General features: G+C 39.9%; 2 protein-coding genes across 19 annotated transcripts in view; one reads left to right on the top strand and one right to left on the bottom strand.

Moving 5' to 3' along the window:
• Positions 1-15,622, top strand: part of eif4g3b (eukaryotic translation initiation factor 4 gamma, 3b) — a 33,779-nt gene extending 18,157 nt beyond the window's left edge. For 13 of the 17 annotated variants that reach the window (XM_037541451.1, XM_017709588.2, XM_017709579.2 and 10 more), the window contains 25 exons: positions 291-432; positions 1,547-2,410; positions 2,934-3,013; positions 3,117-3,333; positions 3,415-3,539; positions 3,731-3,850; positions 4,764-4,919; positions 5,104-5,301; positions 5,507-5,653; positions 5,918-6,154; positions 6,728-6,832; positions 7,964-8,099; positions 8,344-8,432; positions 8,792-8,888; positions 8,973-9,093; positions 10,233-10,447; positions 11,726-11,841; positions 12,003-12,175; positions 12,492-12,617; positions 12,737-12,818; positions 13,002-13,100; positions 13,840-13,986; positions 14,080-14,161; positions 14,310-14,456; positions 14,569-15,622. In XM_037541451.1, the coding sequence (XP_037397348.1) occupies positions 291-432; positions 1,547-2,410; positions 2,934-3,013; positions 3,117-3,333; positions 3,415-3,539; positions 3,731-3,850; positions 4,764-4,919; positions 5,104-5,301; positions 5,507-5,653; positions 5,918-6,154; positions 6,728-6,832; positions 7,964-8,099; positions 8,344-8,432; positions 8,792-8,888; positions 8,973-9,093; positions 10,233-10,447; positions 11,726-11,841; positions 12,003-12,175; positions 12,492-12,617; positions 12,737-12,818; positions 13,002-13,100; positions 13,840-13,986; positions 14,080-14,161; positions 14,310-14,456; positions 14,569-14,750 (4,203 nt within the window). In that variant the 3' untranslated portion in view covers positions 14,751-15,622. The remainder of the gene's footprint in view (positions 1-290; positions 433-1,546; positions 2,411-2,933; positions 3,014-3,116; positions 3,334-3,414; positions 3,540-3,730; positions 3,851-4,763; positions 4,920-5,103; positions 5,302-5,506; positions 5,654-5,917; positions 6,155-6,727; positions 6,833-7,963; positions 8,100-8,343; positions 8,433-8,791; positions 8,889-8,972; positions 9,094-10,232; positions 10,448-11,725; positions 11,842-12,002; positions 12,176-12,491; positions 12,618-12,736; positions 12,819-13,001; positions 13,101-13,839; positions 13,987-14,079; positions 14,162-14,309; positions 14,457-14,568) is intronic. The other 4 variants (XM_037541448.1, XM_037541444.1, XM_017709597.2 and 1 more) reach the window with 2 other exon arrangements.
• Positions 15,623-16,210: 588 nt separating this feature from the next.
• On the bottom strand, positions 16,211-67,486 carry phc2a (polyhomeotic homolog 2a (Drosophila)). Of its 2 annotated transcripts, XM_017709634.2 has the most exons (15): positions 67,361-67,486; positions 45,589-45,832; positions 42,208-42,348; positions 40,857-40,934; positions 39,376-39,540; positions 38,394-38,480; positions 36,739-37,057; positions 24,194-24,564; positions 23,647-23,812; positions 19,556-19,764; positions 19,016-19,145; positions 18,720-18,834; positions 18,481-18,604; positions 18,104-18,392; positions 16,211-17,422 (listed from the first exon to the last, which is right to left on the bottom strand). In XM_017709634.2, exons 2-15 carry the CDS (start codon positions 45,766-45,768, stop codon positions 17,268-17,270), a joined length of 2,529 nt encoding a protein of 842 aa, XP_017565123.1. In that variant the 5' UTR covers positions 45,769-45,832; positions 67,361-67,486; the 3' UTR covers positions 16,211-17,267. The 2 variants fall into 2 exon arrangements, with proteins under 2 accessions (XP_017565123.1, XP_017565130.1); XM_017709641.2 differs by lacking the exons at positions 23,647-23,812; positions 24,194-24,564; positions 36,739-37,057; ... (4 more) ...; positions 45,589-45,832; positions 67,361-67,486 and adding an exon at positions 20,438-20,789.
• Positions 67,487-72,089: the final 4,603 nt, after the last annotated feature.

The following is a 72,089-nucleotide window of genomic DNA, read 5'->3' as shown; positions in this document are numbered from 1 at the left end:
TTTACTGTCTTTTGCTGTTTTTGTGCTTCACCCAACTTCATGCTTTCATACTTCCATACTTCTGTCTCTTGCTCGCACTCTTTCATACTATCTCTTTATTTCCTTCTTTCTCTCCTTGCCATTTTCACTACCTACTTCTCTATTTATGCTATGCTGTACTGCCCCCCCCCCCCCCCCCCCCCCCCCATTTCCCCCTTACGCTCTGTCTGTGTGCTGCATATATGTGCAATATTTCTTTCTTTCTCTTTCACTCCGTTTCTCTTTACTCCTCTCTTGCTCTCTTTTGCTAGTTTTTATGTCAACACCCTCATTATCCTCACATTTTCTACCTCAAATCCCAGCAGCTGAACAGCCAGGTTGCGGAACATGGGCACGTTATGTACAATGTGGACAGCACACAAGTCCTCCCTGCTCCTGTCGACTTGAAACCAGGTCAGGCCTCTCTTCAATGCCACTTTCAGCTTTCTGACTGATTTCTGACTCGTATGGGTCTAGAGCAGTATTTCTTAATCATTCTCTTAGTCACCCCAGCATAGTTTCAAATAATTCCTGTCTCAAGACACTTGATCAAGCCCCTCAGCTGATTATTAACCTTACATGCACTGGATCAGATGTGTCAGGCAAAGGCTACATAAAAATGTGCAGGTTGGTGGGTCACCAGGAGCTGAATTTAAAAGTGCTGGTTTAGAGCAATGCTAAATAGTCAACTGATAAAGAATTACTTCAGAGCCTTGCAGTACTGTGAAAAGGTCAGAAATCACCCTTAATTTAATTAGTTTAGTTATTTATTTTCAGTTCCTGGAAAAAAAAGCAGAAAACATGTATTTCATAGAAAATTATGCAGAAGCCTGAAGCTCCATTTTTTTCAGTGTGTCCCCTTTGCTTTGATTACAGCTTCCATTCTTTTTAGGACATGTCTGCAGAGGTATTTGTCCACTTTCCAAAGCTCAGTCTTAAAACTTTGCTTTTTCTGCTTCTCACAATCCCAGTAATCCCAAACACATTCAGTGATGTTGAGTTCTGGGCTCTGGGGCTGGCCTGTGTGTTGTTTTGAGAACACCGACAGCTTTGGTTGATTTGCCCCTTTTTTTGTTTGTTTGTCTATTTATTTCTTTTTGTCAGTAACAGCTCCTTGACAGCTCTTTTCAATACCATAGTGATGATTGTCTTCTCACAGTGGTATAAGGGATAAAACAGCTTGAGTGTCAAGCTTGAATTTCTCTTGTCTCTGAAAGATAAAAGCTTTAAGTACTGTTTATCCTATGGTAATAGGTTTGGTGGTCTACCAGACTCTGCGTGGTTGTTGGGAGCATTTATTTATCACAGTCAAATCTGATTAGCAGAGTCTTTTGTGAGTAAAATTGAGAATGCAAACCACCAATATCTCCAAAGCTGTGGCCACCCAAGATCTAATTTTGGTTCCCGTGGATTAGAGCTAAACTCTGTAGGGTGGTAAATCTACAGGAATGACCTGCATGACTATATACCTTGCAAATGAACCTAGAAACACAATTGAATGGTGGCTATCCCAACACCTCTTTTGTAGATGACAAGCCAAAGCTTGAGAGTGCAGTACTGAAGTCTTCATCGCCAGGGCTACGGCCTGGGGAGCCTCCTGCACAGAGGCGAGAGCCCAGCAGCCCTGCCCCTGCAGCTCCCGCAGCCGCTGTTCCTGTCCTGGCCCCTTCCCCTGCCCTTGCAGCTTCCCCTGCCCAAGACCTGCATCTCTCTGAGAAATCTGAGCTTCCTCCCTCAGGCCCAGAACTGGCCCCCAGTGTAGCTCCAGCCTCAGTTCCAGCCCCAAGCCCCTCCAAGCCTACTGCCTCAGTATTGGGGGCAGTGGAGCTCCCAGCCCCTTCAGTGGAGCCTAGCTCTGTGGTGGCCATCACACCAGAGCCAGAGAAGCTGGAGACTGAGCGAGCCCCATCCGAGTTGACTTTATCTTCAGGCCAGACCGTAAAGGCTGTCAATGGGTTGGCCGAAACAGATGCCACACCTCCCTCTGAAGATGTAGATATTCAGCCTTCTCAGCCTAGCCTGACTCCCGAACTACAGCCTGCTCAACTCAGCCTTCCCCGGCCCCAGCCGGTCAGCTCTGAGCCCAACCTCGTCGCATCTGCAGTGAAGGCTGTAAGTCCTGCAGCTGGAGAGACAGTCACTTCAGGCATTGTGACCCCCTCTCTGCCTGCCGCCACCACCACTACTACTACTGCTGCTGTTTGTACTGTGCCTGGACCTGCTCCTTCTCCAAGCCTCACTCTCCCAGGCCAGGGAGCTGCAGAGACAGGCCCAGCCAGGAGAGCCTCAACCGGGCCAGAGCCGAGAGAGACCGAAAAGGAGGCAGATGTCTCCGTAGAGGAAAAAGTGGAGCCCACATTACAGTCCAACCTTAGACCAAGCTCAAGTCAAGGTAAATGCCAAATGCATGATATGCTATCAGCGTTTCACCTACCTTAAATTAGACTAGACGGCCAGCCTGGCCAAACTCACATGGCACTTGGCTTAGATGCAATGAAGTTAGTGGTATAACAGAGGAAAGCTGGTTTGGACTAAAACAAAATAAGCAAGCAATCCCTCTTCTGGATGTTTGCAGATGTATCCAGTCTGCTTTCTTATAGATTTGACAGACCATTTTTATATGTTTCTATAAGAATGTATATTACTTTGAGCCAGCATGAAATGACAAGCATTAAGTCATCTGTGAATGTTTCTGATATATATTTTAAAATAAATGTATAGGGAGTATAAAGCATGTACACAAATCCACTGCGTTTTTAAAATGACCTTCTATGACTCTGTAAGCATTTGATGACACCATGTATGCACAACAGCGCTGGTAGCTTTAAAGAGTATACCAAAAATTCAAGGGAAATGCTGGCTGTGATGGGAAGTAACAGTAGAGTGAGCAATGTTGACCTGTTATGTTGCTGCAGCTGCGTCTAGTGTACCAAAGACCTGGAAGAAGCCAAAAGAGGACGCTTCTGTGGGGCAAGCCCAGTGTCCTGACAAAGAGGTGAAATGCTGTTCGTAATGTGATGTCATTGGATAAAAACATTTGTTTGACCAAACTAATTAGCATGTGTCAGGAGCTCAGACTGTCTTAATGTGTGTGTTAGGAGAAGCTGGAGCCAGCTGTAGAGGCTGCAGTGGAGCACTCTGTCCCTCCTCCTGTGGGTGTGGAGCGGCGGAGTTCGACAGCAGCACCTGTGGAAGAGAATGGGGAGCAAGAGGCAGAGCCTCTGAGGAACGGACCAGAGCACACCTCTGAGACTGAGAGCAGTGATGAAGTCCTTGCACCTGCACTCAAAGAACCTTCTAACAACGCAATACAAAGTGAGGCTCGCACTTTCACACTAGCCTCCTTCAGATTTCCTGATTGCCATCTGTTGTTCACTGTCCTTCTTCCACCCGCAGAGCCAGAACTGAAGAATGGGAAGAGGCAGTATAATAGAGACTTTCTGTTGGGCTTCCAGTTCATGCCTGCCTGTGTGCAGAAGCCTGAGGGGCTTCCTCCCATCTCAGATGTCGTACTGGACAAGGTAAGCCTGCTGAACCACAGATATTTCTAAACCAGAATAAGGCCTTTCTGGATAAGAGGGGCTAACCTCTTATGGGACTTTGAGTACACTATTTCGTTCCACCCCATGTACCACATTTGATGCGAATGACAAAGCCTTATCTTATCTTATCTTATCTTAACAGTCTTCTGCTTGACTTCCTGCCCTTATAGATTAACCAAAACAAGCTGCCTCTGCGGCAAGTGGACCCACGGGTCATCTCCAGAGGGCCAGACTTCACCCCAGCCTTCGCAGACTTCGGCAGGGTGATTCCTGGAAGCAGAGGCGCGCCAGTAGGTTTCTGTTTTGGTGCTCTTTTTTTTTTCTTGCACAGATCTATTAAAAACATTGATTCGGTTATGTTAATGCCACATGGTCCGGGTGACAATATTTTCTTTCTCTGATTGTACAAACCCAATTCCAAACAAAATGGGACAGTAGGTAAAACCCAAATAGAAACAGAAAGTAGTCATATAAAACTTTTTTTTTTTTTTTTTTTTTTTTTTTTGAGGGGGGGGGTTCCATAAAGTTGATGCCTGCAACATTCCAAAAAGTTGGGACTATACTATACACAGTGGAAGTCATATGTCAGCAGTATCCAGAAACACTGCTGACTTCTCTGTGCTTAAGCTCAGCTGAAATGGACAGTAAAGACATTTTATTGTGTTTTTATATTCAGCCTTTTAATTTTTTATTATCAGCATAAAGTTACAAAGTCAGCATCAGGGTGTAATAGTGGGTAACTTGCACATCTGTGAAGCATTATTAATACTAAAAGTTATCATATGCTGTCTTGTAGATGCTGTCTTTTTCAGAGATCTTTCTGCTTGTTTTAGCAAAACAATGCCAGTAGGCTGCGTATTTAGAGAGGGTGGGTGCCAGACCAGGCTGCCTGTCTCCTTTTGAAAATGCATGGTGCATTGTGAAGTGCTAAATATGACAAAGGGCCCACACAGTTGCCCAGCTGAAAAATTCTACGCTGGATCAGTTGGTGACATAAGTATTGGTAAAAGGAAAGGAGACTTTTTTGGAATGTGTTTAAAACAGTTCAAACAGAATTTACTAATCAATTCTTTCTGTTTCTATGGGCACTTCATATACTGTTCCAACTTTTTTTGGAACTGGGTTTGTATGAACAAGACAAATGTTTTCACATTAATCAGTGCTATATATATATATATATTTTCTTTTCTTAATTTAAATCAGCTCCTGAATGTAGGCTTGAGACGGCCTCCTCTCCGCAAGATCATCATGAATGTGTCGGTGAATGATGAGGTGCAGCTGAAGAAGGCTGAGAATGCCTGGAAGCCTGGCATGAAGAGGGAGATTGCCGCAGAGGATCCTGAGACTCAGAAAACTCAGGTCAGCACCTCATCCTATAGTGACATTGAGGAAAAGTGACACATTCCATCTAATGTGATAGGCTTGCAGGAGTACTTATTTCCTTTCCTAAGTTATTGCTTAAGTCAAGAGCAGTGCATGTAGTAATTGGATGGAATCACTGCAGCGGGATGCTTAGTTTTCCTGTTTTCTTTTGTCTTTTCAGGAGCTTTTCCGAAAGGTTCGCAGTATCCTCAACAAACTGACCCCACAGATGTTTAACCAGCTCATGAAGCAGGTGACTGACCTCACCATTGACACAGAGGAGCGCCTCAAAGGCGTCATCGATCTGGTCTTTGAGAAAGCTATCGATGAACCAAACTTCTCTGTGGCTTATGGCAATATGTGTAGCTGCCTGGCTACGGTGAGTTGCACATTATTGTTACAAGTTCTCCTTGAAAACCAAACAAGTGTTGCCGTTACTTTGTCAATCAGAATTGAATGCTATCTTCTTATAATTTAATTCAGCTTCTGTTTAGATGCAGAACACTTAATGGGATTGCAGTGTTCTTGTATTTATTTATTTATTTATTGAATTCTTTAATTACCTGATCTTCTTTCCTCTTTAGTTAAAAGTGCCCATGGCAGACAAGCCCTCCAGCACTGTGAATTTCCGAAAGCTTCTGCTGAACCGCTGTCAGAAGGAGTTTGAGAAGGACAAAATGGATGACGATGTCTTTGAAAAGAAACAGCGAGAGCTGGAAGCAGCTTCATCAGTAAGCACTGTTCCTCTCAGTAGAATTTCACCTCATTTTCCAATTAACATGCCCCACAGATTACAAAAAGGTGCTGGAATTGCAGGAGATGCTACAAGAAGATAAGCTGCTATCAGTGTTACCTGTAATTCTGTAGAGCAGCCAGTTCTGGGAAATATCTAGAGAGCATTGTTGCTGAATTTTTAGGTACCATTTATGTGAAGTGTATGCACACAGACTAGATTTGGTTTACTGAGGTGGCTTCTGTGTTTGTCTTTGATTCAGACCAGTGAGCGTGAGAGACTGCAGGAGGAGTTGGAGGAGGCGAAGGACAAGGCTCGCAGAAGATCCATTGGAAACATCAAGTTCATTGGGGAGTTATTTAAACTACGCATGCTGACCGAAGCCATCATGCATGACTGTGTGGTGAAGCTGCTGAAGAACCATGATGAGGAGAGTCTTGAGTGCCTCTGTAGACTCCTCACCACAATTGGGAAGGACTTAGACTTTGAGAAAGCCAAGGTGAGCAAGCCAGAGTCCCGCCACTGAGATGACTTGGTGGTATTCGTTTATTCATTTTTTCATTTATTTATTATTATACACATTTTTAAGCTATAAGTTTATACAAATTAGCTTTTTGTCACATAGGCTAATTTTGTCATTGGTTAAGCCTGAAACAGTTAAGAATTGATCTTTGGCTTTACATTGTGCTGTTTTATTATTGTTTTGCTTTATATAATTGATTTAAAAAGAACTTTTGCAAATGAGTCGGACCTGAAGACTGAAAATTAGCATAACCTTGGTCTCCATCTTCGGCTGTTGGATTTAGGGGTGCCAAGTGTAACTAATATACCTATCCACAAAGCTGCAGCAAACATATGGCTGCTTTTCAAAGTTTAGCAATGTGCTTAGCAACAAAATACTCATGAGACCCATAAATTTCTTCTGCTGACCATGATTCCCAAGGAGTTCAGCTGAAAACATGGCTTTGCTGAGACGTCAGTAGTGCCAAACACAAACATCAATATCTGAAGTTTGTCAGCAGAATCGCTGTGCAAGGAACTTTGCTCATGCTTTTTGTTTTCTCTCCTTTAGCCTCGGATGGATCAGTACTTCAACCAGATGGAAAAGATAGTAAAGGAGAGGAAGACTTCATCACGCATTCGTTTCATGCTCCAAGATGTCATCGACCTTCGACTGGTTAGTGGCTGTATCTGTGTGTGTGTGTGCGCATGTTTGTTTTTATGTTTACTATTAGTGCAGAAAACTGCACAGAAGTCACCACTTCAACACAATATGCACTCTGACTCTCCTACCCCAACAACAGTCGATGAGACAGCAGTTACACCTCAGTTCTACACAATTCTGCACAGTTTTACACCAGTCATATCACCAAATTATTAAGTGCAGTTCAGTCAATACAAAAAATTAACATCAGCTCAGCAGCTGAGACATTGAGCCCAAGTTTTAATGAACTTGCAGCAAAGAAAGGATGCCTGGTGTCTAGTTCAAGCAAATAGGAAGGTTTAAAAGACTGAGCTCCTGAGGACATTTAAGTTTTGGCTATTCATGTAAGTATTAATGTAATATTTCAGGGTCTATGTCAAGTGCTTGTATTTTAGTGTTTTAGTGTATTTTAAGTTTTTGCATGTTTCGCATGGGGTTTAAAGGAAAATCAACATGTTTTATGGCCAAGGAACCCAAACTTTTGTGTACACCTGTATAGTAAATAAATCTGACCTGTTTTAAAATGTGCAAAGAACCTGAATTTAGTCTTATCACCAGTGAATCATTCATGTTGGAGGTGGTTTGATCAGTGGAACAGTACAAAAATATGTATATACTGGGGCTGTTGAACCATAATTAATCATGATTAATGATTATATAACATATTATTTTGTGTAGTTAATTATGATTAATCACATTGTTTTATTTGCACTTATGTGAACCTAGAGAGAGTTGTCTTTTTTTCCCAATTTAAAAAGCAGTCCATTTTGTTATTGTTGTATGAATGGGCAAAATATTAACATTGACACGACTGGTATGTACACATGTTAAATTGTGTTTTATAGGACAGACACAAACAGCTCACTGGCTATTTGAAATGTTTTTTGTTTTTTTTTTAATTGCAAAATGAAAGGCATGGACAATGGGAGAATGGATAGAGAAGAATTATTCTTGGTGTGCATTTTAATTAATTTAAGACAATTTATATTTCTAAATGACACACTAAGGCTCAGACTTAAGTAATGATGACTTGGAATCCAACAAGAAGATTTGAACTACAGTGCTTTGACCAGCTGTGCATGTATGTGGTTTGCTCTGTTTCAGCATAATTGGGTGTCGCGTAGAGCTGACCTGGGCCCCAAGACCATTGAGCAGATCCACAAAGAGGCCAAAATCGAAGAGCAGGAGGAGCAGAGAAAGGTCCATCAGCAGCTGCTGACCAAGGACAAGAGGAGACCAGGTCAGAGAGAACTCCACTATAGGCTAATCCTCTTTATAGCTTATTCTCACTCGTGTGTGTATTTGCGCGCTCTCTCTCTCGCGCTTTCTCTCTCGCTCTCGCTGTCTCTCATGCTCCTTTTGATGTATGACAGTACATGCTCAAAGATATGCAATGACATACACGCTGTCCTCATCTACCCTTTTCTATCTCAAGCTCATTCTTTGCCCCTCTTTTAATTATTTTATTTCCATTTATTCTTCAGTACTGCAGAGAGAGGAGACCTGGAACACTGTGCCTGTGCCTAAGAACAGTAGGACAATAGACCCCAGCAAGATCCCCAAAATCTCCAAGGTACACTGTCCACATTTGTGGAAAGACTATTCTGTCAGGTCTCCAGTTTCTAGAACACTAAATGGCACTAAAAGCACTAAATCAGCTTGTTTGATGATTATTCCTTGCTTTCCTGATGATCATGCTGTCCCTGGCCCAGCTTTTTGGGTATTTGAGGATCTTCAGATACATTATTCTTTTCAGAATCAAATAAAACATCCTAGCCCTACTGGGCTGTCCTTCTTTTATCAACATGGGACCCAATTGCCCCACCTGCTGGTGATGCGAATACCACTTTTTGCATCTTTCTGAACGAGCATTGTGGTTGTGTAGTAAATATAATGTATTCACACTGAATGTCTTTGTTTGTGTGTCTGTAGTCAACAATAGATGATAAGATTCAGCTGGGGCCCCGAGCACAGCTGAACTGGATGAAGGGCAGCAGTGGAGGAGCTGGAGCTAAGGCCAGTGAATCAGGTAGGACAAGAGAGGATGAATTACAGTGGTCTGTGCCATGCCTGATTTTGTGAAGAAATTTTAATGTATTTGTTCATTTTCCAGACGTCTTGCGCCCCAGTGCTAGCAGTCTGAACCGTTACTCACCCCTGCAGCCCTCAGCCCCGACAGCAGTGCCCACTTCCTCTGCTACATCAGACTTTGACTCGAAGAGAAGCCTAAGCAGGTACTGCACAACACTGGATATGTGACTTCTGTCACAGGCATCTCTTAAGCCATTGTGGAAAATTTCCATCTCTTTTTTTATCTCATTGAGCGATAAACTTAAGAGTTGGTCAGGTTACGTTCAGACTGCAGGTCAAAGTGGCCCATATCCGATTTACTGCCCAAATTTGAATTTCTTGTTTGATTATTCATATTATCTTCTTAATATCTGACATTAGTCTGAACAGATCACACTACTGAATTGCCTGCACAAAACAACACCAGGTCGTCTGGCAGCTAATTCAACAAACACTTCTGTATTTCCTTAAGACTTCTAAACATCTTTCACATGATATTGAACTTCCATATGTGAACTGATACAGATGCTGTTTGTGAACAAACAGCAGACATCAAAACGACCACACCAGACAAAGTTTCCAGAAAATGCTGAAAATGGTGAATTTCTCTTCTTGCTTGAATTGTGGATGCTGAATAGAGACAGGAATGTTAGTTTCTTTTGTTTAGAATGCTAGCAAAGGGGCACAAACTCTGTGCCAAAACAATGACTATATACTGGATAAAGAGACTTGATCTAGGGAGACTCCTTTGACTCTTTTTTCCAAAGTACCCTTGAATTAAGCATCATTTTGAATTGCTGTTAGTTTGATTTCTCGTGTTAGAAGGTGACATGCTTATTTGTTCAAATTGCTTGTTCTTCCTATAAAGTGAAAGAAGATCCAAAGCCTAACCATAGTAACACATTTTGATGATGTTGCCATAAAGCGTTCCCAAGCATGTGAAATTTTGATGAGAATTCAGGTGGGCTTATGCAAGTCCTATGAGTTCCTATCTGACTGTTCGGACAGAGGTCACGTTGCCACATATTGAATGAGACACTGAATTGAGACTCTTGGATCCACAAAAGACAAGTGTCACATATGAACAAAAATATCAGATGTGGCCACTTTTTAGCTGCAGTCAAACGTAGCCTTAGTTATTCAGTCAATACTGTGAGTCACTGAGTAACTACTATGAAAGTAATGTGTACTTATTGATGGTATGAAGAAGAATGGGCCTACATTCAGGTCTCCTAAGGGTTCCTGATTAAAATGTTGTTTGTATGTTTTGTTTTTTCTTTTTTTGTGTGTGTGCGTTTCTCAGTCGTGGGAGCTCAGGACGAGAACGCAATGACAAGCCATTGAGTTCGGGCCCCTCACGGCCAGGGCCTCCCTCTGTGGGTGGAGCTGGTAAGGAGGCCCCTGAGGAGCCTCCCCAGGAGGAGGTACACAAGGAGACACATGTCCCCGACACACCTAAACTGCTGCCCAGCACAGCCAGCAGGAGCAAACTGGAGCGCAGCCAATCCAGGGAATCTGGTGAGTCACAGATTTACACACATGCCAACTTTTGTACTTTCAGCCTAGCAGCTGCTGTCAGTGTGCTCCGGAACAGAGTGGTCACTGAGTGCCCTGACCGGAGTGGTCACCGAGTGTAAATCTCTGACCTCACAGTGATTCAGCTCATTTGCAGTTCTTCTGGAAATGCATCATATTTCAAATGTCACTGTGACTCTGAGTTTGATTTGTTATATTGTCAATTGTAGTATTGCAAAAGCAATGCAGGTGAATCACCAGCTTCTGATCAATGCATTTTACGTGCAAGGATAATTAACAAGAGAGCGGATTGCATCAAAAACTGAAACTAATTAATATATGTAATATTTTTCGTTAGTTCAGGATTGTTTGAGTACTATAAGATCATTCATCCTATTTCTAGGTGGTTTTTATTTCATTTTTAAAAGTTTTGTCATTTTTGCCTAGTGGAAGTGTCTCATTTCACTGGCAGTTCATTTTACTAGTCCTGATAAATATGATGATTGTTTTAAGATATAATGCTTGTAACAAGCAAACTTACCTGCCTGCAGGATAAGACACCTTCATTAGATAAAATTACTTAAAACAGTTGGGAGGGGATGTAGAATAGAGGTTTAGAGAAGTAGAGGTTGAATAATCTTAAAATATACTTAAAGCAATTCCATAATCAGAAGTATTACATATAGTGACCAAGCTTTCATTTGCGAAGCTTTTTGTTTATTTTATTTATTTTGCAGTGTACTGGTCTTTTGTGAGTTGATGCCAAACAAAACCGCAGTGCGCTCTTGTCTCTTTTGTCTCTTAACTGACGGTGTGTGAGTGTCAGAAGTATAGATGCACTGAAACCAAAACCGAAATTCAGGACAAGCGAGATCGAAAACCAAAACTGATCAACCCAAAAAAAGACAATACATGAAACAAACTAACTAAAATGACTACAGTATGTAAGCTACAGTGTGTGCCATGAAATCCAACATTGTTCACAACAGACAATGGTTAGTCATCCTTCAGGGACTTTCCTGATTCTGTTTCTGTAGAATGTCAAACCTGTAGTGGAGAGGTTTTTAGCATTGTACCTGCTCTTGATGATCAGCTTGAGCACTGAATACAACTTGCTTGTCTAATGTCCTTCATAGAAACCATGAAATAGTTCAATGTTCAAGTTTGAAACGTGTCTGTGCTGACAGAAAAGGAAAAACATATTTCAATCACTGTTAAGTGTCAGAGCACCTACAGGCAGAAATGTGATCAGAATTCTGTTTTTTGTCTCCTGCTTGACAGTAAAACTTGAAGCAGCATTAGGCCCCGCCACAGACAAGCCTGCGTTGTCTGAGGAGGAGATGGAGAAGAGGTCCAAGTCCATCATTGATGAGTTTTTGCACATTAATGATTACAAGGTATTCAGCACAGTTTTTACCCAACATCTGATTTAATTTGATTAACAAACTGAGTCTGTGCTTTTATCGCATAACCATGAGGTAAATCTGTACCATATGGTAACATTTATGTAAAATGTCATCGCAAAAAAATCATGCTGTGTGTATGTGTGCCTATGCAGGAGGCCATGCAGTGTGTGGAGGAGCTGGAACAGGCCTCGATGCTGTATGTGTTTGTGCGGGTGGGTGTGGAATCCACACTGGAGAGGAGCCAGATCACGCGAGACCACATGGGCCAGCTGTTCCATCAGCTGCTGCAGGCTGGGAGCCTCTCCAAACCTCAGTTCTTTAAAGGGTAAGGGTGCAGTGTTCCCCATCCAGCTCCTTCTAACTGTTGTTAGAGTCCTCACTCTCTGCTTTATGACAGCTTGTTAGTGCATGTATGTCCATAAAGGAGATATATTTTGATGTTATTATTTATATGGTTGTTTTTACATTAGTCTATAAATCTAGGAGAATCTGACTCATCAGCTTTCGCTGCTGACTGCAATGCTTTTAGATGGCACACTGTTAGAGAACCATTAGCCTCATCAGAACATCAGCACAATATAGAGGGTATTTCCTGACAAAACTTCTTTTTTTTTTTTTCCTCTCTCGTTTTCTTGGCACAGGTTCTCAGAAACCCTTGAGTTAGCAGATGATATGGCCATTGACATTCCCCATATATGGCTGTACTTAGCGGAGCTGGTTAATCCTGTGCTCCGAGAAGGAGGAATCTCTATGAGAGAATTATTTAGGTATGGTCTTTGTTTGGATCTTGGCAAACATTCTTGCAGAGTGGATTGATCAGTTTATGAATTATATCTGCATGTTTTTCATTAGATAACACAGTGTTTCCTTTATTTTGGTTTTGCAGTGAATTTAGCAAACCATTACTCCCTGTGGGAAGAGCTGGGATATTATTTTCTGAAATATTGCACCTTCTATGCAAACAAATGGTAAGCCAGAAAATTGCACTCCAGCATCTAACATACTTGGTTATGATTGCTAGAGCCCTTTTTGTCATGTCTGGTTATAATTCTCAGATATTGTCAGGTCACTAACACTTGTAGGATATATGACAAACAGTTGTTTACTCTGAGGATACTGTAGTAAATGCTCTGGGTTTCTTTGTATAACAGAGCCATAGGAAAGTGGGGGCCTTATGGAGGGACTCTGGGTTAAGCTGGTCTGATTTCCTCCCTGAAACGGAGGATGTGCACAGCTTTGTCACTGAGCAGGTGAGTTGCTCCCTTGTTGCTACACGTGCATGTGTACTGCAGATTTGTACAGTACTATGCAAAATTCACATTGTTTAAAAACATTAATCATGGCTGAAAGTGTTATTTGCCATGTATCAATAGACCAGATGCAAATACGCATAAATCCAGTGAAAAGTAACAAGAATTTCTTAGTTTGAAAACTGTGGTTATGTTTTGCAGATATCTTTTTTAGCTGGTTTGAAGAAAAAAGGGTGGTACCAGATTTCTATAGCTTTCTTGATTTGACATAATGCAGTATTGATTAGCCAAACCTGATACTGGATGATTACAGTTGATACTGGGCTACCACGAGAAGAGAATTAGGACATAGAAATGAACACACTGGCGTCCATGACTCCAGTAGGGCTACGTCAGGAAAATTGTGACATCTGGGTTTGTTGTTCGAGCAGCTGTCAAAATCCAACATCCACAAACCGAACAGCTGATCATCCAGAGTGATAAATTCCATCACCTTCCATCAACCACATTTCGAAGTACAGTAGTAAAAAATAAAAAAAAACTATGGTTAGCAACAAAACGCAGATATTGCTGTTTTTAAGAGGGATTTCTGATTGAATTTTCAGACACAGAGTATTCAAAGTATGTACAATGCTGAGTGGGCCAGTGCTGATGGTATGTGTGTTTTGTAAATGTATGGAGTTCTGCTGTTGGCCCAACTATCACGTCAACTATCACTTCTGTTTTTAACCTCCACCAGAAACTAGACTTCACTCTATCTGATTGCTCCAGTCCGGCTGATGCGGTCTCTAAGAGAACGCTCTCGCCTGAGGAACTGAACAAGCAACTTGAAAAGCTTCTTCTGGAAGACATGGCTAGTGATGAACAAATCTTCGACTGGGTAGAGGTATGAGGTTATCAAAGTAATTTCACACTGTACGGTGATGCTGAACTTGATCCATTAGTATTTCTTCATTATTTTGTGATCTCTCCATGGCAGGCAAACCTAGATGAATCAGAAATGAGTTCACCTCCCTTCCTCAGAGCTCTGATGACTGCTGTGTGCAAAGCAGCAGTAAAATGTAAGTGTTAGTCTGCATGGTGTGGAAGTGTAGCACATTTAAACATGTAGCATTTTAGCTCATGATTTAAATTAAACAAATGTTGAAGTATAGAGTCTAAATGGGTGGCTGTTCTGTGTGTGTGCTGGTTGTGTGCAATTGTGTACAGCGGAGAAATCCTCTTGTAGAGTGGACACGGCCATTATTCAGAAGCGATTGCCTGTATTACACAAGTACCTTAACTCGGACACAGAGAGACAGTTGCAAGCACTTTATGCACTTCAAGCATTGATAGTAAAACTGGACCAGCCTCCTAGTGAGTAAAAGCCATGCTTTCTAATACATGTTGAGTTACACATTCTAAAATTGGGCTGTACTGAAAATTGCCAAAGTAAATGCACATTTATCACTTTTGTTGCTTTCATCAGACTTGCTCCGGATGTTCTTTGACTGTTTATATGATGAAGACGTGATCTCTGAGGACGCCTTCTACAAGTGGGAATCTAGCAAAGACCCAGCCGAGCAGCAAGGCAAGGGTGTGGCCATCAAGTCGGTGACGGCCTTCTTCACCTGGCTACGGGAGGCTGAGGAGGAGTCCGAGGACAATTGACGAGAGGGGAAAAACGGACACATTTGCCAACATGTGCTGAAAGACAATAGCCGCTGACACAATAACTGCATCTTCTAAAACAAAACGTAATACAAGCAAACCTTATGCACCAATGGGAAGAATGGAGTGCGGCAGTGTGAATGGTACGGTTCATTGACATACAGCGACGTGATGACTTAAAATTGCTGGAGCACTAAAAAGAATACATGTATTATTTATAGTAATTTCATTTAAGTTTTTAATTTTTTGTTACTTTTTAAGAGAAAAGACTTAATACAAATATGTGCTACAAAGAAACAAAACTTTGAAAAAGTTCAGACTCTAATTTATGGGTTCTTTTTTTTTTGTTTGTTTGTTTTGTTTTTTTAAAGAACTGCAAACAAATGTGTATTTAACATTTTGCAGATGGTCAAGAGGCATTGGTGGATATAGAAATAAATAAATAATGTTAATAATTCTATTAATATAATAATGGTAACAGTTGTGAAAGAGCCTCCCTGACTTTCAGATTGTTCGGTTAAGGACAAATACGCTTCGTGGGAGGATTTAAAAACAGTCAGGGCTCCAGAGGATTGACGTAGTCGTACGTCAGGTGTTCAAGGTTATTATTTCAATAACCATACCAATTTTCCTTCTGCTTTAGCTTGCTCTACGTGGAAACATATAATCCAGCAGAACTATGCATTCAGGAGACTGCTGAGATTACAGTCAAAACAAGAACTTTGAATGGAATTAAATGAGCAAATGGCAACTTGTACAAAACACTAAAGAGTTGTTGCTGAACCTAAAGTGCTTGTAATTCTTCATACTGATAGAGCAAATTTAAAGCTTGTAAATAAATTAAAAACAAAAATGATACATGAAAAAACAAATCAAGGTGACTTGTCACTATTTCTACACATTCAGTGGTCTAAGAACAGTATTTGTGCTGCTGGAATCCAATCACAGTTGTCTCCCAGGGTAATTTACATGTAATATTGCGATGTGAATATTGAATTATCTCAAGTTTGTTTTCTAAGAGCATGTTAGTGACTAATGAAAGGTATTATTTTTAGTGTCTACAGTGCCACAGTCCTTTTGTCTAAAGGGTTCACACAACGTAGACACTAGAATATCATCTAGACCGGACCTGCCCTACATTTGGTCCTCAGGCCTGTGAAGACATTTGTTTTGGCCACCAGAAAGTTATTCAAACCCCACTCCCCTCATCCAGTGAGAAAAGATACTTTTATATGATATAAAACTTACTACTTTCATTTTCTCTATATATTTATTTTTACTAAAAATCTTTAAAGTGTATAATATATAAAAAATAACCTTAAAACCCACCCACCTTTTTTCTGGGAACTGTGGTTTTTTTTGGCCCTCGGTCCCTGCACACATTCCTGTTTAGCCCCCAGTGACAAAAGGTCTGGGCAGCTCGTGGCAAGCCATGCAAAATTAAACTATGAGGATCGAAATAAAGATCATAATTTTGACAGTTTTATTTCTTCCAAATACAAAACCAATATCAGAAACTTTCTCTCAATAAATAGACATTTGATTGACTGTTGAATGTAAATTACAATAGTGGAACAAGTTTTATGGCATTTACTAAGAATTTAAGTTTAGGTCACAGTTGTTTTTAGGATGCGAGAGGGGAAAATGCAGAAAATGAATGAATGTTGGCATATTAGAAATGGATGGTCTCATCTTCTGATCCAGAAAAAGACTTTGCTGACCTCGTTTTGAACAGTGTATGTTCCAAGACTCTGGTAGGTTTCAGTAAAAAAGAAAAAAAGTTACCGTTTGAATTCTGAAACATTCCTCTGTGGTTCTGAATGGAAATGAGTTATGGGAATTCTTGGTGATCTTTGGGATAGACAAGAATGTTAGGCACGTATTGACAGAATGTAATTACTTTTCCGATGCACACCAACCCTTGTGTATTTAATAAATCAGGCTGGTGTTAAGAGGACAGTATGTAAGCAGTTCTAGATCCGTCCATCAAAATATCTTATTCATTGTTTACTACCACATAAGACAAATTGGGCACATTTTATGCAAGTCTAAAGTTCCTTTTTCACAAAAAAAAACAAAAAAAAAAAACAACTTGGCTCACTGAGATGAACACCTGAACTACAAAGCTTGATACTGAAACAAAAATCAGTGAAATGCAAAATAATTCCAGCTCCAAAAAAAAAGGAACTGTAAATCTGTTGCAACTACGCATTTTATTAAATCTTCCTGGTGTGAAGATCAGAACCATTTGTGGCCATAATTTAGTTGTCTAGCTACTGGTGCTTGTATTTTATCCAAGCCATTTCAAGCTGACTGTTCATCCATAGAGCCATGGCAAGGCTAACCAGGCTGATGGTCATTTCCATCCTCATGCCCATGAGCAGAATACAAGCCAAATGTCTTGGAGTTTGAGAAGCAACCTTGGATCCTCTGGATTCCTAGCCTTTATAGGATATGCAGTGCAGTTTGGGTATTTCCAGTCCTTTCCAGGTGTTGTGCTACAGCCCATGGGACAAGCTATGAGTCTTTGAGCATACTGATGCGGGCAAAGATTTTCAGTGCAGGACCAAGTTTGATGTTCATGGTGCTCATGAGATGGTCTTCTTTCAGTAGCAGCAAAGCCTGGCCATCGATTTCCTGAGCACGAAACTCTTCGGCTATTTCCTGGCAGCCTAAGGGCAGAAAGAGAGGTTCTGGGTTAAAAACTGACTTCACAGACCATTATGTTACATATGGCTTTGAGGATCAGTAATGAACCACAGTATGGAGCAAGTGGAATAAGGGGTGCTCCTGCCTGACCGGAATGAAAACGTGCAGCCAGAAAGGCCATTTTATGGATAAGAACGGACATCCCTGCTCTAGCCGATCACTAAATGTTTTAGTGCCTGCTGTGAATATCTTTGCTAACAAGGTGTTTGGGTGAATCAAGGCAAAACAAGATCCAACAAACAAATAATACAGGCAAGTCTTATCACATCTACAGTTCACTCATTTTTTCTATGTACTCGAAGGTATACTGCACTATCATACTGCATTATCATGTAACATTATTTGTATTTCGTCCATTTCAAGCAGCCCTACCACTGCCTTTAAGATTTTCTCTATTCACTGCTAAATTGACAACCGACTCCATTTAAAGAATAGATTTGGATAAATTGGACTCCTTTTTATTTTTCAAATAATACATTTCTCAAATTTAAAATATTGCAATGTAACTTCTGCCCTATATCATTCAGCCCTTTTAGTTTTCTTTCTTTGACAAAGCAAACATTTGAAAAGAAACCTAGTGAAACATCACACTAGTCCAAAGTGACAGGCCACAGCGCTGAGGTCTCAGTGGTGCCACAGCCTACCTGGCAGAGAGCAGATAAACTCGTACACATCCTCCACATTCCATTTGGCAGGGTCACTGGGCATGAAGTGCTGCGTAAGGAGAGGCAGCTCCCTGCTGTGGCTCTCTCCATGCTCAGACCCCCTCTCCCTGCGTAGCAGCCGTTGGGCTCCAGAGCTGGCCACAGACAGGGGTGAGGGAGGCTCTTCATAGCTGGACATGTCTGAGCACTGGGTGGATTCTCCATGACTCAGGTGGGAGAGGCGTGGGGAGGATACTGACCCCACTATGCCTGTGTGAGTGCTGTGATTCTGGAAGACAGGAAGAACAAAGTGAGGTCAAAATCAGGTAGTGGAAAATTCTACTGAGGAAAAAGTCAATGTGCTTAATACGCCTTACTTGTTTTTTGGCCTCTGAACTTGTACTGTGGTGACTGTTATTGGAGACTTTTTGTTTCTTGGGGTTCTCAGGAGTGGGCCGTCTTGGAAAAAGACCTATCCGCTTTGTGCATCCCACGTTATACCTTTAAAGGAAATACTGGCATGAGTTAACAACCCATAGCAAATACTCAAAACATATGAACAGCATTTGGTTATCATGTTTTACAGAAAACTATACTTAAAGTTCTCCTATAATACCTCTTTGCACATACTGTAGAACAAAACCGCTTTGATCTTTTGAAGTTGTAAGCAAAGTCTACTTTTCCACACAGTTCGCAGGAGAGCGTCGGCTCCTCCTCCTGGTTCTTTAAATCTGTAGGAGCAAATTCAAGAGTTTTCACAATGAAAGAGAAAAACTGATTGCTTGAGCTTAACCATGGCATTGTCAGTCATTCTCAGCTTCAAGCTAGTTAAGCTTTGAATGTTACATTTATTTAGAATAACCAATTTACAATCAAGTGGTTCAATATCTAGTCATGTATGCCTCCACACACCTTGCTGTGAGAGATCTTCCATCTCAGAGTCTGCTGTGAGAGTGTCATGAGCCTTTTTCTCCAGGTCTGAGTAGAACTGCTGCTGTTTCTGCTTCTGAAGGTTCTCAATCAGCAACGAAGGCCGTTCCACCTAGAATGAGTCAAGAGATGTTATATAGACCCACACAAGACTAAAGGCCCACTCACTGAGTGAAAACTGCTCCATTAGGGCCTTTCATGTATTCTCAGATGTTACACTACTGTTGAAACTTCCACTGAAGTTTAGCAGTACAAATTTTAACTGTCCACTAGAGGGAAGTGTGTTTCTATAGACAAAAAGCTCTGGCTAAAAATAGGACTTGTCTGACCCTACACCAACCCCAGACACAACACAAACATGCACAGACGTGCGGCTTTTAGTCTCAATACTAAACAAACCCTGTCAGCATCATGTCATTCCCAATCTCAGTACCCAATGCAACAGCAACATGCACAGAATCTGGACTTACTAAGGATGTGTGAGTGGACTGTGCTATGAAGACAGGAAAGAGAAGCACTCACAGGGAAAGGCTCTGCTCCCTCCTGGATAACGAATCCCTCAATGACATGAGTGAGTATCTGGGGCTTAACAATTGCTTGGGGTGTTTTGCTCTCGCCATTTTGAGGAGTGCTGCCGGTCACAGTGGGCGCACTGTTCCCATTGCCCGAGGTCATGGCTGGAGGGAAGCCCACACCTGGTTTAGCATTCACACACCGTGCAGCAGCTGGGCCTGCGGAGGGGACAGCATCCATCAGCAAGGGCATCAGTGGGGACATTTCTCCACGGCTCAGATAAAAAAGGCTTTTCCCAACAGACTAGCCCAATGAAAGCTGAAGTGCCTTCACGTCTGGCTGCTGAAGTAAGTTGCTTTCCAGCTCTAAGATATCCACACCTCACATACATCTGATCTGGAATGAAATGTAGACTGTATCTGCACAGAAGAGCCATCAAATTCATCCCAAATAAATCTGCAGACTAAGATGATAACCTGCTAACCCTACTACACTCACGCGATACAGCGTTAGTTCCTCAGAGCAACTTCGAGACCTCACATCCACAACAACATGCCCAACGGAGTCTATTTCATAGACCAGGTATAGTCGCTGAGATTAACGGTACTACAGAGTTATTAAAAGGTCCCCTTGTGTTCTTCTTAACGGTGAAGAATCCGTAAGTTCGGCGGGCTCAGTCGCAGCCGCGCTTCCTCGTTTAAACGTGTTTACGCCGAGAGCGCTCGCGCTTCGACTGTAAACAAGGCTAAAATATCTGCGAATCGAGCCGCTCGCCGTTAGCTAACTTAGCTACCCCCTCGCCTTCCCGTTTCCCGTCAAGCCAGGGAGCGAAAGGAAGTTCGGAACTTTATCCGTTTGACCAAAGTTTTATCCAAAGGCTCACTCACGTACCGCGGGGACCTCACAATAGTCTGCAGCGGGCAGAAGAAGAAGCACACGCCTTTGTTCCGCTCGGCGACTCCTCCGCTCGGCTCGGGGTCCTTCCTCGCACTTTCCAGCGCCAAGACACTCGCAGGCGGAGCGGAAAGAAGCACGCAGAAAACCCAAAGCTCTCCCGGAACTCCGTTCCGTTCCTCGGAGCTCCCGTGCTCGCCCGGCAGGCGAAGCAGCCCGAGCCGAAGCGAAAAGTTTCAGGGGGTTCGGGTTCGGCGGAAAGCGGAGCGGAGCGGTACGTGCGAGCGACAGCGTGAGGCGCGCGCGCGCTCCCTAATCCTCTTTGTACGGGGGAACTGAAAAGGAAACAGCGCGCAGTCGCGAGCGGCGTCCCCGCACTTGGAATTCTATCCAATGGAAACGCAGGTTTACAGCCGAGCTCTTCTATGATTGGTCGAAGCGACTTTCAGCGGCTCCATGACAAACACACAGAGGCAAGGGGGAGAAAAGCACACGCACGCATTAAAACGGCGTCTGTCTGGGGAGAGACCGACTTGGAAGAAGTAATGTTGACTTCAGTTTATGCTCACAGATTAAAACCCTCAAATGTTCTGGAAATGCTCAAAAGCGAATACTCTGTAGCCACGTGACTCACTGACCACTTTCTGTTTTTTTTTTTTAACCTAAGCCTGTTAAACCCCCGTCCCCATTTCAACCCTTGGACCTGTAAGCTACGGTTACAGGGGAGTCGCTCTGAATGCTGCATCTCGCTGTGAATTTATATGACTTCGGTTTGTGCAGCAAACGTAAATAACCAGTAGTCACTTGGCGATGACATGTCAACAGGAAAGTCTGCAAACACAGCAGAGTAAACCTTAAAGGATCATTCAAAAGGTCTGTATAATTAAGTCACTGAGGTGTAAACAAAGTCATTCGGGGTGGTTTAAAGCGAAATGGCTCATTATAGAGAAACCTACCAACTTAGATTTCTTTACAGTGATGGGAATAGGAACCAGGGGTCGCAGTGGCTACAACGCGCCTGAACCTACACGTCTTCTGATTTTTTAATATGTAGTATTTTTCTTTTGGGGGCTATTTTGCCTTATAACATTCTGCGTGTGCTCCTCTACTATGAACGGCTTTTAAAAGACGCATTTCCGGACAAAACTTTATCTTAACTTGTGCACCAGGCAGAGTATTCTCAGCCATTTTAATACATTTCTATGAGGGGTCTTTTAAAGGTGTTAAATATTTCAGACATCTGGTTCCTATCATCACCACTGTAAACAATTCTGACTCAGTACATTTCTCTGTAATGGGGCATTAATATCAAACCACTTTAAGTGGCTTTGTTTACGTCTTAATGATTGACTTATACAGAATTTTTGAAAAATCAGTGGAATTCCCCTTTAATCTATATGATAGATATTAAAGTCTGACATTGACTACAGGCCCATAAAGGGCCATTAGAGTAAGTCTAATGTATTACTAAACTATTTAAATTAGCAGTTTACAAAAAAAATGTAATTTGCATAATTTTACTTACCCCAAATACAGTCGAACTGCCAAGTTTGCACCAGAGCACCACGGCAAACGCAGCTAAAAAATCGATTACTTCCCAAAATCGTTTTGCCATGTAGCCAAGTGACAAGCTAAAGAAGCAAACTTCAGGCACCCAACATGCCTTGGCTGATCGACTATATTTGGGGTAAGAATGTAATAATGTGAATTAGATTTTAACCCAAATTCATTTAACCCACTGTATCAGTCAACTATAAACACTGCTGCTCTTTAACTGTACACAATATTGACTGAAAAATGTTATCAGATCATCTATTGTCCACTCTAAGAATAGGCCAGAAACAAATGTTTTGATAAACGGGGTCTTGGGTTCCACAAAGAGACAAATAGAAAGCTAGAGTGACACAGTATATGTATGGAAACTCTATCCAGCAGGAGATATGAAAGGCTACTCAATCCCACACTTAGCAGGTGGGAGTCGAAACAGCAAAGCTTGAACTCAGTCAGATAAAGTCACCTTTATGTGATGCTGCTTTGCCTTTGGTAACCCTGGATCTTTACATTTAATCATTATTATTAATTTGGCTTAACTGGTCTTCATTTGGCATCTTGTGGAATACACTTTCTGTTTAGTATGCAAGGTGCACAAGTCTTTTTATGTCACCTTTCAAATGAAAGCTTTAATAATGACGAAGCCATACTCTGAGAATTATATCTGTTTTTTTTCCCAACTTGTTAATTTTATTCTTTATCTTCTCTAAACCTGAACTTGACTCTCTTAGACGTAAATCCTTTGTTTCAGTATGAGGCTGTAGAGGCCTTGCTTATGGAAATATCCAGCATGTTTTCTTTCTGACGTGCAGCCAAGAATACAAAAGTAAGACTTATTATACATCCATACATACAGAGAAGCAGAAGCAAGATAGAATAGGCTTTAACTGACAAAAACAACGCAATATTATAAAGGCATATCAATCCCTCACACTGAGTTAGCTGCTCTGACCCATGCATTTCAGGCCAGCTTGACATGATTTATGGTTTCAATGGTTTAATTGAGCTCACAACAAAACCTCTCCAGACTGTGCCCTAAAAATGCATTTAGTACCCATTGCTTTCATAAAAGAGTAATTGATCATCATTCATAATTGAATGTCTGAGTGGATAGGCCTCAGCCACACCTGCCAGACATCTAGAGTGTGTCCACCTTTATTCCTCTAGCCCACTGGGAATAACAAAGCTGCGCCCCTCGCCTCTAATTATGGCAAAAGCTGTCACATTCTAGCAAGTGCCTGGACTGGACAATAGACACTGGGGCGTGACAGATCTACTCTTCCGCTTGAGGGGAGAGATAAAGTGGGGATAGCCTTTGTGTTTCGGCTGGCAAGCCTACAGATGGCAGTGACACAGTGGCCACTGTGCTCCTGACCATTTAGACTAAGCTTGGCAGTCAGACAGAAGTTTGGGCCTGGTGTTTAGGCTGGAACTGTGCTTTAATCGAAATTAAGGCCTTTCAGAAAAATGGGCCATGTTTATCAAAGTTAATGAAATGATTGTATTTTTGAACTATACTGTCTTTGCAGATTGGAAATCTTTTAAGCATCATTTCCTAGTCAGTAAATAATCTCTACTAATCACGTTCAGACAAAGTTGCAGGCAGTCTACCTCACATAGATGAAACTAAGCAGTAAGTGAGGAAATGGCGGTACCTTCTGAGTGCTCTGTCTGACTGTGGTCAGATTGCCATTGTTCTGTCCTGGCTGGCTCTTCTGTAGGTAAGGACAGCAGCTGTTGTTCACCTTGGACACGGCAGTCTTCTACGGCTGCTGGAGGAGGATTCTTCTCCTCAGCATCATCCTGCACAGCCGTAGCAGTCTGAAAATTGGCATCAGAAAAGGACAAGATCAAAGAGGAGGACCATTCATGGTGGAGAGGTACAGACGGAGTGTTGTACACATGATCCTGGTTCTTATTACCATCACTGTAAAAAAATCTGAGTCGGTAAGTTTTTCTACAATTGACCATTTCATCCAACCAACTTGAATGACTTTGTTTATATATCTGATTAATTATGATTTTTTTAAAATTGCCCTTTTTGGTTTTAATGAGCATGAATGTAAAGCAATTTTAGCAAGAATCGTCTATTCTTACTAGTCCATTCTACCGGAAGCTGCACCCAATTTGAAGAATGGCTGAAAAAAAAGAGTTATGAGATTTTGACATGACAGCAACAACATGTGTTTTATCTTCTCTTACTTGGGCTGGTGGTGGCTGAAACTGGAGACTGACGGCTGCTATCTGCACCTGTTTGGCTTTGGTGGAGCTCAGCAAGGGAGGCTGCCTGTTGTGGGCCAGCACCTGAGGAGTCACAGTGGAGTGGAAGACAGTGGCCTGCTGGCAGGGAGTGGGTGCTTTGGGCAGCACGGAGATCGCACAGTGCTGGCCTGCCAGGGCAGGCTGTATGGCCACAGTCTGCACGGTTTGGGCTTGGGGCTGAAGGCAGGGCTGGATGGAGGCTGACTGTAAGAGCTGGGCTTGGCTTCTCTGAGACAACTGGGACTGTTGCTGGATCACAAACTGCTGCTTGTGCTGCTGGAGTAGCTGGTGGGTCTGGATTTGTGTGTATGCTGAAACAAACAGAGCCATTGTACGTGAGCAGTCTTATTAAATGGATGTCATGTTTTCAATTTAAATGAATGAAGTTATGATTCACATGAGCTGAATGGTACTGAAGGGTGTCAAAACAAAGCACGACTGTTTTAGGTCACAGTATACAGACATACCTGGGAAAATGGTAGCACACTACTGGCAGCTGTAAAATGACTATAGACTATTAGTTGAATAACGTTGTACTCAAAAGAAAACCTTGTATCTCCATTTTTGATGTTTTTCAGTTTTTACATAATTTGGGTAAGGGTAATGCCAGTTACCCTTTACATTGTATGTACATTTCATGATGAACAGACAAACAAATGACCTAAAATGAAAAGTCTGGTTCCTTTGACTTACATTAAAAGTATTTTTTTTCTCTCTCCTGTAAAGTTATCATTTTGGAGATACGATGTTTTCTTCCAGTAGCAGTGATATGCAATGTGTAGCTCAGTAGACTGAACACATGAGAAATTGGACGTGGAAACACGTGGCTAACACATCTGAGTAATGAATTCAGGGAGCTAATAAGTCAAAATTCTTGATCAGATTTCTGTGACATTTCACTGGCTGGGTGCCTTGTGGTATCTCTCAATAGGTTCCAGCTTGTTCAGAATGAGAAAGCCTGTGTGGTTACACAAGAAGAAACTTTGGGTGTTACTTTGGGTGGGTCTTATTCAGTTTTCACTGGCTTCCTGTGAAGTTCCACATTGACTACAAGGTCATCTTATAGCATTTAAAGCTTTGGCTGAGCTTCAGCATATCTTACTGATCCACTGAAGCATTATAGCCCATCCAGACAAGCTGAGGGAGGCCTAGGATCACTTCCAGCTCAGTTGGTGGAAGACTGTTTTCTATATAGCTCCTAAACTCTGGAGCAGCATTGCAGAGAATAATAGAAATGCAAGCTGTTTTTAAACCCAGATTAAAACAGATTTGCTTAGGGCACCATACACCTAGAAGTATTGTGGCTCATTTTCACCTGTTCTTTGTAACTGTGTTTTACTTATACACTGTAAATCACGTTTGTAACTGAGATCTTATAACTAAAATGAAAATAGCTTTATAGGTAAAGATGTATTATTATTATTATTATTATTATTATTATTATTATTATAAATGTGTGTTAGCAGTCAGATTTAAGTTTCCAGTCAATATAAAATGCCTCCAAACCAAAAGAACTAAGCTGCCAAACTAAAAGAGCTGATCATTATGCCTGTAATCAAAAGTTTTTGCTGCTGTTGGTAAACATCTGGCATTGACACAAGTGTGATAGACAAACCTCAAATTGCCTCTGAGGTTACTAACCAAGAACATTTTAGATGAACACCTTAGAGCCTTCTAGAAGGTGAGGTTTTGTTGTGGTAGAGGTGTTCAAAGAGCTCTATTGTTGCAGCACCAAACACCAGCTAACCAGTTGCAGCAGTTCCTGCTTGAGGTTTTACCAGAAGGCAAAAGAGTAAAGCTGTCTAATGCCATAAAACGACTTGTTCTTGGCGCCCTCTTTGACTTCAAGCAATTTACATCCGTCTCAGCAAGAAAAATAAAGCCTTTTGTTGTTTTTCTAAGATGTTAGCATCTGACCTGGCAAGTGAAAGTCCTCAGTGTGAATACACTAAAACCAAGGCTGAGCATTTGGTGCCGTATTCTAAACCCGATGCCTGTGGGATCCCCTGAGGAGGTGGTTTCGTTGTTCTAGCAACTCAGCAGTGCAGGCTATAGGTTAATGGGTTCGTTTGGCATAGTTTAGTTCTCAACTTTTAGAGGCATATAGCCTATCTCTCTCATCTCTGGTCAACGTGAAGCGGCAGGAGTTTTGATGACTAAATCTGAGAAAGCCACATTACCACTTCTGCTCCTCAGTCATGCTCCGTTAGCCTTTGTTGTGGTATATGAATGGAATGTTAACCTTCCCATTTCTGAGTAACCTCGAGAGATAAATCTGTGGAGTGAAGTCGTGCCTGAAACCATATTTTAGTGAGGCTTTCAGTTTTCCATCTTCTTAATGAAAGATTTAATGGTTACCTTTGCCATTGACTGAAGGGTCTTCTAATAAGAAAAAAAAAAGGTATGCAGTGAAAGCATGAACAAAAATTTCTATACGCAAGTAGGTGAGACTCTATATGAGCCTCTATAATTTGATGGTTGTTTGTGCTGTGCTATACCTTCCAAACTTTGATATAGGATACTCATATTTGTCTGCTACAAATAAATAGTGTAGAAATCTACTGCATATTTAATAAACAAGCAAGACTGTGTAAAAAATGTTTGACACAGTTCTGTTGTTACAACCTGCCACTACCCACTACTAGTGTAGATCGTAACAGTAGGTGAAGAGTTTTTGTAAAGGACAATTTTATTACTTTCTCTATATTTTTCTTAAAAGTCAAAGCAAGAGACAAACAGGAAAAGCACTGATACTGAAGCTGTAAGTCTACACCAAAATATAAACTAAGAGCTTCATACTGTGTATGGTTGTGTTAGTTTAACCTCTTATTCTCCAGGGTATATTTTGGTTTTTCTATCTGAATGTACGTGACCAAATCGCAGGCAAATTATTCAGTAACTACATGAAATAATTGCCCATTTTTATTTATTTTTTTGGTAAAATCTCCCCTCAAATTAAAAGAAAATGTGTTTTATGATCATACACATATTGCTATATGCTTACAATTTACTGCTGAAAGCCAAAAGTCCTTAATTTTTACAGAGTAGATCACTGAAGAGATGGCATCTGTTTATAATTGATAACCCAGATTGTGGAAAAATGGGTCGACTTTCAGTAGAACAAAACATTTTTTAATTTCATTACCCATCTATTTAACTGGAAAGAAGGTAGTTACTGCTCTCATATGACCCCCACCTTTTGAACGTAGCTTTTGAAATATGAAAGTTATGAAGAATATGACAGTGCATTTTGGAACCACTGGTGGTTTAAGAGGCTACAAATGAAGGCAGCAGCATATAAACTGGTACAAAGTCAAATCTTTCTTGACAGTTAAAGTTTGCCTTATTTGACAAGGTTCACAGGAATATATGAGTATTGTTCTGTGTTATATTGTGTGTGATAACCTGCACTGTCCTGGTCAGTCCTGAAACTGGCAGATTTTTATAAGCATGTATATATCGTGCAAAAGGTTTAGGCATTCAAGAAACTTAGAATTACAAAGTTATTTTTCAGTAGTCAGTAAACACTTATTTGCTTAGAAAACCATTAATAATAGAATAAATGCAAATATTAGCACAATAAGTAGTTGATTTTTTTTCCATTACTAATGTATCTGTTCAACCCTTTCTAAACCTCTCCTTCAGGAAGCCCAGTATTATTTGTATTACTTCCAGTTCTTGGTTTGGCTAATGAATACGTCTAATATGTTAAATCAAATATGCTACTATTGGAACTGAATGAAAAGAAATGTTCCTCAAACACATAAAACATCAACAACTTTTTGGAAAATAATACATTCACTTCTAGGAACATAGTAATCCATGGCAGACACACCAACAACCTCTTAGCCCAGCACAGAACAGCACATATATCACATGGACACATCCCAACTACCATCAGCAACTTAAACAATATCGCAAAAGCAAATATTTACCAGTTTTTTCTGGAAGCATGGCACCTCCCAAGAGCCTCTCCACACACCGTTTGTATGGCCAAGCCTCCCAGGATCCCAGCGTGGGACAACAAATTATTACTTTTTACAGTATTTGTTTATTTACATTCATTCTAATGCTGCATGCTGTTTTTACATGCAGAAACACCTACTGCCAAGATTTTTAATGTGTTTAGGTGCCTAAGACTTTTATACACTCTCAAAAAAAAGTGTATGTATGACATTGTGTATGACACTGTCACTGAGGCAGTACCCTTCTTGTCACTGGGGTGGCACCCTCAGGGGTACATCTCAGTACCTTTAGTCAGGGAACATAACTGTACCATAATCCACTGAAATTATATTTTCTAAATTGTACTCCAATTGGACTCCACACACCCCGTCTCATCTCCCGGCTTTTTATTAAATGGTTCCGTTTTAAAACATTAGAAAAATATACAAATATCTACTTTTCCACTAGGAAAAGTTTATTTAAGGTACACAATTGGACCTTAAAACCACTGTTGTACCTTTGAGGGAACGTTTACACTGTTTGCACCTTGATGAACAAATTATGTACCTGCATGGTACCTTTATTTCTAACAGTGTATAGCTCAATATGCTGGAAACGTGCTTACATCAAATTAAACTAGATAAAGTTTAACTGTAGATTAAGACAATATTAATTTAGTTCAATTGACTTCTATTAATACGCGCGCTGACAAAGCTATAGTCCGGACATAAAATTTGACCTAAATTCTACCTCAAAATTGAATTTTTGTTTCATAAACACGTCACTGTTTGACACCAAGTCTTTAAATGTCTCTGGTCAGCTCAGCAGCGTGGTGCATATTTACAGTAGTGATGTCACCCATGTAGTTTATTTCAGACGGGTGAAACTTAAGTCTAACAACCATCTCCATTCTTCCCTATTTATAGCACCTCTCTTTTTTTGCTGTGTGTGTTCAAAGACTCCCGCAGACAAATTTCTGCATGAAAAGAAACAGGTCTTAGTTTCTGTTCTCTTTCAATTCAGTCATTTTCACTGGATGGAGGTCCGACAAGCCTCTATGGAGCCACTGGGAGTGTGTTTATGCTCAAACCTCATGAGCATGATGCGCTGTAGTGCCGCGCTGTGCACAATGCAACATTACTCTGATACACACATTTAATAGCCAAGTTCAAAGCATTTTCTGAATATCACAGCCTCATATGTGAGGCTTTCTATGGACCTGGTGGTCTCTGGTTTAAGTTGCATTCATGTTAATAAATAATGAATTCCTGCTCTTTAGGCTCCCACTCAGGTGAAACGCAGCCCTTCAATGAAAAAAAGAAGAAATGTCTGTAAGACTTCCTGGCTTTGAGGAAAGAGAGCGGAGGACGGCATGTAGTGTTTCTCTGTGCGTTACGCTTCAGGGACGACGGAAACAGTAGCAGTACAAAGAAAGTCGGCAGATGTTTCAGTTTACTTTAAGAATTACTCAGACTCCCTTTACAGTAAAGTGGAATTGTACAAAAGCACACAACAGTTCTGCATATATAAAGTGTAATCTGTGGTACTTCACAGAACATCGGCCAATAGGTCAAAACAAGGCTTTTGTTCTGGCATTATGCCGTATATATATATATATTCTGTCCATCCTTCCACTGTGAGAACAGCTCAGTGCTATGGGTCTAAAAGGATGTGTAGCTCTCAAGAAGCTGTTACTGAGAAAAGTAAATAGAGACCACCCCAGGGTCCAGACCTCAAAATCCTTGAATGCGTTTGGGATTACTCGGATTGTGATTTGGGATTACTGAATTTTGAGGGTGTGGAAAATATCCCTGTAGATTTCTTTGAAAAACTGAAAGCCTCCTGAAAAGAATGGAAGCAGTGATTAAGATGAAGAGGGAACACATTAAATACTGACAAATGTGACATTATATTGAGCTGCTGGGTCTTCTGTGTAATGTCCTGTTTAATATATGATTTGTGCTTTTTTCCTGACACTTAATTGTTGAATAATTATTGAGTCACTAAAGGCTGTTTGACTGGAAATTAAATGAATAAAGTCTTTGACTTTGCACAGTCCTGTATATCACAATGTCAGATGAGATTTCAGTTTGCATTAATAAAGTTAATGTCAGCATTAGTACTGCTACCATGTCCTAGACCTGAAATAGACTAGTTTCATTCTTTTATATTTCTCTTGATCATTCCATCAAAGGGACCTTATGCAGTATTGTAAATTGGTGCTGTCCAAAAAATAAATAAATAAATAAAACGAAACGTGTGTCTCAATTTTGTGCGACTTCTGTTTAATTTCGAATAAACCAAAAGAAAAGTGCTTAGAATCAAACCTCTTTATATAGTAACTAATGTAAATGACTGATGTTACAGTAACAAACTATGCTTTTTATTTAGTTTTCATTGTTGGATGAAGTACACAGATCATGTACTTGAGTTAAAGTAGAGATACCCAAGGTAAAATATTACTCCAGTAAAAGTAGAAGTTCCTCCCTTTAGAGCTCCACTTGAGTAAAAGTACAAAAGTATTTTGTGCCTTCAAATGTACTTAAATATCAAAAGTGAAAGTACTAAAAGATGGATTATGTCATGACTCTGTCATAATATTATTATGTAGCAAGACATTTTTTTTGCTTTATCAACTCATCTTAGGTGAAAATACTCCAGTGTCACTCTTACAACACCAGTCTTTTAATAGAATGTCATTAATTAGTTGGACACTGATGTCTATTAAAATGATCATAACCATAAAACACTGAAGGCAAACAATTTCCATTACATAGAACTGAGTGGCTCTGAAATAACTTAGCAAAGTTTCAGTTTAAGATTTAGTGAATGCTTGTACTGGGTCGATACGTCCAACAGGTCAAAACAAGCTCAAAACTAAGTGCGCGCTGTGCCTTAATTGGTGTTCTTGCTTTACGCTTCTTTTGTTTTGACGTTTGACGGTTTGAAGTTTTTATACACACATAAGCCAAAAATGAACGACACGATTTTGCATCAGTAGTGGAGTAAAAAGTAAGATACTGGACTATAAAATGTAGTGAAGTGAAAATAAAAAGTCACCAAAATTGTAAATACTTCAGTAAAAAAATGACTTAAGTACAGTAACAAATTACATTTACTTCGTTACTGTCCACCTCTGTTAGTTTTAATATATTTTGAACTATTCTTCCAAACCAATCTGAAGCTCCATGCCTTGTGTTTTTGTTCTCTATCAACACCACTGAAACTAAAACAGGATGGTTATAGTATACCAGTATAGCACCATACATAACACAGGAGATTATGACTTCACCCAACCCCCTTTACAGGTTCACTGGAGTTGCCCTTAGATCTAGTTGTAGGGAGTCAGCACAGAAAACGTCTGGTCCTGCTTAGGCGTCTCTCCAATCATGGTCCAAATGCTATATTGAAGTCCGTGCTCCTGGCTATGCGCTTTTCAAGTTCTAATGAGTTCCTCATGAAGAAAATATAGGTTGTACGAGAGGCCTTTTTTTCTCTGCACACTTCCCAGTAGATTCACAGTGCTAGTCCTTCTGAAGGGCCGTCCTCTCTAAATTTAGTAAATTTAGCATATATGCCAAGTTACTATAATAACATTATCCCTTTTAGAACTGCTGTGCTCCAGGAAGAAGCTGGACAGAGGACAGCACTAAGAGTGCATTAAGTCAAGCCACTGTTATTGTAACGCTAGCTCACAGTTCCTGGTGGTTGACTCAATCACAAGGAGTGAAGCTCTATATAAAGATTGATGTTGTGGCTATTAGGTATCAAGGCTGTTTGGGCTCCAGTGGTTCCACTGGCTTCTTATATAGTAGCTTAGGTTATTGATTTCCTAAAGCTCTCTGTCAAGTTTCTACTACAGGAAATGTGTCAGACTGATCTGATACTCGCCACCCGATCTGAAACCCTCACCCACAAATAACACGCCAGCACTGCTTGTGGTTCCCATTTAGACTTGTTCAGTGTAGCGTGATGGAGGCCTGGCTTGTCTTGAGGGCAGCTCATTTCTATTAATATGACTGTGATGGATGATGTGTTCGGAATATAATGGGCCAGGCAGAAGGATGAAGGAAATAAGCATGTGACATATCCAGATACATATAGGTGTCAGACTTTAACTCCATTTCTTTTGGCTTCTCTTATTGTCAAGATTTGATTAAAGTTGCCACATTATTAGGACTATGGCTGTATATATCAATGCGGACAGAACAAAACCTCTCCAAAGCTTTAAAGGAGAAACTTGCAAAATCAAGTGGAGCTGATAGGAACCAGAAGACTGAAGCATTTAAAGCATTTAAAACCTCTCCCACTGAAATATATTATATAAAATAGTTATGAATACCGTGGGACACTGTTTGTGGTTGGACTAGTGTAGTGGTTAACACCTCTGCCTTCTATGCTGTAGACTAGGGTTCAATCCCCCACCTGGGTAAGCACCCTACACTATACCAATAAGAATTCGTGGGCAAGACTCCTAACACTACATTCGCCTACTTGTGTAAAATGATCAAATTGTAAGTCGCTCTGGATAAGAGTGTCAGCCAAATGGTGTAAATGTAAAAATGTTTCTGATCATTTTGAGAGAAGATTTTGGTCTAAAATATATATTTTTAAAAATCTTTTCATAGTGAAGGGGCACATGCAGGGCAATATCAGGAAAAATAGCACCTGAGGAAAACAACATTTTACCATTTTCATCATTAAATATAAAAATGTATGATGTGCAGGTTCACCGTTTGTTTTGGATAGTAATTATAATAGCTATATTTGCATTTTAGACATATCTAACAACATATATGTCCATATATGTATACTGCTGCTGTAGGACATGTAGGAATTGTATCTCTATTTTTGTCTGTCTTTTTTTTAGTTTTTGATATAATTTGAAAATGCCTGTTGCTCTTTATATTGTATGTAAATTTCATGATGAATGGACCAACATGATTTGAAAAAATGTATATATACACTGACCAGCCACTTCATTAAAACCACCTTCTTGTTTCATTCTGTGTCTATTTTATCCGCCCCACTTAGCATAAGTTCTACAATTACAGACTGTGGTCCATCTGTTTCTCTGCATACTTTGTTATCCATGTTTGGCCTGTTCTTCAGTCATCCGGACCCCACGGGACCACCACAGAGCAGGTACTATTTGGGCGATGGATCATTCTCAGCACTGTAGTACCACTGACGTGGTGGTGGTGTATTAGTGTGTGTCGCACTGGTCTGAGTGGATCAGACACAGCAGTGCTGCTGGAGTTTTTAAACACTGTGTCCACACGCTGTCCACTCTATTAGACACTCCTACTTTGTGGTCCACCTTGTAAAGTCAGAGATAGTAGCTCATCTGCTCCTGCAGTGTTTGTGTTGGTCATCCTCTAGTCTTTCATCAGTGGTCACAGGACACTGTTGGGTGGTGGACAATTCTCAGTGCAGCACTCAGTGACACTGATGTGTTTAAAAAGTCCAGCAGCACTGCTGTGTCTGATCCACTCAGACCAGCGCAACAGACACTAACACACCACCACCACGTCACTGTCACTGCAGTGCTGAGAATGAGCCACCACCCAAATAAAATTTGCTCTGTGGTGGTCCTGACCATAGAAGAACAGGGTAAAAGGGGGCTATTAAATATGCAGGGAAACAGATGGACTACAGTCTGTAACTGAATAGCGACCAAATTGCTCCTATATAATAAATGGAGCTGATAAAACAGACACTGAGTGTAGAAACAAGGAGATGGTGTGTGTTCATTCAATCTGAGAACATCTAGTACATTCTGTTCATGCAGTTCTTTTGTGGCCATTCAGTACCATGAAGGCCGAAAACAGAAAAGAAAATGTAAAGCATCTCAAGGTATAAATCTGCAAATATTACATCACCAATCACCCCCCATACTGCAAATACATGGCAGGGAGGTACTTCTCTCTAAACAAACAGTGGGAGTAGTGCACACTTTACAGTGCAGGCCACAGATTTATTAAACAATCTTTCCTTCATTTAAATACAATGAAAATAACAATTTGGCAACAATTTGATTTGATTTTGATTCATTCCTATTACACTAACTATAGGAAAAGAGGACAAGGTTGAGGCGTCCTCTAAAAGAATGTGGGTGGCAGGACTCATACTGCTCTCTTATCCTCACACAGAGCTCAGCGTGCTGAGAACACAGCGAATGACACATACACACACGCACACTCCACAGCCACATATGCTGCGACTTTTGTGCTAAAGAAACAGAGTGTGGGTGTCAAAACTCATTCAGGAGCTGGGTTTATATAAAAACGAAAAATCCCACTCAGAATCCAGCGCCAGAAAGTTTAAAAGGAATGTAGAGTCAAGGTCACACACTGTTCCACACCAGATCCAGCTCATGCAGCGTGCTCACATTCAGAGGCTTCTCCTTTCCAAATGGCATGAGGAGGGAGGGTTGAGCATAAGGCTCTGCATCTGTCTCTGCTGTAAACGATATCCTACGAGTGGGAGCTGACAGAGCATCTCTCTCTCTTCCATTCTCTCTCTCTCTCCCTCTCTCTCTCGTCCATTCTCTCTCTCTCTCTCCCTCTCTCTTCCATTCTCTCTCTGTCTCTCTGTCTCTCTCTCTTTCTCTCTCTTCCATTCTCTCTCTCTCTGTCTTGTCTATTTTCTCTCTCTCTGTCTCTCTCTTCCATTCTCTCTCCCTGTCTCTTCTATTCTCTCTCTCTCCTTCATTCTCTTTCTCTCTCTTCCATTCTGTCTCTATTTTCTCCCTGTCTCTTCTATTTTCTCTCTCTGTCTTTCTCTCCCTTCCATTCTCTCTCTCTCTCTCTCTCTCTCTCTCTCTCTCTTCCATTGTCTCTGTCTGTCTCTCTGTCTCTTCTATTTTCTCTCTCTCTCTCTCTCTCTCTCTCTCTCTCCCTTCAATTCTCTCTCACTCTTCCTCCTTTTTCTTTGGCAAATGCTTTCTCTCTTTCTTTCTTCATACTCTCTCTCCCTCTCCCCTCTCTTTTTCTATTGCTTCTATCTTTTTCTTCTCTCTCTGCCTTTTTTCCATTCTTTCTCTCATCTCTTCCATTATTTCTCCCCCTCTCTCTCTTTCTGTCACTTTCTCCTTGTCTCCTGCATAACATTCTTTCTTTCTTTCTTTCTTTCTTTCTTTCTTTCTGTCTCTTCATACTCTCCTTCCCTCCTCCCTCTCTTTCTCCATTGCTTCTCCTCTGTTTCTCTCTCTGACTTCCGTTCTTCCTCCACTTTCTCTTCTATTACTTCTCTCTCTCTCTCTCTCTCTCTCTCACTCCTTGTCTCTCCCATGCTTTTTTCTTAATCTCTCTCTTTCTTCATACTCTCCTTCCCTCCTCCCTCTTTCTCTATTGACTCCCCTTTTTCTCTCTCCCTCACTTTCTTTCTGTCCTACTTTCTCTGTCACAGTTCTCTCTCTTTATTCATACTTTCCTTCCTGCCTTATCCTCTTTCCCTATTACTCCTCCTCTCTTTCTCTTTCCGTTTATCTCTCATCTCACACACTCCTTCTCTCTCCCCCTTTCTCTGTCACATTCTTTATTTTGGTTCTCATTTTCTCTTCTCTCCTCTTTCCTTTCCTCTTCTCTCTATTTATCCTCCTTTCTTTTTTCTCTCTCTCTTTCTCACCCTCCACCCTTTTCTCTCTCTCCTTTGCTTTGTTTCTCTCTCCCTATCTCTCTTCCTCTTCTTTCTCTCTCACTCTTTCTCTTTCCCCTTTTCTCTCTCACTTTGTTTGTTTGTTTGTTTCTTTCTTTCTTTCTTATTCTCTCACACTTCATTCTCTCTCATTTCTTTCTCACTCTCTTTCTCCATCGCTACTCCTCTCTTTCTTCCCCTTCTTGTTTTCTCTCTCCTTCCTTCACTTCTATAGAGGGCTCTATTGCTTCCTCTATCCCTGTTTTTCTTCATACTCTCCTTCCCTCTTTCCTTTTTTCTCCATTGTTTCCATCTTCCTCTCTCTCTTTCTCTCATTCCAAAAGCAGGTGTGCTGTCTTCAAACTGAAAGCTATTGCTGCCCACCATGCCAACCCAGCCGTCACTCCATAGCAGAAGGCCAGCTGCTGCTCTCACTCTTATCTATCTCTTCTCTCTCTCTCTCTCATTCACATGCTCTCTTCTACTGTCATACATACCTAGATATCTAAAATATAAACATATGAATGATATTTTCAAGAGAGACAAAGAGGATCAGATCCAGTAACCCTTAAATGAATGTGTATTTCACCAGTCATGCCTTGGATCAATAGTAAAACAGTCTTATATCTAACAGATAGTGGTTTGCAAATGGCCATGACAGTATAAAACAGTCAACAAAAAAACAGGAGATGGATGAGGTACATGGGAGGGACGAGGTCTCAAGCCGCTAGAGACCCAAAGTATGCAATTAAGGGTTAAATGAGTGGAATGATCTCAATGCTATACAGTTCAGTTTCTTTGATGACTGCGAATTCAAGATTCTCCAGCAGATTTAACCCTCTCCCCTGTACCATTGTACTGTAACTCCTGCCAAATTAGTTAAACAAGACCAGATCTCTTACCAGTGTTAATGAGGGGGTGGCTGGTCACTGTGGTCATATTGTGGCTCACACTGACCATACGTGCGCCAACATCATTGGCACTCTCATTCGTCTTCCCTGGCTCTGAGGGAGCGTCTGCAGGGCTGGCCTTTGCTCCTGCTGCTGTGGGGCCCTGTTGTCCTGGGAGGCTGGAGCTCTTTAGCTGTGTCCCCGGTTGGCTGGGCAGTGTGAGCTGATTTGCACCTCCAGTGCTTGGCTTCAAACCAAGACCCTGCAGCTGAGGCTGAGTGGGGGAGGAGACCACTGCCCCCTGCTGGCCACGCAGCACCAGGCTCTGCATCTGTAAGATTTCAAAATGCAACAAATTGTGCCTGTGAGGACTCTCATGATTACTCAATTACTACATTTTAAAACAGGAATTCATTAAAATGTACATTCTCAGCGAATCTGCAATGATTATTTGGCAATATACATGATTATAATGCATAATTTTGATTCTCCTACTCTTCTTTAATACAGTAGAAACAAAGCGATAGACAAATTTGCATATGCATTTTTTCCACATAGCATTTCCATATACTTTTAAATAAGTTTATTTAAAAAATATCCTTACTTATCATTCTCCAGTATTATATGCCAGAATATTTTATCATAGTTATTCAGTATAGTATTGAGAATATTCAGGATACAGAAATGATTTGTATTCTGTCCAACTTTCATTTTATAAAAGCAGTATTCAGAAAAAAAGTTACTTAGAATAAAAGTAAAAATAAAGTATATTTTCAGGAGAATGTTTTTAAAATAATTAACCACTACATAAAAAACACACAATGTACAAAAGACACACGATCAATGTTTGTTTATAAACTATTTTAGAATCAGCACACAACATGCTGCAAAATGCTTGTTGAATTCTAAAGAGGACGTTAGTTAATGACCTCTTTACAAGCACTGAAGTTCCTGCTAAAGCCTGAGTAGACTGATAAATTAATAGGACGAGCCAGTTATTCATCTAAACTGAGATCTTTTAAAGGGATGATCAAACTTATAATGTTCTCAGTGGTGAACATGTTTGCACGGGAGTTAGTTTAGCATTTGTGTTGTACTGGACTCTTTCTCAAGGGATCGAAGGAGGAGCAGTGGACAAGATGTGTTGTAAATGTATTCTACATGTATTCTGAATGTGTTCTGTTTTATGTATTGTAACAGAATACACTACTGAATACATTCAGAGCAGTGTATTCTGTATTCAGCCATCACTACTTTTTCCAAGTATCTTGTCTAATCCTGGGGGTTGTGAACTGTGGAGGGCTGGTATCCAGCACAATTTGATGATTTTGCTGCTCTTAACACACCAAATAAACCTGGTAATTAACTGCTGAGTTGAATCAATTATGTTTCAAATAAAGAAAAATCACTAAACTCCTCCGGACTCCAGCCCTGCAGGACAGGAATTTGCTAAGGTCCTTGTGTGATGCTTATGTCTTATGTCTAATCTGTAGATTAGTTTTCATATTAGTTTTCCTACATGAAATGTATGAACTGTAGAATTTCAAAAATCTCCAAAATTATATTATATGGGCCCCGTCATAGTGACAGCCTTAGTGTGAATGGATATTTGGTGTAATACTAGCATTTCTTCAATGGGTTCAGGTACAATGATATGAGTGCAGTACCTGTGCGTTGGTGGTCTGCTGGTTGACCGACTGTGAGGACACCTCCGGCTGGACAGCGGCGACTGTGGCGGTTGGAGTGAGTATGAGCTGGGGGGACAAAGGAACAGCACGGCCTAGGCTCCTAGTTACTTGCACAAGATTATTTTGCTGTGCCTAAAAATGTATAAATAATATTGTAAATATATGTTTACACGTAAATTATATCATTTATTATAAAGTCAAAGATGACTGTTTTTAAGTATATCAGAATATAGCACGGGGCTTTTGTCATTGGCTGTTATACTCAATGAACAAATGCTTTGCCCCAAAATGACGACTTCACAATTTAGGTGTTTTAATTTTACACTGTGGATAACAATATATTTATAATGGAAGTACAATGTTAAAACAGAACTAGAGCATCATTAGATTTTGAAGCAGTTATTTTAAGCCATGAAGTCACGGATGGAAACTGATGGGGCTCCATTTCACATCCTGGTGTTACCCTGTTCCTTCTTGCTATTGGATACTCCACCAAAGCTATGAGGGGAATGGAGAATCTGCCAACAATAATGTTTGAGATTCACCACCTCAGGTCTGTTTTCTAAAAGAACTGCTGCCATGGCAATGCTATAAGCCAAGGCCACAAGAAAGCACTCTTTCCAGCTGTAAATGTGGGAAGCTTGACCTGACAGAGGCATGGGCTGATTTCCACTGTAAAAGGAGGACACACCACATGGTATTTCTATTTCTACACCATGTGCCATACAACTATTCCTGTTTTATATGCGGAGGGAAAAACCATTAGGCTCACTCTCGCTGGGAAGCTGTGGGTTAACCATGAAAAATAATAGAAAAGATCTATTTCTGTTTATTTCTAACCATGTATAACAGAGGTGGGCTTTTTCTCGGAATGGGACTTTCAGTGGGTCATAAGCAAACTGATAGTTTAACAGTGCTTGTTTGTGTGTGTTTTGGTGCACATGTGTAGGTATCACCTTACCATCTGTGCACGCAGGTACATCTGTGCTTGACTGGCGGTGAGGGTGGGGGTGGAGGAGTTCCCCAGAAGAACGGCCTGTTGGCTAATGCTGACTGGAGAGGAGGTCACTCCCTGACCTCTGCTAATCAGCTGGGCAGCTGCTGCAGGAGAGCTGGCCAGCTTAATCTAGAAGAAAAGAATTATGTAAGCGAAGTGTGTGAAACTACAGTACCAGTACCAACCACTCATTCAAATTTTTTTGCCTCATAAAATAAAAACACTCAATAAAAATGGCTAAAAATGCCCCTTTATAAATAAAGTAAACAACTGTTATACGAGACGCTGCTGCATATAGTGTATTAATCCAAGTGAATCCCCTTCTCTAGTTTTGTGTTTCCTCTAACAGAATCGAAAGGGCAGAAAATTTGTCAGTTGTCCACTGTTTGAGATTAAACTGGCAGGTAATATTCAGGTAAAGTTATACTAATTAAGTTATTCTGATTAAGCTATCTTGATTTTTATAAAGTGTCTCTGTGTTCATAGAAAGCTTTTATGAATCTCAGGTTGTGAGGCCCAAAATTGCTCCTGAAAAAGTAAGTATTATTAATTACTTCCTACTTTACTTTTATATTCTGCACATTTTAAAATAAAAGTGAAGACAACAGGACTATGTGGAGTTATGGAGGAATTATGTAGAGATCAAAAGTACTAAATCCAAACCTAAAAATCTTGAAGTCTTAAATTATTCTGCTTTGCAAACTCTTGGCACTGTCTCAAGCAATCCTGACCAAATGACATGTTTTGACGACTGACAATAAGATACCAAAATTAAATGTTGCTTTTTTTTGCTAATTTTTGTGCACAATTGCTATTTATTTGCTGAGTTCAACTTACTGGAAACAAATATATTAAATGTGCCATAACATTTGCACAGGCCACTTTTTATGTTTTATTTTCCCCCCCAAATATGTTAAATGCTAAATATGTTTTTAAATATTATATGTTAAAACTAAAATGTGCAGAACTGTGTGCTCTATAGACGTTGCATACACTTACTTTCAATTAGAAAATCAGCAAAGCATGCCATTTAAACAGAGCCGCCCAAACGTTTGCATACAACTGAATGCATACACTTACAGCTACTTTTGGGGAAAATTTTAAATTATATATAAAATTTTAAATGATATGTTTTGAATGGTTCATTTTGGGAGTAACTTTATTCTTAAGCATCCACAAATTTCAAGCATTTAACTGTAAACCTTAGGGTTCTGCCACATTTTCACCATAACCTTCAGCTTTTATTTTCTCTTAACTAAAACATCTTCGTCTATGCCAGCGAGGTCCATTCATACTGATACTAAGAATGCTGTAATATGCTGACCTTGTGAGGATGAAATATGTGCTTATAGATCAGTAAACTGGAATGAGATTTACAGTCATTTGTTCCACGGAAGCGGGCCCTCGCTGAGTGAGATGTCAGTGCCAGGTTTTATAATTCTTACCGTGGTTTGGGAGGATACGGCCTGCTGAGATGCCGTGCTGTTCTGACTACAGTTCTGCCTGCCTGCCACAATGCTGGCCTAGATGAGAGAGAGGGAGAGAGAGAGTTAGAGGGTCACAAGTCATATCCAGCCTTCATTAATCAACAGTAAAAGCTCTCCACGTATAAAGACACCACACATGAAGTTAGTGGCTATGGCAGGAAACAGATCTCTCTCCCCTCCGGCCTGGCTCCACAGTCTGTCACTCAAACTGTGCACATTAGGGCAGCACTCATTTCCAAAGTGCTTTTCAAAACATGCAACTTTACAAAAGTACTGACCGGATAAGCTGATAAACCTGCATATGTTCGCCACCACTAGAAACCACACGGTATTTAATTAGTGAGTGTAAGTGCCTGTGGCTCTGCCTGTGTTTGGGGAGTTCCTGGAAGTGGTAGATTTCGATCCTTCATGGTTAGCTAATAGATGTTCTCTTGTTTGCATTCGCCTCCGGGTCCACAAATGCAGGATGTGGTTTTGTAAACAACAGCGTTTTTTTTATATTATAGCTGAAAATTAGGATTTGAGAAATGCAGTGAATGTGATAAATATCCACAGATGTCTCAGGAAGACTTAACTGCGTGAATAATGATGACGGAATGGTATTAAAGAGGCCTCTTTTTTCTTTCTTTTTTTGAAGAGCTTAGGCACATCAAAACATTAGAAGAATATATCTTCTTATATCTTATATCTGTCATTTACATACAAGTTTGTACCTTTTGAAGATTATATAGGACTAGTCAATGGTAATATGCCCCCCCCCAATACAAGGTATTTGGCCCTTAAAACACAAGCAGAGGGGAAAATGCCTGCCAAATATCTCATTCTAAATGTATTGACTCAGTATAAACAGACTTCTAAATAGCAATAAACAAATGGGAGTGAATGTCTAAAAAGACTGCTGACAATGTTATTTGGCCACTAACAACCTCTCAGTAAACACACATTATGTCATACATTAGATTTGCTTTTATTGGCACGACTGATGTGGCTGCACTGCGATTCCTCACTGATGCTTAGGCTCTTGAGCAATCAGTGATTTATGGCAATTTACTTACCTAAGCACAAGGTCAGTAATCATGTACAAATGAAAATATGTGAATGTGATGTAAGATATCCATGCTTCTCAGTGACGGCACTTCTGAAACCTCTCACACACCAGTATAGAAAATGCTTACGAGGAAAAAAAATCTAAGATTTCCTCTGTTACGGGTAAACTGTATGTGTGTGTGTGTGTGTGTGTGTGTGTGTGTGTGTGTGTGTGTGTGTGTGTGTGCGTGCGTGCGTGTGTGCGTGTGTGTGTGTGACAGACCTGTTGCACTGCAGCCAGGCTCAAGTGCTGCTGCTGGAGGGCTGCGGTTTGCAGCATGAGGTGCTGCTGCTGTGCTGCATACATCTGCTGTAGGTACTGAGCTGCTGTACTGGGCTGCCTGTGCAGTGCCTGCTGGATCACCTGAAAGAGAGAGAAAGACAGAGAGAAAGGAAGAGAGAGAGTCAGAGAGATATCATTACTGTCACATTCTAACTGCATTTTTTTGTTATTTTACTTGATTTTTTTTAAACCTGGTTTTAAATGCCAGCCACCCTTTTCTACATAGTAACAAAAGTATTTAAAAATGACATTAAAGGTTAATCCTACATTAAAAGTTACTCTTAAAAGTTAAAAACATGAATCTAAACCCAGCAAACAAAGAGTGTCCTCCAGTCAAAATCTCTTTAGAAATAGTCTGTAATGTTATGAATGTAAATGTGTCCAGTCTGTCAGCCCTAGATACATCTTTTCTGATGTATTTAGCCTGTAGTTTAACATCATTTGTAATTAGATGTTTGCAATGTGATGATGAAATTTATCATTGTGATTACATGTATTTGTGGATATCTTCTGAGCATAATAAGTCCTGTTTAATTTAACTTAGTGCAGGACAGCATGTGAAATGCTAAATAAAAACCATGCACTAAATGTAGTACTACTAATGAATTGTGTCATAATACTGTAATATTGTGTAAAATATTGTGATATAATATATTTGCCACACAACCCACTCCTACTGAGTGATAACAACAAGCACAAAAAGTGCTTTTTGATTTTGAGTTGACTTTAGGAGCGCTTTTGCTTCTCCTGAAAAGTTACCATTTTGGTCATAGAAGGATTTCCAGCGACGATATGGTAATAACAAGAATGCCTTTGCCATCATCATAACATAATGTTGCATCTCCAAAATGGCTATTTTACTGTAATGTATGTTAATCACGATTTTATTCCAAGTTACTTTGGATCATTACTGCTGGTCCATTCATCATGAATTGCTGTGAAGTAAATGCAAAGGACAGTTCCTGTTTTCAAGTGATGTAAAATAAAGGAAAAAATAGTTTCATGAGGTTTTGATTTGACTGCAACAGCAAAGACAATGTCTAATGTTTAAGGCTACACGGGGTTAAAACGTCTTCTATTACACTGAAGGTACTACCAAAGGAAAACGCAAACCTTTCTCATGCTGGAAAGTGTCCACCCCTTTTCCCAGGAATGTAATCAATCAATGTTTCCACGGAAAGTACCTTGTCAGGCTTAGGAAATGCCTTCACTGAGAGAGCGCTCAGTGCTGAAACAATAAACTTTGGACACTGTGCAAGTCCTCGGCAGCAGCGCTGGATGCCCAGCATGGCATGAGGGGTCACTGCCGTCCATCACAGCAGATAATCAGTCAGAGCTGAGACAGCTCGACTGCACTGGCTAAAACCCCACTGGAGAATACAGAGCTCCCAGCAGAGCACACGGCCTCTGTTACAGCTATAGAGGAACTCTTAACTCTAAACTTTAACACGAGGTGCTGGGCTTGTTTACAGGTGACAGTAGCATATGATATGAAAAATTAATAACGTGCCTGAACATTATTTTGCTGGACTTTGCTCTGTTTGCTATGTACAACAAAGAATAAGCTGTATACATTATAAACATAATGTTTAAAATGATCCAAATTTCAGTGATAAAGCTACTGCATGCAGGCTTAATATCTCTCATTTGCCTTTACACGGCCTTTAGCCAGCACAGAGCAACAGCCATAGAAGATTTATTTAAGAACAGAGGAAATTAACTTGCAACCAAAAGAGACAGAAATCTTCAAATCTTGACACAAAGCTAAAGTTATGGTAGTTTTCAGCTTCACCTTCTTCAAAGTGCAAATCAAAAATGGACCCAAAACAGCCCAAATCAGCTATTTATCAAAACCTACTCAATTCAATGTGAGCCTGATAAAGTAATAGCAAAATGTCACCCCAACAGTCCGATTAAACATCAGCTCTGCCATTAGGAGACTATTACCGAACATCTCCAACATCAGGATAAAGATCTAGCGCCTAATTCATCATCAACTGGAATGGCTAACCAGCCCAGAACTTCTGTCCAGAGTTCTCCACAGCATAGTGACACAGTGAAAACCCAATACCTCAAAGCAGAGCAAGCCAGCCTTAATATCTTCAGCTCCAATTGAGTGTGTTCTGCTGCAGCAGCGGATGGAAGCGTAAAGTCCATTTGAGAGAATCCTCTGCTTGTTCACTCATCTGTCTCATACATTCCTGAGGGTCCCATGCAAATCTAGATAAATGAGGAACTCCTGCCCTTTCAGTCGGTCAGTCTGGGTATATCCCTCTCTCCCTCCCTCTAAACAGAGAGAACTCAAACTCAGAGAGTTTCAGACTCTTATTAAAAATGGTTTAAATGAGTTAAAATGGATATTAATGATTTAATAAAAACATCTTACAAATCATAAATAAGTAGCTGTAATACATAAATAAAAAGAGCAGCAGTGACTTGTTGCTCGCCAAATAGTGAACCCATTCTTATTGCGCTGTTGAATCTCAGATAAATAATATTTGATAAGAAATATTATATTGTATATTATATTGCATATAACAGTAAATAAATAACAGTAAAATATGGTTCATTCTTATTATTTTCCAGTTATATTCCAACTTTTTGTATTGTAAGTTCTGGGAGCAAGTTACTGCTGTCAGAACAAAACCTTGTATCTCCATTTTTGTTCATTTTTCAGTTTTTTAACATAATTTGATGCTTTTCGTCCTTTACATTGTGTGATAAAAGGACCACATGAAATATCCATTCTGGAGAAAAAGGGTTTTCTTCCGACAGCAGCGATGGTCTGTCTCTTCATCTCTAAAACGTATCATCATCAGGATCCTCTTGTTGACTATTTCTCCTCCCCACAATGAATCTACAGCATTTATCAAAACTGGAGAACGTTTTTAATACTGCCTGCTGTTGTCTGCTAGAGAGTATCAGTCAGTTTCATAAGAAAAACTTCAGAGTTCAGGTGGCTGTCTGCCTGTAGAGGGCAGTAGAGGAGCATGCTATTCAGATGGATCTTAATGTAAACTATCAAAATAGTAAACCATTCTTTTATAAGAGTCCAAGGCCAGTACTTTGCCTTAAAATAATGCTGAAACATCAACATTACATCAACTGCCGCACATGTGAAAATAGAGAAACTTGCGCTCAATGGGAGCCCAGAATCAACACATGGTAAGCTTCCTTTCTAATTCCATTGAAAATAGATTCAAAATGATGACCAACTGAATGAAAAATCTTAATTCAGCTGGTTATCTGAACCAAAATATGCCATACTGGTAGGTATTCTGTAATGCGGAATGAATAATCAATGTGGTAAGAGTACTCTACCTGTACCGTCTGTCTGTCTGGGATTCCTCCATACACTGATATCTGTGAGAGAGTTTGTGGCCTGTTGGTGGCAGTGGCGCTGGTGTTGCCATGGCTGGTGCTGGTGGTGGTGGTGGTGGTACTGTTGCTGGGGGCAGCAGTGCTGGGGCTGGAGCTCATTGACCCCTGCTCTCTTTCCATGGCAGCCTTTTGCCCTGCTGAGCAAGATCCACGGCTACTCCTGCTCCGTTCCGCTGTCCTCCACCTGCCACCAAGACAGCACAGTCACCAGAGTCAGTCACAACATGCGGAGTGCCCACTTCAGGAGACCAACCACAAGAATTCATCACATTCACACATGCTATGTCCTCTTTCAGATATTCTGAACTGAAAATAGGTACCCAACTGTCACTGGTGCCTCTCTTGTCTCTGGGGTGGTACCCTCAAGGGTATGTGTTCAGTACCCTTAGTTAGAGAATATAATTGTACCATAATCCCCTGAAATTTTATTTATAAGCTATATTAGCTCCACACATTCTGTCTTGTCCTCAGCTTTTTTATTTTAGTGTTCTGTTTTAAAATGTTACATTAAAGGTACAAATATGTGCTCTTCCCTGGGAAAAACTTATTCAAGGTACACAATTGAACCTTAAGACCACTGCTGTCCTATTGAAGGTACATATACGGTACTTGTACTTTGACAAGGGGAAAAATGTGTCTTTTTGACAGAGGTGTCTACAGTCCTGAAGAGATACAGCCCTGGAGAGTTTAGTTCCACCACTCTTACTCTAATATTCAAATATTGCAAAATTATATAAAGTTTATATAAGTATGCTTACTGCAGGGGTACTCATTCTAAACATTCACAAAGCAGGGGTTGACACACTGCCCAGCCAGCCAGGGTTGCCTCTAAGAGCTACCTCCTACAGTGAGATCAGCAGTGGCAGTAAATTAGCCTGAATTATTAGAAATGGTATAAAGGTGTTACTGAGGAATGTGTAATTCAGATTGTGATCTTCTGGAAAGGGGTGCTGTTTTCATTTTCTTCCCAAAGCTGAAACAGTTTTGGATTGAAGACCATGCTCGCTGCCCCATGTAAAAATGATTGATTTGTGCTGGATGTAAAGTAAGCTAAACTTAATATAGTTACTATATTAACTAATGATGATTTTACTAGAACGCCTAAGATAAATAATGCTACAGAGTGATGTCAGGATCAGTTAGTTAACTACGTTATTGATTAGCTTAGCTGCTGACAGTCAGCTTAAGAAGTCATATGAAACAGTGCTGCAGAATACTTTTAATAATATTAATGTACTTGCACATACAACAATTTGTATCAGTATAACAATATATTCACATGTACACACGCCATCCTTTGCATTGTTTGACTACAGTTTGCTGAAGGTATGTAAAAGATCATGAGATGATGAGATAAATGATAACTAGCTCCAGTGTTTCGCGCTAGCTTTGGCTCATCTTAGCTCACACCTGATTAGACATGAAAGCATGCTGAATTAGTCCACTGGCAAAAGGTTTTTTATGATTTGATTAATGTAATCATGGTTTCCAGAATTTCAATTAAAATTGGTCGACATTTATGTTTTCCTTTCTAATTTGGGCAGAATATCTTAGAAGGTCACTTTTTGAATAATTAAATGTTTTCAGAGGTTAGGGGTTTCCTTTGTGCTACTGGGATTTTTTTTTTCTGTTAGCAAAATTGCTAGAAATTCCAGGTTGCCTGAGCTGAAAGATTGATGGACAGTAACTAAGAAAGGGAGACCTGTATAAATTTTGCAAATGGTCAGTAACGGTCCAGGAGGGCTGGAGTCCAGCACAGTTTTGTCATTATCCTGCTCAAACACACCAAATTAACCTGGCAATTTAAAAAAAAAATAGGTTGAACTAAAGTCCTTCAGGGCCAGAAATCAATTCCAGTCTTTTATGCTTTCATGCTCTGACGTTAAAGCTCAGCGATGGTGTTAATACTGTTGTGACATATGTAAAAGAAGGATCATGCTGTTTTTCACAGCTGCACAGTATCCTTTACCAGTCACATCATAAACTTAACATCTTAGTACAGCAATACATGCACTTAAACCAGTTACTGAGACTGCAATGACAGTAATTCAATTCAATTCAATTCAAGTAACTGAACATCTATTAGTTGTTATATTACAGAATGAACTAAAACACAGAACACCATCATATTTAGCACGACAAAACATATTAAATGCATTCATGTGCAAAAATAATGTTAAAAATGTAAAAAGTGAATAACGTGTAGATTTAGTGAATCAACTAAAGGTCCGCCCTGACACTACAGTGTCACTTCTGTGACTAGTTGCGTAAGGTACCAGTCACTTTCCCAACATGCTGTAAATCTGTGTTGTAAATTTACATTCAATTTTTTTTACAACGTAGCTCCTGTTCACTAAAGACTGCAGGGATAGTGAGAGTTTGCTGGAGGGGTTGAAGTGAACAGCGATGATGAAGCACCAAACTGTCTAAAGATCACAGGCCTTTTTAGCGATGCGTTTACAACCCACTTTTCTGCTCCAGGTTTAGCGGCTCTGAAGGGTGTGAACAATACCACACATAAGACATCAGCCCCATCACCAACATTGTGCTTTGATGTGCCAGTACATCTCTGAGGCCGCAGGACATGAGTCAACAGGATTTATGGCTCAGTCTTGTCTGAGAGCCACAACTGTACACTGTTGCATTGCTTTGGTATGCATTTGAGGAAACGCTGCCTTCACAAAGGAGCTTAGGTTAAGGATAGTGATGGTGATCTTAAGGGCTCAGTTGGATTCAGTTTAAAAGCATCAGGTAGATCTCAGTTAGGTGACATGAGTTGTACAGAGTGTGTTGCTTTTGTGCCACTAACTACATCAATAACACTAAAACTTTGTCGTAGAAGAATGCGATACTATACAATACAAGCAATATCACACAGTACTTCAGAGTGGAATTTAAAACTAAAGCATGTTTAACCCCACATTATTTGCTGGAGACTAAAATTATGGGCGGGCAACAGTAATGACATACTGGCACCAATACGACAATATTAGCAATATTAAGGTGCTAGTAGTAAAGCCCAGTAGTTTCAATTGATATTGAAAGGTTTCAGTATTGGTATCAAAAAGAAAAAGGCAGAAAGCATATATTTAACAGAAACAACACAGAAGCCTCAACAACTGAATATAATTGATGTGTTTTTCAGTATTTAGTGTATCCAGGCAGTATTACAGCTCTCATTCTCATGAGGATGCTTGCTTTCAGTTTTTCTAAGAAATCTGCAGGGCATATTTTTCAACACCTTCAAAGTTCAGTCTTAAAAGTTGGTTGCATTTCTGCTTCTCACTATTTCAAAGTAATCTTAGCATTTTTTAATAATGTTGAGGTCTGGACTCTGGGGAGGTCAGTCCTTTGCAGCTTCTCAGTTAGATTTGCAGATTTTCTTCTTTGTGCCTGTTTCATTTACTTAGTAACAGTTTCTCTACAGCTACACGTCCTTTCTCACAGCGGAACGATGGACAGAAACACCTGTGGATTTTTATCAGATCTGAAGCAAGAGTGGAGCTTAAACTAGGTCTAGCACAGGCGTTAGGAGTCCCGTTTTTTTCTATATCTTCCTAATTTTTTTTAACTCCAGTTTTGGAAACTCTTTTGGAAAGTTTGGAAACATGTTTCACATATTTTCCTTTGGTTTGCCCCTCACTTTCAAAGAAATCTTATATCTAATCTTAGAAATATCTCCTGAAAAATTAAAGACTTGTACTTAATGGCCATTTTAACCTAATAAACAGTATTTCTACATATCTGAACATTTGCATATATAATAAAGCAGATGTAAACTAAAGCCTGTAAACAACAAGTGTACAGTAACTACACAAACTGTAGCTGATTGAATGTTGTATATTGTAAAAATGCCTGTAACTGACAAACAATCCAGACACATGTGCGCTACTCACACGGGTAGGAGGGTTGCTCTCAGCAGTGAGGCAGCTTTTCTTGCATCCACTCACAGGCCACAGGGGATCGCTTATGTCCAGTAAAACCCATTCACTCATTCCCTTCAGCCCCTGAACTCCTCCCATAACAAGTGACTGAGACCCAGTGCAATCGTTAAACACACGCACTTCAAAGGCCAGCCCGGGTGCTGGAAGGGGAAAAGGGGGTGGGATGGGGTGCTAGAGGTACTTTTAAAGGAAAAAGGGGGTTGGTGGTTATAGTAGATCAAATAGACCCATTTTCCTTTACTTAATGGTGGAACATAAAAAAAGAAAGGAGCATCCCAACAATTATCAGCCAAACAGGAGTGGATATGTGCTCAGGTGAGGCAGCACACAAGCTATAACATGTCCAGCATAAGCCATAGTCAAAAACATATACCCTAAAAGCCAAAAAGATTTGATCAAATGTTGTTTTTTTCTCTGACACTCCAAAAAATAGCTAATTATCAGTAGTCTGTAGAGCCCCCTCCCCACATTGTTTGTCATACTTTCATACAGTTTTTATTTTTACATCATGCTTCCCATGCATTCTTCACTGCTCCATATTATCTACATCTGCATATTTTCCATTATAGTCCCCTAGATTTAAATGTAATGACTGTGCAACATGCCATCACCTGAATTTTCCCAAGCCACTCCATCATACAGTTGACTGGTAGTGTAGCTAGCCAGAGTGGGCACAATTAACTCTACAATGAGTTAGTATTCTAGCAAAACAGCTAGATAGCTAGATAGCTAGATAGCTAGATAGATAGATAGATAGATAGATAGATAGATAGATAGATAGATAGATAGAAAATATGATTTAAACAAAAAAAATACAACTTATAAGACCTACTATGTATGTTAACACAATCACACAGGGCAAATTATTCAAATACTCATATCTTCATTTGTTATGATGGTATTAATATCCTTATTTAGTGAAACTTCATCTGTTGTTATTTTAAACAAGCTATTTTATCATAAAACCTGGAGAAAATGGGAAGTACCTAATGTACAAAGGTACAAAGAAAATAGGCTAGCTAATCAGTTTACTGATTCATACAATACATTAACAGCTGTAAATCTCTGCAGATTTAGGAGTGTCCTGAACAAGATTTACATGGAATGTGATGCTTTCTTAAAGAGAATGTCTGTCGTTTCCAGCACTGCTGTTATATTTTTTTTGAGTGAAAAAAACCTGTTTGCTGTAGAAAAACGAAAAGACACCGGAAAGTTTTCTTTCATTTTTAATACGATATCTCCTTCTACTTTCAAAGATTAAAAGAATGTCTCACACGAAAGGTTTGTTTTTTGTTTATAGCGATTCCTCTTTGTTCACCCCCATTCATTGTGGACACATTCGTGGGTGTCTACCAGCATTTTTTCAGTCCTGCTTTTGAAAAAAACAGGAAAAACAAGAAGCAGCCAGGCTCCACCAGTTCTGGCTAAACTGACCAGCCCTGGCTAAACTGAAATGGATCTTGAAAAATGGTGGAGACAAAATAAAATACAGTTATTATATACAAACAAAGAGTGTACAGTCTGAGGGCAAAAGGGCAGGTGCTCAAGCCCCCCCGCCAAAATTCTGTGCATGTGCCTTCAAATACTTCACTAACCATTAATGTATAAATGAATCTGAGAAATTATGTTTAATTGCCAGCGCAGCAGTGGCCATGAATACACAGAGACAAAGAAGAGAACGTGCAGAACAGAGAGATTTTCTTTAAAGACTGAGATCTCCAGGTCATCCTATTTAATTAGTGGAAATTTACAGAAGCAATACTTCAAGAATGGTTCACATTCATTCTCCCTCTTTTTAAAAAAGCTTCATCTTCATCCTGCTTTCACTTTTTCAACCCCTGTCTGTCTCCTACTTCATTATTTGGCTCACAGGCATTTTACATTACGCATTATTCCACTCAATTTGCCCTCGATCCAGTATTAGATACTATTCTATGAGAGGCAAGTGAATATCTGATGCTTTTTGTCCTGGAAATCACAAAAACAGACACCATCCACCTGCCCCAAACACACAGAACCACTGAATCTAATCATTTACATCTTTGACAAGGTCAGTATTACACTTTTGGTTGTAGTGTAGGGAGTTAGAATAGGGTTAGCCAGTTCATCTCACACTGTGAGATGGTGGTAGTTGCTGAAGTTTCAGGGCTGGAGAGAGGTGTTAAGGCAAAGATGGGTTGTTAGCCTAGACCACATCAAACAGCCCAGCCTGCTCTCCCTCAGGGTGAACTGACACCAGATGGATGAGATATCCAATCTGTGCCTGTCTGGACAGGCCAGTGCTGTATTCAGCCCATCAACCAGCCACCAGGAAAAACTCACACACATGACCATTATTACTGACTAACAACTGACCGTCCACCTTCTTTCTGAGCAGAGCATACAATGCAGTGCTGGACAGTTTATATTGTCTGTGTCAGAATCAGACTGTGTTGGCCAAGATTGTTCAAGTCAGTCTCACAAAACAGCTTCAAACCATATCCATAATTATTTGAGCATCATACTCATCACACAGATATATTATATACTCATATAATTTAGTAGATCAGCTCTGTATGGTACAGAGTCACTCTGGTGGCAACCTCAAGTGTACCTCTTCTGTACCTTTAGAAAGGGAACATATTTGTACAATATTCCTTAGCAATTCCTTTTTTTAAGTTGCATTGACTCAATACACCCTGTCTTGACTAAGGCATTTGCATTTTATTGGTCTGTTTTAAAGTGCAGATATACTTTTCCCCTAGGAAAAAAACATACTGAAGGTACAAATTTAGACTTTAAACCAGTGACTGCAGCTTTGAAGATACACTGACATTGTTTGTACCTTGATGAATGAAAAACGTAGCTGCACAGTACCTTTATTTCTGACAGTGTAATGAGATAAACCTGCAAAATACTATACTTTGTAAAATATATATATGCAAAGAATTGGTTGTTAACATATTATAAAAACAAAAGTCAGATGGGGTGTGTCTTACTGGGGAAAATTTTACTATTCATACTTACAATCATAAATAAAGTGTTTTGTATTAAGTGCAGTATTCAGAAGCCAGACATAAGAAACAGACGATTCCTAGCTTTTTTTTAATAATGTTCAAGGTAATGGACAACTACCATTTTCATATCATGGGAGAAAATGGAGTTGAACATGATTAAAATAATGAATATCAATTGTGTGCATTATTTTGTGTACTTAATAACAATTAGGCAAATTTATTTTATTTGAATAAAGGACAAAGATTTTTTTTCACTTTAAAAGCAGTGTAGTTTGTTATAGCTATAAAAAGCTCTGACCAAATCCTGGACCAAATCATCTTCAACAGAATGCACTTATTTCTTCCAATGATTCAGTAATATTATTTTCATTGTGTGCCTGCAGCGTCCACATGAACCCAAACATGAATTTCAATTCCATAGTGTACACAGTTTCTAATTTCCATCACACTAAAGGAGATATTTCTGACAGATATATTATAATATAATCACAAACACACACACACACACACACACACACACACACACACACACACACACACACACATCTTCTAAGCTGCTTCTCCTTCTGGGTCGCGGGGGGTGCTGGAGTCTATTTATAATATAATCCACTTAGATAATTAAACTTACAACCTCAGAAGACACATTGTTCACCAACTTCTGTCTGAGGTCTAATTTGTAAATGGGATTCGTAAATCCACAGGTGATGCTGGAACCATGGGGGCAAGTGGGCATTTGACCCACCACTTTTCAAAATACTGGGGCAAAGACCCACCACTTTCTAATTGAGTTCAGGAAACTTACATCAAAAAGAAAACCACCACTTTCTGTAACCTGCATGGAGCGCTGACATATAGAGATAAAACAGAAAATTCTTTCTGAAAGTCCTTTCTGAAGTGGAACACTACACCTGTATTCAGGACAGGACCAAAAAAGTCACCTGTGATCTGGAAAGAATTGCTTGTCTTGGGACACTTTTAAGTGACCCCTACTTCAGTCGCTGCTTGGGGAAATGCAATTTTTATAAAGGTCTACCCCAAACTAGGGAATTCAACACATGCTTTCCACAGTGCACATCAGCGCTGCACTGCCTGTTTTATCATTTCACTCTTTACGAACACTCATCATTCCTGCAGCAGATGAGAAATAAAATAATAGCAAAGATATGCTTTTGATTTTGGCACATGGGTTACTGAACATATTTTGGCCAAGCATCAATGATCTGATTGGTTAAATTCAAATTGGTAAACCAAACATAAAGAAGTAAATATCAAGTAAGGTTTATTATCATCTGATTGTTATGCACATTGATGACAAGTGTCTCTATTTTCTGTTTTCATGCTGGTGAATGTAAAATTAAAAGAGCATCCCTGCAACATTTCTGACCAATAAACAATCTCTTACATGCATAAATTGGTGCACTATGGCCAGGTCAGTGTGAACCCACCTGAACCAAAAGATACAATATCACAAAAAGACCTTAGAAAATGAACTGGGTATGAAAACAGATGGATGTTCTTCAGAGATGCAGAGTTTGCTGTTTAAAACTGAACCCAGTGAATCACAGGCTCAACAAACACTGACACTGTTCATTAGCAGGCTAATAGACATGTGTTATTAGCATGACACGAAAGGTAGGCTGTTTTTGTGGAAACAATAAGTTCTGCCCCACTACTTCTGGAGGTGTGGTGCCACCCATGGGTGTTCCTGTTCATCTTTAGACTGTGAGAAGACAACTCCGGCATTCTGTTCTGCAGTAATACACATGCTGTAATCCTCTATGTGGTAATAGATGTTCAAGCTGCACCTTTTGTAGCAATGGCGTTCACCTGAGTGGCACATTAAATGGCACAACTGAGTGCTGATGTAATGTGACAGGCTGAGACGAGTGTAGCAGGGTAGTGGCTGGCCTGACACACTGCACTCAGGCTATTAGGCTAATCACATGTTACCTTAACACTGCCAGCCAAGTATGAACAGAGAGAAACTGGAACAGGAGCTGCTAGAGCTTAGCTACTGGAGTAGACTCCTCTTAGTGCCTGACTGATTTGTTGAATCTGACAGATTATGAGCCTTCAGCACCGGTCAGAGATCAGCCCTCGCTGTTCAGAGAGAGCTGAACAATGAACAGTGAGTAGAAGACAGCAGCCAGAGGCCTCGACACATCCTACTCTCTGCCCAACATACCTGCTGAGTGTACATCAGAGAGAACAGGCCATAAAGACAGAGAGAGAGAGAGAGAGAGAGAGAATGAGAGAGAGAGAGAGAGAGAGAGAGAGAGAGAGACAGAGAGAGAGACACAGACACAGAGAGAGAGAGAGAGAGAGAGAGAGAGAGCAAGAGAAACAGCAAGAGAAAGGAAGATAGACCCAGTGAGAGGAAATGAAAGAGATGGGAAAGAGAGATGAAAAAGGAAAAAGAGAGAGAAAGAGAGAGAGACAGAGAGAGAGAAAGGGTGTGTGTGTGTGAGAGAGAGAGAGAGAGAGAGAGAGAGAGAGAGCGAGAGACAGAGAGCGAGAGAAACAGCAAGAGAAAAGAAATAGACCCAGAGAGAAAAAAAGAAAGAGATGAGAGAGAGAGAAAGACAGAGAGATGAAAAAGGAAAAAAAGAGAGAGAGACAGAGAGAGAGAAAAAGGGTGTGTGTGTGTCTGGAGAGAGAGAGAGAGAGAGCAAGAAACAGAGAAACAGCAAGAAAAAAGAAGATAGACCCAGAGAGGGGAAAAGAAAGAGCTGAGACAGAGAGATGAAAAAGGAAAAAGAGAGAGAGAAAGGGTGTGTGAGAGAGAAAGAGAGAGAAAGAGAGAGAGAGACAGAAACAGCAAGAGGAAGGAAGATAGACCCAGAGAGGGGCAAAGAAAGAGATGAGAGCGAAAGACAGAGAGAAGAAAAAGACAGATATAAAAAGACAAAGACAGAGGGAGACACAGAGATGTGAGAGAGACAATGAGAAAAAGGGAGAGAGACAGAGATAGACAGAAAGACAAAAAAGAAATACAGAAAGAGAGAAAGCCAGAGACAAACAGAAAGACACAGAGAGAGGGACAGAGAGAGAGAGAGAGATAGAGAGAGACAGAGAAGGAAAGAGAGAGAAGGAAAGAGAGTCAAGAGAAACATAGAGAAACAAAGAGAGACAGACAAAATGACAGAGAGAGACAGAAACACTAAAAAATGAAACTCAGCTCAACGTAATGATAAAGTATCTGACTGAACTCAATTTGAGGGCAGCAGAATTCACCCAACTCAGACGCTGGGGTTCAAAAACTCCTGACGTTGGGGTAAATTCTTAGACCTCTGCACCACATGTTACTACAGTGCTGTTCAAAGTAAAAACAAACATTTTTTACAATTTATTAAAATGTTAAGGATACCTTGTTTTCAGTTTCAAGAGCATTCAAGACCTGAGTGAGCACACGCAATTTGGAAGCTGTCAAACGAGGAAATACTACGGCTTGTGTGGAGTCAGAAAATGAATAGGAGTCTAAGGGAAAAAAGAGGGATGAGGAATAAAGGAAGATGAGTGCAGATCAAACCTACATAGAATTCGTTCTCGACAGCCTGACTGAAGATAGTGTATGTAAAGCAGTTCCTTTCAGTTTAGCAGAAGTACAGTAGATGGGTGTGCAATTTTCAACCCCATTCATTCCTATGGGAAAAATTTGTAATTTAACGAAGATTGTATAAAAACCGTACATCGGATGAAAAAGCAGCACGTTGTTCCCAATAAGACCGAACATTCTGAAGTTGGAATGGTGTCAATATCTCTAAAACTGCGGGATGCGTGAGCGAAAACAAAAAAAAATAAGAAGAATAAGAATATAAATCACATAACAATAGTGTTAATAGTGCAATCACTAATAATAATGAAAACTTAATACTTACAATGATTAATACTCAAGTACTCTACTCTACTAGTGTTTAGCTTTATCACCTGTCTGTAAAGCTGCTACTGGTACGAAAAGTGCTCTATAATGTAAGATTATTATTGTGATGATTAGTATTTATGCACCTTATGTAATGTAACAAGCCAGGTAATTACATGCAAACAATATATTAAGTAATTATATTTACATAGTATAGCTAAATGACAATTCTAACTCTTTTAAAAGATATATGCTGTTATTGTAACCAACATATGATTACTCTAAGAAGTAAAACAACAGAGAAACTCTATAAAGAACCATGGAAAATTTAGTATCGCCCTGTAGGAAAGTCGTCAGGCTTACTACCAATAAATCATTCACCAGGCTCTGCCTTCCAGTTACTGATTATGGCTCTGGAAGTAAAAGATTTGTCCTGCCTCACGTTTTTGGTCTCCATCATCTTCCACGTTAGTGCATTGCCCGCTTTGTAGCACCCAGGCAGAGGGAGATTTGTGGCCCTAATTTCCTTAAGATCCACCATAAAACTGCCTGCTTTGTCTGCAGGGGGACTGTAGGCTTGAACTGAGGGGGTGAAATATGGCCCCTGCTGTCACAGTATCACTGACTGAAGGGCCCAGCAGAAAGACGCAGTGATTGTAGTGTGGACACACCTTTATTCAACAGCTGGACTATATCATGAAAGTATATGGATAATGTTTGTGCATGAGCAGCGATGTGAGCTCCATATCTTCTGAACATCAAGAAAGAGCCATTATACATGCATTGAGCTCAACAAGCAGCAGGAAATTACATAGGAAGGCGCCTCCTGCAGAATTCAAATATCCAATTCATCACACAATTTCAAGGTGACCTCGTAGCAATAGAACAGGCATGAAAACAGATGGTATCACGCACAACGAGAAGGAAATAAACATGTAGCCATCTGCGAGTGCATGAATTTTAAAAAGAACAGAGATCAAAAGGTAGAGCTATTTCACTGTGGCCTCGTCAGCCATGTAAACTGTATATGGGTCTAATTTCGCATTGACTTGGAAAAGTGTGCCTTTACAGGAATTGTTTATCATGGGCTCATTAACATATAAATTAGGTGCTCACAGAGCGAGATAATTTGAGCTTAGGTTTTTTAAAACATAAATTGAGATGTAGAAAAGCAATAGTCAAGTAGTTTATGCGGTGTGGCTGCTGTTTGATGCAACTAAATGGCCAAGAGTGTCATAAAAAAGAGTTTCTGCAATGCATCTGGAGCTGAAGCATGAAATAGGCTGAATTTAACAACCAGGCTCTATTATCTCATAAAAATAGCATGGCCTACCTGAACGTCATAAAATATGTTACAGTATACATTTCTGAGCACATCATCATCAGTACTTCTAGGCAGACATGTGCCAGTATTCGGTAATTCTAATCCAAGACATTCAACACACAGTAGAATCTGTGAATGCACACCACTAATGCTATGTTAATATAACATAGTGAATGCCATAAGGGTATTAGCATTATCATAGCAGACAATAAACAAAGGTTACTTATAAAGCAAGCATTTCTATTATCGACATTTGTACACTCATAATCACATCTAATTATTAAAAACGTTTAAGAAATCTTTAGTTCCCTTACAGCACTTGCAGTCAAACAACACCGCTAGTGTTAAAAACCTCTTAGTTAGCCTCCTAGTAAGTGATACTTTTTTTAATCCCACCAACGGGGAAATTCCACCTCTGCATTTAACCCATGCATGAAGTGAAACACCACATACACACTAGTGATCACACACACACTAGGGGGCAGGGAGCACGCTTGCCCGGAGCGGTGGGCAGCCCTATCCACAGTGCCTGGGGAGCAACTGGGGGTTAGGTGTCTTGCTCAAGGACACCTCAGTCATGGACTGTCAGTGCTGGGGATCGAACCGGCAACCTTCCAGTCACAGGGCCAGTTCCCTAACCTCCAGCCCATGACTGCCCCTTGTTAGTCAGCTAAGTTAGCATTAGCTCTCCCAATTTCCTTGCTAAGGTCCATTCTAATTAATGCTGTACTTCTTATCTCTGCCAAAAGTCCTTCTATACATCTTGGGTTTTAGAATCAAGATCACTGGAATCCACTCTTGGAATCATCTCCATTGACTTCATCTCAATTTGGAATTGACTCCAAAATTTCTGGAATCAGGAAATCAGGAGAAACTTTAATCAGTTCAGTAAAAGCTGCAGTGCTCCATGGGAGGGGTTCTGAAGTCCTAAATGTAAAAAGGCAGGTATTAAACATTGTACTCACATTGAGCACCATTATGTGGTATATTTCTGTTTTGTTTGTAATTATCACAAATGCTGCTCAAATATAACTCGCTAAAAACGATTTAATGTAATAAACTGTTAGCCTCACTCACTTTTAATGCCGTTAACCATCCATCCATAGTTTAAGGCTGAAGCCCAGCTGTTTAAGCGCTAAATATTGTTTTAATGGAATCTGTAAATATAGCCATCTTATTCAAATACAGCTTTTTAAGTGTCGCATTACACTAATGGCTCCAAAGTCTTTCCCAGCTACAGAACATGTTCAACAGAGTTTGGGTGACAACTATGGGGAAAAAATCAACGAGCAGCAAACTAACAAAAGTGGAGAGATACAGTTCCCCTTTAAACAAGATGGAACGTAATGGTATGACAGTGAGAGGGTTGCATTGTGGAGGAGGATCTGGAACATTCAGTCACTGTTGCTCTCCCTGCACATTGGTTATGAAAACTGGAATCTGTGTTCACTTTATTTTCATGTTAAGTTCTTCTGAACTATGCAAATATGATGGAAATGCTGTTATGGAAATTGATAAGCACTGATGGAGCATTTTGCCTACTCATAAATAAAACTAAATGCACTGCTTTTGAAATGAAATAAGTCTTTGTTTAGGGTCAGATTTGAGCAAATGATGCAAATGTGACTAATCATCATTAACTACACCAAAAATATAGTCACGATTAATAAATTTTACCTGTTTGACAAAATACAAATTGTTTTCAGGCAATGCCATGTTATATTTTTGGTTTATCACTCACCCTTAACTTAAGCTATTTTGCCCACCACGTTATCTTCACTTATCATAAATGAGATATTTCAGCAGCATTGCCTTTGGAGATGATGGCTCATGGATCAAGCAGCTCTAGATGGGGTTTATGTGGCAGTATTTGTTTAGTGCCTACCTGCACTTTCACTCATTTGACTCAGTGATGCTCTACAGGATCCTGTCTGGAAATCAGATATTTATTATGTGATAGCAGGAGGCTCAACACCAATATTCTGACTGTAAAGGACCGTAATAGACTTGTCTTCAACAAAGGCATCGTGTAACGGAAGCTTTTTCAGCACCTGTTTTTCAGAGCACAGAAAGAAGCTCACACACTGCTCCCCTGTGAGCAAAAGCGGCTGTGTTTATAGAGCTGTATTCTGCCTCTGTCAGCTCTTAGATGAAGGCTGAAGGTAGCGAGGACCACCCTGCCACACGTGTCTCTCTCTCTTTCTGAAACACTTGGGGCGGGGGGAGGTGGGTGGGTCATAAAACCACAGCTTAGCAGGAGAGGAATCAGAGCACATGCGGCCCGGGGGGAAAACAGCGCTCACAAAGGGCCTCAAAGCCAGCCAGACCGTGAGTTATGGCTGAGAAAGTGCTATGAGGGCACAGGTGGAAAGAGCTAATCAACAGACTGAGCGTCATGTGACTTTTTTTGTGAAAAAATTAGGAGTGTAAAAATTAAGGCTGTCAAATGATCAAATCACATTAGTTTGTGTAGGTAATCGTGTTATCACAGCATTCATTTTTACTCTAATTTAGCACTTAATATTTTTATTTATTTTTATTAGTGGCATTAATCATTTATCAGGTTATTAATGCATTATCATTTACACCACTTGTAAAAATGCATCAGTACATTATAATCTGGCTTAAATATTAGATCACTAGATTTTTACATTACCAGACTGTTCATTACTAAATTGATTCAACTGAACAATTCAACTCATAGATGAATACACTGTCAGGTTAATATCAAATTATAAAACTCTTAGATTATTAGACTATTGGACTATTCTATTGTTAAAAGTTCTGCAATGTTAGTTATGCATGTCTTATGATTTAATAATCCAGCAGTCTAAGATCCTCTCACAATGTAACAATCAAACAGTCTAATAATCTATCAATTAGGCTCAAATATGATATCATTACATTATGAGACACTTTGATCACTCCATTGATTTTGTTTGGTTCAACTCTTAGAATAATATTCACTAAAGCATGTACTCATTTTTTGGGTGCTTCAGAGACAGTAGGGTCACACAGCTTTCTTGGTGGGCAGGACAACCTGCATCGGCCTCATAAATGGTGAGTATACCACTCAAATACGCACTAGGATTGCCTAATTTTCACCAAAAGAGGAATTTACTTTGTATATTATGTGTCCATATGAGCAAGATTAAGCTAATTTAGGGGAAAAAGGGATTTAGGTTCCCTAGGGCTTTAGAGAAGAATCTTACAACTTTATCACTCTAGCAGCAGCGCAAGACTTTTGGCGGATGCTTTCCTGCCAGTGGACAAATGGTGGTCTCCTCTGCAGTTTGCCAGATGGAGACAATTGCGTACACACCTGAGCAAACTCGCCAAACAGCCACCTGTCTCAGGCCGCTCAAGCGTGAAGCTGACAGGCATTGCTGAACAAGCAAAGGAGGGAGGAGTTGACAGATTTGTAAGTAATCACAGCCATCAATCAAAGCAAACAACAGCGAAACCCTTAAACCCTGTGCTGGGGGACTGTTGACAGCACCAGAGCCACACAGAGTTGAGTCCTGAACATAACACAAATATAAAAGCATACACTTTAAATAAAGATTCATATGATATCATGATCCGCGACCCGAACCCCGGAGAAACGGAAGATGATGGATGGATGGATGGATGGATGGATGGATGGATGGATCATATCATGAAAGAAACATTCCTTTAGTATGTGAACACTGTTAAAGCTCCAAAACACAGCTCCCCTCCGGTAACTAATGAATTGTTTTTGTGTTGTCTCAAAAACAAAAAAAAGATACACAAATCTATGTAAAACAGTTTAGTCCTGCCTGTTCACCCTGAGGTTATAAGGCATGTTACCACTTGCACTGCTTTTTGAATGAGGCACGAGCCAAGACAGCCAATCAGAACAGAGATAATTTACATACATAAGTCTCAACATCACAAAAACAAGAATAGCCTGTTTAATTCTGAAGGTTAAACAGATGCTGGACACTAGTCATGTAAAAATTTTATCGCATTGCCATAAAGAACCATTTCCACCCACTATTATTTTTGAGCGGCTAGTAACAGTAACGTTACAAACATCATGACTGTGAACTTGTCGTTACTAAATCAAATAATTAAGCATTTTAAGATGTAAAATGTCCAAATTAGATCTGAAAAACAGCAACTATGATCAAGATTTAGGAATATAAATGAAGATCCAATGCAGTACAATCCGTCATGGCCAATCCATCTTATTTGACAAATATTCTTTTATTTTGATATGATATTATATATATTTTTAATCGACTGTTTCAAATATGGTTCTCTGCCTTTTCTCTGATGTGAACGTCAGCATTAACGCATGAAAAAGTTTAACGGTTGGTTTCACAACAAAGGAAGTGAACGACTCCTCCATGGGTAGCTTGTTTGCTTGACGTACAGAGCCCTCATGATGTGAATGGACTGTTTCCTTTCAGTTTTGTTTAAAGGCTTCAGACAGTCTGACTACTGTACAACAGTGCAACCTTTTTGGTGCTATATAGAACCATTTTTCAAAAGGTTCTTGTAAAGACCCATAAACAACTTTACAGCAAGTACTTGTAACCATGCAATGAACCATTTAAGCATTCAAAATGTTCTATAAGTAGTCATGGTTTTATGTAGAATGACTGCCTATACTAAAGAACCATAGGAGAACCTAAGGCTTTTTCTAGAACTATACTCTTTAAAAGATTGTTCTTCAAGAATTTTATAGTAGAGGCAAAGGTTCTATTTGGAGCCATATGTTCAATATAAAACCATTTCATCCTCAAACGGTTCTCTGCATGTTGAAACTAATCTTCAGATTGATGGAGAATGTGTTGTATGTGGAACCTTTATATGTGTTTATATAGAACCTTTTATAAAAAAAATGGTTCTGTGTGGCAAAAAAGGTTCTTTTGTTGTCATGATTTCAAGCTTGTAACAATAGAAGAACCTGTTTAAAACTCATGGTTATTTATATACAGAACAACTGCCTTCACTAAAGAACCCTTGAAGATCCTTTTTTAGAGTGTCCATTCAAGTCTTTCAAGAGCATCAGCACCTGGAGATGAGACGGGGTGTGTGGAGTCAATACAACTTAGAAAATATCATTTCAATGGATTATGATACAATTATGTTCCCTGACTTCCCTGAAGGTACTGAGATGTATGCTTCAGGGTACCTCCCCAGTGACAAGAGGGGAACTGCCCCAGTGACAGTTGCATGACCTATATTTCTAAGAGTGTACAGAACCCAAGTGAAAGAAGCTGTAAACACAGGTTAAAATAAGGGTCAGTCGTCAGAGATCAAATCATTAAAGCCTAAAAACCTGCTTCTGCTGAAAGAGATGTAAGATTTATGTCAACCAGCTGTGTTGCTGTCAGCTACTGAATAAGAGAAAGAGCGAGCGAGAGACCTCAGGGCCGTCCTCACTCACTTCATAATATCTTACACAGGTACTCATTCCTCTCAGCTGCTCCTTCAAACCTTCCAGCACTATTCTGGGTTACTGTACAGCACCTCCATCACTCTAATGTGACAACATCTGATTTAGCTTATCAGTTCGCTGACTGACTGCGAGAGTAATTATTGGGTGCTACAAGTACCTGAATGACTCAATGACAGAACAGAATGGCTCAAACACAGAACAGCTCTGAGAACATTCCTTCAGGGTCAAATGTGAGGGTGCAGGAAAAGACAAGAAGGCCTGCAAAGGCTTCAGTAAGCATGCTTGGTAACGAATGATGGGCAGTCATAATGAGAGAAAGACTGATATAGTAAGCCAGGCTGGTTTTGTGCTTGTGGCTGGGTCAAGTCAGAGAGAGCAGCATTACCCATAACACAAGAATGTGGGGACAAGTGCAGGAGTTGAAGGAGTTTATTTAGCCAAGCGTCTGTCTGCACCCCACGTGTGTGCGGAGACCACTGTAAATGCTGTGGCCCAGGAGACCCCCACTCACCTGCTTCTGTTTCTCAGGGCTATCAGCACTTCAATATGCATCACATCACTGGAGTCAACCTATAGAGGACAGCGGGGCACAGCCTAACGTGGGGTAAAATGTAATGTAGATATTTTATATAGTTAAACACGTTATTGGTCAACTTGTATTGCTATAACAGAATTTTGACAAATATTTGTTATGATTCATCCACATTTTGTACTATAAAAGTAACCTTTTAAGTGTTTTTCAACTACTGAGTTGTGCACATAAGTCACAGAATAACTCACAGAGGGAGCTAGGTAGGCTAAACTACAGCCTCCACATGGCGGAGGTAGTTTTAACATGGTGGTACAACTACGTCACCCCAAACAGACAAAGAGATAATTCCATATCTCTCCATCTAAACTCATAATTACTACTTTAAAAAAACTTTTATGCATAGATTCATCAAAATGTACTGTAGGTAGTTACATTTATCAGTATTTTCACAAGGCATATTTATTTTGATAAATATTTTTGTACATATTTACATTGGAAGGCTTGTCCAGAACTGTAGTAAATTAATTGTGTTTGCATCGATTTACCAGACTTTTTAGCGACCGTTAGAACAAGCCCCTCCATCTGTTCCCTTAATATGCCTATAGAGTGAGCTGTATCATTTAAACTTTGCTTTTGCCTGAATATTTCACAAATGATAGGTGCTGGAAACAAAGATCTTCACCCTCAGAGATGTATAAGACAAACATTAATTCTGCTCAAATTCTGCTCACCTGTATACGGATTTAGCAAATACAAAAATATAAAGTCTGTGCTTTGCTCTCCCCTTCTCATATTCCTGTATCCACTTAAGTATTAAGTGGTCCATGCTTCCACACTTCACTGTACTGTAGATGGCTAAGTTTCTTAACTTTCTCATTTGTAGCTCATTGAAACTATGAGCTAATTTAAATGAAATGAATGGACAAAAGTAACTGTACACTGTAAAAATACAGTAAAGAACTGGCAGCAGGTTGCCAGGAACTTACCGTTACATTAACGGTATCCTACTCTTCTAAAAATGTATAATTTAATACAGTTTTTTACTGCTAAGACGGTATTCAGTCTTGTCAGCATTTGGCAACTAGGACAAAAAATGTTACAGATGAATTTTAAATAGCCTCACAAGCAAAACAAAATGCCATGCTATAATGTAAAACATGAAAGTGGATGAAAATCACAAGGAATTGCCACAAGCTACTGCTACGCTAGCTTCAAATCACGCAAGAAATAACTTTTTATTACATTTACTACAGCTGAACAATGTATCATAGCTGACCTACATTAAGGTCACAGTTAAGAACATTTTCCTTCAGCAGCAATGTTTCCATTTCCATTCCAAGACGTGAGGTTTTGTTACAAGGGTGATGATTCCAGCAGCACGATTCTCCACAGTGTTTATAGTGAGTACCTCATTTCCTGGTGCTTTGAAGAGGGACCAGCTGAAAACCTCAACATCTTTGATGGATCCTCAGATCAGAACTGAAGACTGACTTATCAATCCCTCAGAGAGACAAGTGTAAAGCCTGAGCTACTCATTCCAGTCATGTTATATAGCAGGTCTCCTCACCAGAGCTGTGAGATCAACCAGCCAAAAAGCTTCACTTCTCATTTCCAGTGAAACTCTCTCAAGCATGGTGCACAGTGTCATGCATGTAACAGCATGAAGTCAAAGCAGTGTTTTTGTCTTATTTCGAAAGTGTGTCTGTGAACAATGCTAAAGCTACGTAGGTTTCCATAACTTTGCAGACACAGAATAGATCAAATAGAACAAATCAAGAAAATCTAACACATAGTGACAGATTTTAGTCTCTTATATTGAGTGAACAGACCTTATTTGTAATAAGAATGGTTAAACAATCATAGTTTGGGTGTCTATTGCACTTAACACAGCTGAAGTTACACAGGAATACCTGAAACACAAGGGGCTATCAAATTCTTAAGATGATATAGGCTCATGTGAGATTGCGTACAAGTGCAGCGCGAGTATAGCCGTGGTCTAAGCTTTTGTTTACGGAGCGGTGGGGTAAGACCAAGTGTGTGGAGAGGGTGCAGATGGCCGTGTTATTTGAGAGGCAGTGTGGTTAAACACATCATATTAGCACCCCATCTCTGCCTGCCACACTGAACAACTAGTGTAACTAGTGCACTGTATCTTTTTGGACAATTACTGGGCAGATTCACAGACTCAGATTAAGCCTAAACCAACGTAATTACAGTAAGTAGAACTTTTAATGTTTAAATGTCATTGCCATTGCAGTTTAGTCCAAGACTTTGGTTGGGCTATATGATATATATTATATGATATATTACCTTGCCAGCTGACCATTTAGGAGGTTAAGAGAGTAGCTCAGACATAAAGTAATGAATAATGAGATATAACTAATCCAATTATTTTGAGTAACCTCCCTAACACTGAGGATGACGTGCCTAACACCCACCTGTGTACAGTAAGTGCATAAACGGCATAGTAACATGTAACTGATTTAATCTCAGCCCGTTATGACATTGTTATATACTGTCAGAAATAAAGGTACATTTTTCATTCACCGTGGTACAAACAATGTAAATGTACCTTTAAAGGTCCAACTAAGAACCTTAAATATGTTTTTTTTTCAGGAGAAGGGTACAGATTTGTACCTTTTCATAACCTAATGCAACAATACTGTAAATAGTGGAGTGAGCAGAGGGTGCGTGGACTGAAAACACCTTAAAAAATATAAAAATGAATTATTCCTATGGATTATGGTACAAATTTGTTCCTGAACTAAAGGTATTGAAGTGATACCATTGAGGGTACCACACCAGTGACAAGAGGAGTACTGCCCCAGTGACAGTTTCTTTTTTCTGAGAGTGCATATTTAGTTTATTTTTTCAAATTACTTGATTTTTCCTCTTGCTTTCAGTTTTCATAGCATTTTAAAATGCAGTATCACTGTTTTAATGGTGTGCTCTTTTAAAACAGTTCATAAACCTCAAAACGTAATATTACGGTACATATCATGCATTAGGATTAGTAACATGATGTTAGTAATTTCGCATATTGCCCACCCTTTAATCACCCCTAAGAGTGGAACAGATAAGCCTATAGTTGTATGCGGGTTGAATTAGTTACTAGAATTATTTAAAACATATAACGTCCAAATTGGTTGTCTGCTGGTCTCGCTGGTCTCCAGACTGACAAAAACTGTCCCAAAAGCCTCTGCATTTCTGCCTCTGTTAGTCTCTCAGGTGAAATTATTCAAATCCCAGGAAGTGCCTGCAGAGAGGTGAATGCCTGTATGCTTCAAACCCCAGTCAGATACACCTCGGTCCAGACCAGCTGTCCACTGCAGAGCACAATTTTCATGCACAGCATGAAAAGTATGTGGTGGAATTCAACAGAATGAACACATGTGTTGTATATGGCACATGCAGAGGAGGACATATTCCTCCTCTCTCTTATCCCTACAGACATTCCAATGTACACACAAAACACACATAGATACATACTGATACTCTCTCACACAGTGTATGAACACACATATGTATGTGTGGACAGAGAAGTGAGATGGTCTTTGGTTCAGCATGTACAGTCACACAAAAGGCAATACTGAAGTGCATAAAGTAACAAATCACTGCCTCCCTACCTTCAACACAGACCTCGTCCTCTCTCCTCGGCTGCAGCCTCTCCTTTCTTTCCTGATATCCTACACCATTTCTGAGCACGGCTCTGTCGGACAGGACAGACTACACCAGTCAGAGAGGAGGAGCTGGGTAGGAGGGGAGAAAATCAGCATGAATTAGCATTCCAAAAGGAAGCACATGACTTCATCTCACCAACCACAGGCCTCTGAGTCACTCAGGCCCTCCCTGTCCTGCTCCCACCCTCACTGCCTTGCTTTCTTCTTCTCCTTTCCAGTAGAATGGCTGTGACAGAATTGTAGTATGTAGGATGTAATCACTGACAACAAAAAGCACTGTGGGATTCCACCATCACATTCATGCACAGCAACGTCTACGTCCAGAGTTAGTGTGAGAGGAACAAGGCTAAGCTGCGTAGAAATGCTCGATTGAGTGTTAGTATACTTGAATAGAGGAGGTTTATGTCTGCTATGCAACAGTGATTCAGTTCACTTACAGTTCTTTATGAAATGTTTCATGAAAGCTTGAAATGCACCAGATTAATTTGATTCTTAATTTGATTCTTCAGAGATTTTTCATAACACAAATGCAGCTGGAGACACTGTTTAAATAGTATTCATCTACAATACAGAAACATTTACATTTGTTTACATTTCAAAATAGCCTGAGATTCATATTTTGTCCAAAAAAGAATGTATACTTATATTATTATATTAGAATATAATTATATAAAACATGGGGAGAACAAATAAGAAACACCACAAAACACACTCATACAGTTGTAGGCAAATGTTTGAACACCCCCAGTCAAATGACATGTTTTGGTGATTTACTAAATGAAAATTTCTTAAGACATTCTTTACTGGGAAGAAACTTAAATATGACATGTTCTACCAATTTTAGTGCACAGTTTGTGTTTCAGTTTGACAAAAAAATAAAACACAAGTATAAAATTTACAGTGCTACAGTAACAAAGGGACAGCAAGGCACTGAAAAAAAGAGTAGCAAGAAGACAATTGACAAACAATTCATTTCTCAACAAGGTTACAGTTTGTTACTTATTACTGTATCTACAATATATTCAAAATAAAAAATAAACTAAAGATAAAAACCTATATAAACTCTGTCCTACTGAACAATAAAAATGAACAATATAATCATTATGAAAAAAAGTATCGCACATGGAATATTGCACAAAAGGGATTGCACACGAAAAGCATGTTTAGATTTCACATGGGTTTGGTGATGAATTCACAGTTAATTTCTGTGGGCAACTTTTGCACAGGCCACATTTTGCATTTTATTTTTGCCAATATGTTAAATTCAGAAAATAAATAGTAATTGTGTATTAAAATGTGCAGAAGTGTGTACAAGACTTATTTTCCTTTAGAAAATCAATGAAACATTTGACCAGGGCTGCCCAAACGTAACACACACTAACATGCCACTACCGTGTCTGTCACTACTGTGCTGAGACGGTCCACCAAGGTCCACTATTCTTTTTGTAAGTCTCATGATAATGTATTTTTTGCTTTCTATTATTTACACGTATTTCCTCAGCCTAAGTGACAAACACAACCAATTCACATTCTGTTAGTTGTGACGGAAATATACGATTGTGAAAGCAGAGGACTGTAGAAGGTAACTGTTGTCAGCTTAAATAACTGCAATCGGGTGATTGTGTAATAATTACAAAAGGCCTAGACGGACAAGTTAGATAAACTGTGCAACAGATGAGCTACAGTCAGTAACTGTAAACCTATAAAGTGCACCCATAAAATGATAAATTATCATGAGTTGTTCAAGAGAGGCTACTGTGTGCACCTCTTGTAGAATATTATGATAATCAAATAGGATATTATTATCATCATATCAATCAAATAATCAAACTGCAGCTCATGCATCAATGATGTACAAAGCATTTCTGCAGCCATCTGGAAAAAGGAAGCAAACCTGACGAAGCACAATAAGCAAAATATATGGGTGTAAACAAAAATATAAATGAATGAATGAATGCTCTCAGGTGCAGTTTCCAGCTAGGTTGCTGAAAGCTGATTTATATCTTCAGTCTGACACCTCAGCAAAGTGGTGCCCACATGTGTGCACTAGCCTCCATCTTACTGAAGGCTCTGTGTCTCATTACTGGGGGTTAGCAGTCTACACCGGCTGACCCAGGCCGCCCTGCCTTTATGAGCCCTCAACGAGCGTTAGAAAGCAATCACCCCTCAATGGTGGGCACTTAAAGGGGCATGATTCGTCTGGAAGAGCCTCTCCTCTCAGCCAGACTCAGATATGGCTGATTTGTTTGCCGCCGCGGCGTGGGGTAATAAAGGCTTTCGGAAATGAAGCGGGATGGTGCTGCGCTGAAGGCCGTTAAGCGATGGAGGGCGTAATGGCCTGGGACACACAGGTGCATAGGCAGCACAGAGCTAATTAGACAGGTCAGAGAACAGCGAGGGAAATGAAGGAGGTGATTGTGCTATTTTCTGCTCTGATAATGACTTCCTTATGCCGCCTTATGCTTCATTTAAATGCACCGGTAGAGAAAAAGAAAATCAATAGTTTCAGAACCAGTAGTCTAAACCAACAGTTTATATGCAATGGTTTATTTCAAGGTGTTAAAGAAAAGCAATAAATGGAAAGAATGAAGGAATGGCACCTACACAAAGCAGATATGGCAACACTGTGGTTTTTACATAATAGAATAACCAGTACATGAAGAAATACTCCTGTGTTTTTCAATCTAATCTATATCTGCCACATCTGTGGCTTTCGGTCATAGCAAGGACAACATGCTTATACCAGATGCCAGTGGCACCTGCCCACTGGCATCTATTATAAATGCTTCAGAAGTCAATGAGCTTTCTGTTCTTTTCCTAAGAACCGGAAAATGTGTCGAATTTATTGAAAATGGTAATAGCCCATATGATACAGATGTGGCAGGCAGAGATTAGTTAGACAATGCTGGAGTATTCCTTTAATTCCTTTTTAATACAACTTGTAAACAAATAAATAAATACAATGAACACTTCTGACCGCACCAGAATGCATCTCAATTAGCATAACATTATGTATAGACTTTGCTTTTAGACAGGCTTCAATTGGCCTCTAGCTTTCTTTAAGTCAACATATGTTGGAAATCATATCTCAATCTCATTCCATACTGTGACGTATATCAATGTGAAACATGGTAGCTGAGTATTTTCACTCAGTGATAGGTGTGGTTTGTGGGAGGTGGAAGTGAAACATCACATTATTGGTATTATTATAATAAGTTGGGCTTAATATGACCGGGGATGTGAACTAGCAAGGTATAAAGGGTCTGTTTCCATTTAATCTGTACTGACCTCCCCTCAAACACAGCAGCAATGCAAAAGCTAGAGGGTTTAACCAATGGAACCAGTAAATCTTACTTCACAGGGACTCATTAAGGGTCACAGGGTCATTAAGCATGCACGATCAGAATTGATCAAGATCAGAACTGACAGCCAATTTGTTTTTAATTCTGGCCAATCTCTGTCATACCAGAACACAATGGGTAAGCAATTCAGCACCTGTCCACCAGCTTTCACTAAAAGTGCATTTCAAGTCAGTGGGCTTCCTGTTCTATTAATAAGTGCAGTGAAATGTGTTGAAAGCCAGTCTGAATGCTGTTGCTACAACTATACTAAAAATAATTATACATGACTCATTATACATTGTGCTAAATAACCAGTTGCCTTTTGCTTTTAAAATTGCACTATATGTGATTAACATTATTTAAATTGTTTTTTTTTTCATTTATTAATTAAAAATGCCAGTGTGGCTTGTTAAAGCTACACTATGTAACATGTGGGGATTTGGAGACCTCTCTGGTGGGAATGTGTAATTGCCTGCAACATGTTGAAGAAGTTAGTAATGTGAGTTGTGCTCTGGACCCCTTCCCTGAGTGGGTGAATCTGATGGTTGTGAGTGTGTTGAAAGAGAATTAAAAGAGAACTGAGTCAAAATGAGATGGTCTTAGTGTCTTCAAAGGATGTAAGTGAATCATCTACTACCGTCATCATATCTTCATCAGTATAATGATGATTTTGGATTTGAGGCCTGAACATCGAGTTGGACCTTTGTTTTGACTTTTGACATTAATCTGGAAAGATGTATTACACGTTCCAAAAACCCCCCACCAAAATCAACTCGACCTGACTTTTAAATTATTATTTCAGGCTTTACAGCGTGACTCCATGGAGACCATATTTTAGTGTGGCTTTGGCTACAATACTTCCAGTACTGGAAATGTGCTAGTGTGTTTCCAGTGTTCATTTATCCCACAGAGTAAGCTTCAAAAAAACGCTAGTAAAATTGGAAAATTTGGCTTTGAAAAACAAAATTTATGATCCCTACTTATCATATTGGACTTTGATTGTTTGAAGATGGTCAGTAATGTGCAGTATATAAAGCACAGTCAGTAAAGAAATAGAAAACATAAACATGTTAATCTGCCATTTTTCACTATATTTTGCTTTTGTTCATCCATAAACCGTTAAGTTCCCTGATTGGTTCTTGATTTGGACTCTCAGTTCTACAGTAGAAAAAACATTTAAATGGACTAAAGTCTTTACATTATGTGGAGGTTCTATAAACTGTTCTTCACCTTTCTTTCAAGAGTGGTTCTTTAAAGAATAATCCATTGACATGTGCGTTAGAAAACCATGACAGCATTGCTCCAAAGAACCCTTTTTGGCACTGTTATTCTTA

Source organism: Pygocentrus nattereri, chromosome 9, assembly GCF_015220715.1.
Source record: "Pygocentrus nattereri isolate fPygNat1 chromosome 9, fPygNat1.pri, whole genome shotgun sequence".
Classification (NCBI taxonomy): domain Eukaryota; kingdom Metazoa; phylum Chordata; class Actinopteri; order Characiformes; family Serrasalmidae; genus Pygocentrus; species Pygocentrus nattereri.
The sequence above is the reverse complement of the archived record's forward strand: the minus strand, read 5'-3'. Positions and strand labels throughout refer to the sequence as shown.

Bases quoted from the DNA above. Each gene is read 5' to 3' on its own strand.
- phc2a (XM_017709634.2), bottom strand. From the start codon at position 45,768: ATGGAAAGAGAGCAGGGGTCAATGAGCTCCAGCCCCAGCACTGCTGCC. The intron at 42,349-45,588 runs GTAGAGTACTCT...TCTCTCTTTCAG, and splicing joins CAGACAGACAGACGGTACAG to GTGATCCAGCAGGCACTGCA. The intron at 17,423-18,103 runs GTAGGCTGTGGC...TTCTGCCCTTAG, and splicing joins GTTTATCTGCTCTCTGCCAG to GCTGCCAGGAAATAGCCGAA.